Source organism: Etheostoma spectabile, chromosome 9, assembly GCF_008692095.1.
Source record: "Etheostoma spectabile isolate EspeVRDwgs_2016 chromosome 9, UIUC_Espe_1.0, whole genome shotgun sequence".
Classification (NCBI taxonomy): Eukaryota; Metazoa; Chordata; class Actinopteri; order Perciformes; family Percidae; genus Etheostoma; species Etheostoma spectabile.
The window spans coordinates 12,579,028-12,651,116 of NC_045741.1; the positions used below are offsets into that span (position 1 = coordinate 12,579,028).

Consider the following 72,089-nt stretch of genomic DNA (forward strand, 5'->3'; position numbering starts at 1 on the left):
CAATATAAATGGAATCAAACCCAAGTTAAAATGTTTTGCTTTTTTTCCTTGAAGAATTCAGGTTACCACAGAAAGCTTACGCAAAGGTTGCCTCATAGCAAGTAAACACACTGAGCATCAATGACCATGCACCATCATCCCTTCACCTGCCTCTTGTCATCTCACATACTAGTCTAAACTGAAGCGGGGCGTGAGCTAGTGCCTCATCACCATGCTAAGTATTTACAAATTGTTTTGGTCCTCTTCTTGTGGGGGTTGTCGGGAGGTGGCAAGCGTTAAGGAGGGGCTACCCTGCGAAAGCTGTTGATCTCTGCATGACACGCCGCCCTTATGGTGTTGCACACGGTCCTCCTTTAATAGACAAATGAAGGGCTCACCCTGGAGGTCAGGGGAGCTCAGCTGGCCCATTTGCCACGGCGATCTTTTGGCTCACGGGGATCCAAAATGGCCACCCGCCGCGTCTGCCTGTCATACGGCAGCTAACCTTGTCTGTGGTGACGGGCATGAGGGCAGGAGAGGGGGGGGTTGGGTTAGGGTGGGGACACATGAAGGGGGGTATGAGTTGCCCCACTCCCTCCCTCCCCTTTGCTGATTAGTGTGAGTGACAAAGTGGAGCAGAGAGTCCACTCAGGCCTTCATAATAAATCTATCAGAGAGTAATAGAATTCCATCAATCCTCGCTCCTCAGTCTCGCTGCCCTCCCTCCTGCTCCCCACCCCTCGGGGGTCACCATGTCGGGGTGTGTGTCTGTGTGTTGGTGGTGGGAATGTGGGTGGGGGGGGTCCAATCCTCTGGGATTGTACAACTGTTATTATTCAATTACGCTCCCTTTTCTTCTCAGTTAAAAGACCATGATATCATTATCACTTAATGAATATATATAATTGGATCTTGGCTGCCGCTTCCCCCTGGTCTGATGAATACCACTCACTATTCATTCGGCCCCTGCTCATCCTGCTTTACCCGGCATCCATTACAGCAGACTGTGGAGCTGGAGATGATGATGAAGATGAGGATGAAAACGATGAAGAGGCTGTCAATAGAGAGAATTTGTTATCATCTCTGTGTTCATCTAATGTTAAGAAAAGTATATTAAACATGCAACTTGGGAATTTCTGAACAAAATATGCAGTCAGTTTAAATGTAATTTTTGGTTTTTCAACAATTTAAGTCTTGAATTAAATACATAAAGAGCCATAAAGATGCTAAATTACATTACAGGTGAATCAATAACAATGAGACAGGGACTACATTCAGGCTTCTTTGTACTCTGAGCATCGGCAAACTAATTTTATCTTGATGAACATGAATTTTATTGCTGAAACAATACCTGCAATCTACATGCGATTATTGCAGTTTCCATGTTTTGTTTAATAACCCCATGGCAATTTACAGTGCAATCGTTTGCTAAAACTCATTAAGTCCACAGAGAGGATCTGGATTTCATCTCCTTCTCTATGATGGCTGCACATGAAAAAAAAGTTTTTGGGAAAATCCTGCAGCCTAATGCAGAGTAGATGGAAGCTGCACCATCACAGATTGTTCCTATTTAAATGTGTATCTGGGTTAGCGCAAGTGTGGACAAACTCCCAGAGGACATTGAGAGAAAAAGGGAAAAACCTTGATAGGCGCAGTCATGGCCATCAATACCCTCTCAATCTGCCAGGAAACAATGAGAGAGGGGGAAAAAGATGGTGATGAGCAACACTAAAAACATTGATTCAGCATTTGTCCACTTCACTTGAAGTGAGACAAGGGGGCGACAGGGAAGGAAAGGTTGGGGGTCTTTGAAGAGGCAAATTCAGGGAGTGTTTAGCCTCCCATTCAGATGTCGCCCTCTTGTTGGAAACCAAAAGCAACCATCCCTCCCCTCCGCATTGTTGAGGGTAAATGTGGCATGGCGGGGGGTCGATCATGTCTGTGTAAATCAGACACAGAGAGAATGTGTGAGGCGGTGGGAGTGTGTGCATGTGTGTGCGGCCATGCTCGTGCATAAAGGAGGCCTGCACGCTCGTGGACGGGTGTGGGACCTACGTCGTCATTAATCCTACTTAAAAAAGACAGTGTTGGCAAAGTGGCAGCGTCCCAATCCAGCTGCTCCCCCCACAGAGACACTGCAGAGACCCCATCTGACCGCGCCCCCCTCAACCACAGCCCCCCCCTGTCTTCCCACCCCTTACCCCTCCATCCCCATCATCTCAGCCTTCTCCACCTTAGGCCCACTTTCCCATCACTTTACCACCACACACCGCCCGAAAACCCAGAACCCCACTCTCGTTCACTCACCCATCCCTGCCATACATCACTCCAAATTAAATTTACATTAGGCCCTCCTCTATCAAAGAAGCCAAAAGAGAGGCAGAGAGAGAATGAGATCGAGGGGCTGACATCATTACCCGGCAGCAGAGCACATGACCGTCATCTATTAAACCCTTTTATACACATGTCTCAGGATTTTACCAAAGTTCATGCATACCTAAGTGCAAGTTTGTGTTAAAAATTAAAAGCTCTTTTAGGAGGACAAAGGAGTTTCTGAACTGTTGACTTTGAGAGGGGCTTTATTACCCCCAACCATAGATGTCTGGCATTGCTATAGACAGCCCCCATCCCTTCTTCTGTGCCCTCAGTTTTTTCTCTTCCTCCTACCTCCGCCTCTTCTCCCATCATTGGCCAGCGTTGGGTCTACTGTCTGAATATTAGACAGAATATTAAAATGGTACCTGCTATAGTAAAATACCGACGTTGCACTTGAGCCTCACTGTGGCTCAGACATCTCTCAGCTGTTCACAATGGGACATCTTGAATCAGGCCACTGCCTGCACCTTTTTTCTTCAAAAAAATTACATTAAAATATTACAAAAACTCACCCACCTGTGCTCTAATCTTTCAATTTATAGTTTTGTTTTTTTTCAATCAATTTTGTTGTGTACTGCACTTTCATGAACTTTGCTTCCATATACTCATCATGCACGTGTAAAGATGCTCGTCTGATGTCTGAAGAAGTTTTAACTGAGGTTTCAACTGTGAAGGATTTTGTACTTCTGTCATCTTCTGGTGTTATGTAATGTAAGGCTTCATACTATGCCCAGATACAATACCTGAGTTTTTATACCAATACCAAGCAAACGTTTTTGATATCTTCATTTGAAAGAAAAAAACATTTTTTGATTCAAAGGTCTGGTCTACATTTTTCTTATACATTGATTCTGCTAACATGTATTGTCTATGAAGCCAATGCATGGCATAGCTTATCTGTGCCATGGACTTCCATTGACTTCCAAAACTATTAGAAACCCATCAATGAGCCAAACTCATGCACTAACTGGCATGTTCCTTCATTACAAGGCAAAAGGACCCTGTAGTTTATTTTGAGTCAATCCCATGCAGTATTCAGATGCAGTACACTAGTACTAGTCACTATAATACTAAATCCACCACTGAAAACAGTCCAATGCAAATGAATTATTTTCTCTTGTTTGAGTGACATTTGCTAAAAACTAGGGTGCCCAGCTTTTCTAAGAAATGATTTAGCCTTTTGTTTTTATTTTTTTAAAACAAACAGCTTAATTGCTTGGCTAAGAGCTGAGAGCCAAAGACAAGGTAGGGAAGTTGGAAAGATAGAGAGAAAGTTGATCGATCGAATAAGGGTTGTTTTACTACTAAAGGAGGGGTTCCAGAGACAGTTTCTCTTGAAAGACATTCGTTGTGTTGCACTTGGTTGTTCACATAAAAAAAGTGACAGGGGCAAGAATTTAAAAAAGCAAGCTAGACAGATCAAACTTTGGCCACTTTTCACACATCTGGGCAGGTGGCCAATCACAGCGTGACATGAGGGTGGATGTGGTTTTGGAAAGTTACAGAAATGGTTGGAGACAGCTCAGTTTAATCTGACATTGGAAAGGTTTGGGTCAGGAGGTTTCTGAAGCTACACCACCACCTGACAAGCAGCTATGATGCAGTATACTGGCCCTTTAACACATTGTTGGTACTATTGTCTTCATCGCATTTGGGTTTGGCGTTTGAAACTAAAACTAAAGTAAAACCCAACTGGACATTGATGACTGGACACCAATGCCAGCTTCCTGTACTTGACAGTATTTACAACACTCTGTGCTGTGGACACTCAGTTGATACCAAGTATTTATTTTTGATGCCCAGCTCTAGTTGTATGCACAGTATGTCTTGCATTATCTTCATGTGTTAATGTTGTATTGTTAAAATGAAAATTGTTATATATTATTACATATTGTGTTGTGTTATGTTTGAGATAAATGATGTTGTGCCGCACCATGTGTGTTTCGTTGTGTTGTTATTTCTTCTTGTGCTGTAGTGTATTCTGTCATGATTTGTTGTGTTGTGCTATGCCGTGTCCTGTTGTGTCAGATTGTTTTGTACTTTGTCAGGTTGCATTATACTGCAGCATGTCGTGTTGTGCCCTCTCCTATCACTTTATATCAGTGATGTATTAGGACAGAGTGTTACCTCCCCTCACCGTTGGGGATATATTTGCATTGGAGCGTCTGAAAGCAGCTGGAGTGAACCAGCTCAGTAAAGGCACCTGAGTGCTGAGCGCTTACTCTTTAATTGCTTCATTATCGTCTGTGCTAATCCCTCTCCAATTTCGACACTCTCATTTTCCACACTAATTTGTCCCGGTCCCTCTCCGGCTCTCTCCTCTCACAGTCCACAGCGCTATGGCACCTATTTGCTTTCCAAGGCAATGATAACAATTAATGCAGCAGTCGGCGGTGCTTGTTTCATATAAACCTGTTTTAGCCGACTAAACAAGGGGCTGCTGATAAACAGACTCCGGAGCCAAGGCGCAGAGCATCACAGCACCATTTGTCTCTCTAATTATGCTTTAATTACAACTGTGTATGCTAATACACTAAACATTTGCATAGAACATTCGCACAACTTTCTGCTTTTTGTGCAGTGCTGCAGAAGGAGGATAGATCAATAGCTCCAGTGCTTATTGAAAGAGGCCTGCACTGTGTTAAATTACATATGGGAATTGTTTAAAATTAAAAACAATGCCACAGTGCTTTCTGACAAACTGTTTATTTTATGTTGTTAGGTAACAGCAAACAAAGGCAGAGTGGTTATAGAATTAGGTGGCAATTCATTTCTTAACTGCAAAACATTGTCACATTTTACAATAATGAAAGTGATTATAAATGCTCTTGACAATTACATGCGGTGGTGTTTCTCAAATTAACTTGACTGCAAAAGGATGATGTCATACCCCATCCTAAACAACAATATGGATGTTGTTGTCAGACCGTTGAACAGACCCGTTTACAATTTATTCTCTACGACAGCAGGGCTCGCTCCGTGTGTGGCCATTTGCAAAACTCTTAAGCTTTAAGACCTGGTTTGACACTCTTGTTACCTTTACTACACAGATATAATATGTCACAAAATTGTTTGCCAATTTAGCTTTTGCCACTTTTACCTAACAGCTTTAAGTGAATACTTAGGCATATTAATTTTTTACTTTAGGTGAGTGTGTTTTTGCTGTTTTTGCTCTTTGTATTACTCAGGGTCAGCCTCAAGCTACGTCTCAGCCATCCCAAAATATTGCAATTTTTTTAAACTCTCATTTTGGCTTTTCCTTCATTTAATAACTTCATATTTTGTCGAGTTTCAAATTTCACTTTTGACCTTGGAAACAGCAGTTTACAAAACAATTTTCCCCCAAGGTCCATTTACCAGCCTCTCTGGAGCTTTTGATAATATTCATTAGCAGATGGAGTCTGCCTAGTTGTCATGGAAATACAGATGTTCACATTTCCCTTTTTTTGCACTTTAAGGATTAGAATAATCTACAGAATTCATCCGTTGGGGATGATCAAGTGATGTGATCTCAAACTTCAGAACAGCTACTAAATGGACCTTGAGGGGAGATTGTTTTGTGGTTGCTACACATGTGGCCTTGTTTTTTCCTATGTCATCTCTGCGTCTTTTATTCCCCTTTGTTCTACTCAGTTCTACTCTATTTTATTCCACACCTCTTACTGCACTGCCCCACTCTTCGCTCCAGCGAGGCATTGAGCTACACGCCTAACTTAACTACATGTCATTGAGTCATTAACATACAAATGACCTGCAGTTATCCTGTGATCGGGGGCCCTCAAATGCCACCAAATGCTAAGGAACCACCATTTACAGATAAGTAACCCAGCCAGCTCTGGTAAGTAATTCCTCGCCACGCCATTTTGGCTCAAATCAAGGAATTCAATTGGCCATTAGGAGATAGGCCTCTGACAGTTAAGGTTAGTGGTAGAGGTGATGATGATATTGGTGGTAGAGGGGTGTAAAAGTGAGGGCGTACACTGAGAAGAAACACACATATTCACTTGCTGCGGTGGTAAATACAACACATAGCCCACTCCTCTGCAATTGGGATGATGATCCGTCTCTACAAGATGATCTAATGGCTGCTGACTGACTCAGTCCACACTCATCAACACAGTCACACCACCGTTTCTGTACATCGCCATGCAGCTCACAACTTACAGGAAATACATGATGATTTCATTTTATTTAAAATGTATGACAATAAATCATATTTAATGATTGGTACAACAACTTGCAAACATCTTTAAAAATGTGATAAAAAACAAATGTCACAATGAGCTTTCTATAGTTTAACACAACCTTTGTCAGCAGATGGAGTTTTTCCACCTGCCATGGAAGTGCAAGTGTTTGTTTTTCTGAGACTTCTCGACCACGTTGGCTTAAAAGTTGAGGTTGAAATTTCCTTCTTGATCTTGTAAACAACAATTAGACAAAATAATCTCACCACAATCTCAAATTGGATGATGAGTCCTTAAAGTGCTCAGAAAACAGACATTTTGTGACATATGTATAAAACTTCTGCAGTTCTGCAATTTCATGACAACTGGGCAAACAAGCAATCTGCTGAGGAAGATCATGTAATATGATTGAAAGCTACTGAACAGCTGTTCATAGCTTAATGCTTCATGTGGTGAGATTGTTTCACCAACTACTGTTTAGGTCAAGAAGGAACTTTCGTTCTCAGCTCTTTTTGGAAATATTTGATGGTAAAATTGTACAGTGCCTATTTTATAGGAACACTTTTCACATTTGTTAAAAAGTCTGGATTACATTTTTATTATTGCAATACTTTTTTTGATATTATAGTATGCATGTGCTGCTGACGTGTGGCCAAAATCGTTTACATTGAAAACAACTGAGGCAGCAACCGCCTGCTGTCTGACGGCCCCATAACCTAAACCAGGGCGGCTACCTGAATGGTTTAAAAAAAACGCTCCTAAAAACACATTCTGCCTCTTGTCTTTTTATTGTATTTTTGACAACAGTTTCTCACACACAATACTCGGCGGGACATTGAGTTTGACAGTTGGATCAATATATATTTGGTGACCTAACCCCTCTGTCTCTCCAAGCAGGAAATCTAACAGCTATGAAGTATTTCATCTGGACAGAGCCGTAACCTATGACCCTGAGTGCAGCTCCTCTCTCCACCAGGCACAGTGAAAGTTGTTGCGCACTTGTCACAATGTTGGTGGCAATTGACGCGCACCTCTCTTACTCTTCAGGTCTGTTTGTACTGTCAGAAACACATTGCAGACATCACTTGCTGGCATAACACAGAGTCGGGCTCAAACATTCAGCCATTTTCAGCAGATTTAAGCACAAATTCTAAGCAAGTTTTACTCCAACAGACTGGCAGTTTAATCATCATAATTTAAATAGTACCCTTCATCTCTTTGTCCAAATATACAGTTTTAATGTGTCCATTTTTCATTTTTTCTCTATGAGATTTTTAGTAATGTAAACCAGTAACTCCAGTGATGCTTATTTATTTTCTTTGATTCCTTTCATGTATGTTTTGCACAATGAAACATTGCACAGCTTGCTTACATATACAGTAAAGCTGAAAGGTGAATGATATAATCAATGACCCCCTCATCCTGAATTGTTACTTTCAATTATTCATCCAGGAGCTGCAGCAGTGCTGCAACAACATTTAGGCGGGTCTTCTACTTTGGCTTTATCTCTCTCTCTTCTGTCATCAAAATTGAGATGGCAACTCAGAGGAGGACAAGACAGAATCAACAGTGAAAATAGAACAAATAATATTTCCCTCGCACATCATCTATCTGACAGAAGGCAGCAAAAGGAAAGGAGAAAAGGGAGCGAAAACAGGAAAAATCTTGGCCCGCCCGCCAATCTTTCATTCGCCCTGCGCTCATCCATCCTGAGTGCACCTCTTAATTTGGTCCTGCCACAGACTGGGCAACAGAGACCTTCAGCCATTGGAAACAAATGATCTGGCCAGGGAGGGGCAACAACTCAGGGCCAGCAGTGCACACTACTCAGCTGCTGGGATTTACTTTGTATGAAATAAGTGGATTGTAAACATTTGGGCATTCTTGTCTGATGTTCAGAGACAGGTTTTCTGGGTAATTTTGTATTCCTACAAAAGACAATTCCTAGACCATTAAGCTATTAAATCATATTAGTGATACAGTCTAGACCAGCCACGAGTGGATGAGCTTTAAAAAGCTTCTTCTTAGTTACTGTTGCTGTGCTGTGATGCTTGTAATGCTTGTAATGCTCTAGCAAAGCCCACCAATAACGCTGGCAGATTTATCAATCCAAAATCTTCTTAGGCTTCTCAATTTTTATTGCGGACTGTTGTTTTTATCAACTGAAATCATATCTGTCACTAGCAGATACCATTAGATGTAGCTAGCTAGCTAATTAAGCTACTGTTAGCCCTATTTGCTGGTTGAAAACGCAATCTCGGACTGATGTTTGAATGTTTCCAGCTGGCTTTTCTTTAAATAAGAATCTTTTAAAAGGGGCCTTAGATATGTACTTGATCTTGATTTTGTGCTAAAACCTACAAATCCCAGGGAAAAAGTCAGCATCCTAACCAGTTTTATTGCAGTTCTATTACAGCTAGTTTAGTTACCAGCACAACAACTAAGGTTATAAGTCACTTGTATTAAAATTATACTCTAATCAAACCATGTCACTAATTCTTTTTTTCTGAATGTGAATGCTTGAATGTGAATTGCCATAACGACACGCAAAGAAGGTTTACAAGCATGACAGCTCATCTTGTTCATAAGGACCAGGGCTATAGATATGTTGATTGACATTGCATAAGACCAATTGGCTCATGTGCAAGTATCACTTAAACAGAAGGTTCTACTGGGACTGATAGTATTTGGTCCTTCTGCAACCAAATCCTGCTGCCTGTTGACAAAAACTGTTGGGCCTAGCATCAGAAATCTTTGGCCGACACACCGAACTCTCACTATTTAGCTAAATTATTTAAATTTATGAGGAAAAACAAAAGATTGATGAATGAATGTCTCGGCTGATGACACAGGCTGACAAACACAGACAAAGAAGAGAAGAGAAAGGAGTCAGTCAAGTCTTTTGTTCTTTTACAGTGAGTTCTGTGTATTGTCGCGAAGTGCAGGGTGGCCACATGGTGACTCTATCGATGTCGACCTAATTTTACAGTGAAACAAGAAGCCTCATGTCCTCCTCATGTGAGAGTTGAGTAAGAGGCCTAGAATACACTGGGGAGATGATACCCCCCCCCCAACACACACACACACACACACACACACGCACATGCAGATACACGCCCTAAAAAAGGAAAATCATAACATACGTTTGCATGTTGTAAGGACATGTCTGACAGTTTTACACAAGGTGCAGAAGAATAGTAATTAGAAAATGTATACAAAGAACACACACATATTTTACAGATATTTCTCCTGGGATTACAGTGGCATGGATCATGACATACACCAGACGGACACAAGCACAGGGTGAACTTTGTAGCTCTAAGGGATCATGGGACAGATGCCAACTGAATGGACCACGTCAGTTCGACCAGTGTGAGGACATACGAGTCCCCAGTGGACTTCTTCTTTAAGTGAACAGGACATTAGTGTTGGCGCAAAGGTGGAAGATAGATACTGTGGGTGTTCCTCAGCTCTGAATCTATTCTGTAGTAGCAAAAAGTGTGACATTAATCTGTGAAGTTTCTTCTTTTCACCCTAAGAATTTCTATTAGGGATGGTAATGTCGGTTAGTTAGCCACTTTGGTCCCGACTGAAATATCTCAACGACTCTCGGATGGATTACTATGAAATTCTGTACAAATATTCAAGGTCCTCAGAGGAGGAATTGTACAGACTTCGGTGATCCTCTCTGACTTCTCCTTTAGCACTACCATGAGGTTGTGGTTTGGAGAGAAATTTCTCGACAACTATCAGATAGATTGCCATGAAGCTTGGTACATCTGAATATTCATATCCTCCTCAGGATGAATTATAATAATTATGTTATGATTATATTATAGCGCCACCATCAGGTTGTCTTATTTGTCCAATACTTTGGTTTAAGAACAAAACTAATTATTCTAGTCAGCCTCAGTTGTACTTTGTGTTTAGTGCTAGTTAGCAATGGTTAGCATGGTAACATGCTACATTAAGATGGTGATTATGGAAAACAAGTATAGCTGCTCAATTGACCAACAACCTCAGCTGAAGTTCAGCCTCAGCCATCATAATGACATTTACTGCTTGGCCATTGATAAATAAGTTGGGTCTTAAATTTAATGTCGGCTATAGTTGTAAAGCGCCACCATTCTGCTAAGACAACAGACTGCCCATCATGTGAGAAGATTAAGGTCGTCAGCAGTCGTCATTTCTCAGATGTTTTAGATTGTATTAGAGTTGTGTTTGGACAGCGGCAGCAGCACATAGAGGTATTCCTGTCTGATGACTTTGGTTTTATACAAATACAATTTAAGGTAAGTGGAAGCGTCTTTGAAATAAATCAAATGTTTGCAGAGCAATTAATGCGCTAGATTGAAAGGAATCTCAGGACAATAACCGAGGGCAGGTTAGGCTACTTTCATGCACACTGGGTGCACTGTAAACCGCACTGCAAGGGTTTGTGAAGTATAGTCCAGCATTGTTTATGTATAAGTTACAGAAGTAAGGACATTTTCAGTGGGCTAGATAAATGAATAGCATCCAACTCTCACTTTGACCGTTTTGAACTTGCTGGACTGACACGCTGTAAAGTAAGCTGTGTCCTGTGTATTGCTCTTTTATGAAGGTCTGTGCACTGTGAGATTTTATGTACTTGATTATCTGAGCCGCAATTTTACTGCAAACCTATTTCCAAGAAGGTGTGAACTACAGTGGCCCTGAGAACTCAGTGCATCACAAATACAACAAAACACAAACGCAAATAGACAAATCAAAGGAAGAAAACATCTTCACTAATTTGACAACACATAACAAAATGTGGTGCAAATATAGAAATCAAAACCAAATGGAGCAAACACAAGCAAATATGAAGAGGTTGCACACAACAAAACAGAAACTGAGTTTAACAGTTTATACTGGACAATAAAAAATGAGCCAAGCCAAAGACGTTTTATAGCTTTCAGATTGTACAGTGGAACATTGTTGTCATTTTATTTCTATGGTAGCGGCAACATACTAGTGCTCTTAATACATCCATGAATGAGAGTTGTTGCCATGGTTATGGCTCATTGAATTACTTACTCTATTACTTGGTCTGTACAATATACTCACTGTGCTATAATATCGGAATCATGCAATCAGAATGTTAAAACTCAAATAAAGTTATATCGTTAGCATTTTCTAACATTATTACCAGGTAGTCAACTTCAGCGCATTTCTGAAAGTTTTCTTACATTGCAGTATGTTAAACTCATGATATTAGAAGTTTGCCAAAGTGCAAAATGGTCTGTTGGTTGGAAAAATCATAGGCCTACATAATCCATATCATCCATAATCTATTAGTTTTTTTAATGTAAAGAATTATCTCGCAGAAAAAGGACAAGTAGCACAACATAAGTCATTAACATTGATATTAAGTGATAAGCTAAACCATGCTGCGCTGGTGCAGAGATGAAGTTACAGATATGGAATAAACATATTCATAACTAAAATGAGCAAACAAAAGATAAATGCATGCACTATTCCAATAAAGAAGTAATGAATTACCCACAGGACAACCAGTTGGCTTGAATCAGATTTGTTCTCTTTATTATTCATTGTTGATTGTTTGCTGTAGATAGAGACCTCTCTTAGTTTCCCTCTTTTTTCTATTCAGTTGACATTCCTGATGGGGAAAATCCAGAATTCCTAATGATGTGCTAAACATGACATATGCAGGGAGAAATTTTGGATCGCTCGCAGCTACAGTTTCGCAATGTTCCCGCTGCATGAATCTGCACCAACAACTACAGAGCCAAAAGAGCAAGAAACAGAAATGACATATGCTGTAAAGCTTGAAATGTATGTAACTTCCTCAATATTATCCTTGACTGGCTTGCTTTGTTTCAAATGTGTGTCCAAACCATGTACACAGATGAATGATCCAGAAAAGGAATTCCTTCTGCAGCTCAATGAAATGGCTTATGCAGAGCAAATTTAATATGTGGTTTTGCCCAGACAATACCGGGGTTTGAGCAGATCTGCTATGCCCTGGAGCTGGGTGATGAAGAAGAGCAACACAGAGGAGAATGGGGTCTTTGTGAGCCTCTGAAAGTTTGAAGGCCCCTTTGCAGGATGCAGCAAAACCTGACCCAGGAGGACGAGTCCCTAAAGGGGAAATAAGATGGGTAACCATAACATAAGTGCAACAAATACTCAATAACTAAGCAACAGAACCTGTACACATAAGAGGGAGTTTGCATCCCTGATACCGCATTATAATTCAACTCAAAATCAGAAATTTGATGGAAAGCCCTACTGCGGTACGGCCTGAGAGTAGCATGAGGTGGCTCTTTGTGAGTGCCTGATGCCAGTTCTCAACCAGAGAAATGTATGAGGTAAGGTGCAGTAATAGAAGTAGTAATAATGGTTGATATTATAATTTGCAACTGGAGAGAAAAATGAAGGTCAATCATCATTTTTGCTGCTGCAGCAGAATAAAGCCAAAGACGTTGCTTCACATGGATCTGGTATGATCTAATCTACAGTCTTTAGACAAGTCAAACATTTGTGTTTGAGAAGCACAACTATTTTTTTCTGAAACATTTAAAACATTACTGGGTTGCAAATCATGCAGAAAAGTCACAGTGCAACACCAAAACATGGTGAAAAAACACACAACGCTGTTATGGTGACCTGATAGGTGTGTGCATCTATGGTCATTTCAGAATTACCTGTCATCGGGGAGTTTTAGTGGCCTGTAGTTTTAAGGCATCGATCATTGTAATCACAACCTCCCCCTCTCTCCCCTTATTTAAAGTCACAGTTTTGCTGTCGGTTGTCTAACAAAGCCACATTAATAGTTTAAAAAAACATTGGAGCATGTGAATTTGTACAGCCTGTGAAAATTAAGAATAGAATAAACTTTATGTTGTCTGTATCCATTATAGTTGACCTGTTTAGGCAACCCTTGATTCAATGTTTGTGACCCATAATGCAACACCAAGCCACGGGGAACACTGCTGCCACAGAGTAACCAGTAGATTCTCTGATTGCATTTTAGCACATTAAGCTTTTTGTAAACATTTGATAACATTCAAAGAAGGTGTAAGGCGGCTCCAAATGACATTAGCCACACTAACACGAGTCATCTGACAGGAATACCTCTAATTTCTAGAATAGATTGTTTTCATGCAGAATTCTAACATGATAATTGAATTTGCTGTTCTAAGTAGCCCTCTCAAGTCCAGTCACATGTTCCTATTAGCTGTTTGGCTTCCTCTTTGGTTCTTGAGTTGGAACAGGCCGAAAGGAAACAAGCCAAGGATTAACCGCAGCACTTTGATGATTTTTTAACATGTTTAAATGATACAATAAGTATTGCAAGCCACTGGCTGGAAAAAAGTCATAAACCACTTGTATTTGTTCACAATCAGAAGTAAAAAAAAAATTATTATTTTTTTGAAGGAGTATTAACTGATACAATAAGGTATGTTAAAGAGCGCTTCTACTTTTCTTTATGGAACTATTGAACTTTTTTTAACCTGCTGTCTAGCTCTTTTTTTTGTAAGTCTACAAATTGTGACCCACCCCACCACCACAATTTGTGAACATACCCAAGGCCGCCAACTATCACTATCACTGATTTATATCCTTTCCCACTGATATTTGCTGCCAAGAAACAGTGCTTGATCAGTTTATCAGAAAAAGCTTTATCTATATGCAGGTCCAAAACAAAGTCCATCTGTTTTAGAGATGGTCCAGATCACACACACACACACACACACACACACACACATTTGTGTGTAAGGGCAAATCAATATATGGTTCTATCAGTTACGACATGTTAGCACCTTTAAAAGGGAAAACTTCACTAAATGAACTACTGCCTGCAGCGCTGCACGTCTCTGGATGTGTGCGCAGTGTGCCAATGTTGAGTTGACCAAGTGACCAGCAGAATGATATTCGATGTGAGCACGCTGCCAGGTGTCATTACACTTCCCCTTCCAGCAGAGAAAAGCAGTCACACATGCCACCATCTGTTTCCAGGATGCCCCCGCCAGCTCACCGCAGTGTCCTTTTTTCTTTATTTTGTCATCGTACTTGAGGGACTGTCATGTGTGTATAACAACATCTGATCCTCTTTACCGTGCTTTAAACAATATAGTGTGTACTTGTAGCAACATACTAGTGCAGGGCAGCGTGAGTGGGCCAACATATCAGATGTTTATTCCAAAAACACTTGTCCTTGTCATGAGAAGCATGCAAAACAGATGCACATTTCACATTTAGTCTAATACATTCAGAGGTGTAAAAAGGCCTTAGATTACCATTTGAATTTGTCAGTGCACAACAGCTCCCAGTTGTGCATGCCGAGGGCTGATGGTACGTTTTGACACTGATTCATGTGAAAGAACGGATGGGTTTTATTTTAACATCCGATAACACTCCGAGCATTGTGGTCACTGTGAAACATATTCCAAACAACCGCCTCCATCTCTCTTCATGCCAGCTCTGAGTCATCCTGACTTTGACATCCAAGCAACAAGGAGACCCCCCCACCACACACACACACACACACACACACACACACACATCCCTCCTCGGTTTCCTCTGACAACAGTATCTGCTTATGATCTGCCTGGACACAGTCCTCAAACAGTCACAGAGCGTGATTTGCAATGCAGCCTCTGTGTGTGGCGGTGACCCCCCCCCCCCTCCATTGTGAGGCGATGTAGTGTTGGACCGGGCCGGGAAGTCCACTCAGTCAAATCAAAGGCGCTTCCCTTTCGGCACTGTGGCAGAGTCCACTGCCTCTGGAGCCACTCATTATTACATGCGAGGGGGGACTTGTGATCTTTTTAATTATTCTGCACTTCATTTCTATCCCACCATTCAAAACGCAACATGAGAATTGATTGCCTCAAAGATCCATCTTTATAATCTCCCCCAGGCCCATAAATTACCCAACTTTGGGGCAGGGTGCACGAGCCGTGCAGGCACAAGCAGATCCCTTTCAGAGCCAAGCAGAGCCTCATCACTGCAGTGTGCTGGAGGAGCTAAACGGAATGGGTTCTGCTCTTTTGTTCGCTGAAAACGGGAGGGGGAAAAAAAAAGTACACTTTGTTATCTTGTGAACCCTCAAACATGTAAGATAGGAATCTCTTGAATGTCAGCGACAGAAATGGAATTAACAAGAGATCTTTTTATTGTCACAGAAGGTCATTAGGCTGCCAATCGGGGTAATTATGGAAATGATCTCCCCAGCTCTTTGGAATGTTTTCCTGCTTCCATAAGGACTTGAAAGTGTTCAATCAGCCTCTCTCGTGGGAAAGTTCAGCCATAACTGCAAGTGTACCAGCAAAATCAAATTAAGCAAAGAGATTTCATTAGTATTTATAGCCCCGAGGCATTTGTAAAAGTATTAAGCAGCGGAGTAATGTGGGACTGTGGAGGGGAGAATTATTGCTTAATGACAAAGGCCATACCTAGAAGACATACACATGGATAATGAATAGGAGGCATTGATTGCATCTTTAAAAAGGATTCTTGTTGGAATGTAAAATATTGATGCTTGTGTGGCTGACTTTGGACTCCCGGCATGGGTGTGAGGGTGGTAACTTTGTTTGGGTGTTAACACTGTTTGGCTGTTAACTTTATTACTGAAACATGCTTAATATTATACTTAATAGTATTAGCAAACACTGTATTATGTAATATTTGTTATACATTTGCTCATGTACTGTACTTAAGTACAAATTTGAGGTAGCCTACTTCATGCTACTGTATCCTTCTACTCCATTACAATTCAGAGGGAAATTTTGTTACTTTACTAGTGTTGGATGTAAATCCTGCTCCATCTCAGGGTTGTTATGATTTACACATAAATATATGAAGAGGCAATAAAATATGATGTGTTGTCATCGATTACTATCCAACACTATATCAAATTAGAGCCAAAAGGATTAGTGGACTAATTGATTGGTTGACCCACAGAAAACAAAAAAACATTTTAATAACTGACTAATCGTTTCAGTGATTTATGATGCAAAAATGACAAACATTTCATATTTCCATGAAGAGACGATTTGCTGCTTTTTGGTCTCAAATTACAGTAAACTGAATCGGTCACATTGGCTCTTGGTAATCGTTATTTTCTGAAGTTTTACTAACTAAGTAGATAGATAGTAAGCCAAGTAAATAGATAGTAAATAGTCAAATAAAAAATAGCTACAGCTCTATTGTATATTGTACAGTTTGAGCTGCACCTCAACTAAAGCGGTTAAATGCTGCTCACACATGTGTGTATAACAGTGATCAATGATTCTAATTCCTTCATTCTGATCGTTTTTCTCCATTGAGTTACCTTTGAGTACATTTTCCTGAAGAACCTTTTCAATGCAGGTTTTTTTATACTCGCAATGGAGTAGTTTTACAGTTAGTATTAGTACCTTTGAGTAAAGGACCTGGGTTTTTCTACTACTGTTATTCTAACCCTGTTGGACACAGCATGCTCAAGTTTTGCAGCACATGTTTTTGTTAAAATGATGCACATATGACGTGTTTTGTAACAGTCAGTAAAAATAAGTTTAGAAAGAGCTGAAGCAGATCATAACTGCAACTAAGGCTATATCATACTTTACTTTGGGTAGGCTTATTAACTTAACAGTAATGTAAAATATAACAATGGGTCAAAGCAGCGTGTTGTTTTTTGGTGAATTCCTGGGTTAAAATACCCATATTTTAACAGTAATGTTAAAACAATACCACTAACATTGCATTGGGGATATACTGTATTGACCCAAACATTTTGACCCAGTGGTCTTTAGTGTGTAAGAGAATTGAATCTAATCATGAAGGATAGAAGGTCTACTGAAATGTGGTTTAAAACCTTTGTTTATAAAATATTATTGCCTACAAAATGTGCTATTTAGTAAACAATCATGGATTAGTTGAGAGCAAATGTACTTTTATATTTCCCTTTGTGTGATACATCACTTCATTGTCTGCGGGAGAGATTCGGGCCAAATTGAAATGAAGTCAGATAGCTATGTGCAGTAAATTGTAACACCTGATTTGAATCATTGAGTCTATTCACTTAACCTCAGAGTAATTGACAATTTAAAGGTGCGGTCCTTAATTTCAAGAGACAGCACAACGACTTTGATTAGGAAGTGGGATATACACTTCCCCAATGGATTAACAGACAAGGACACATTTTTATAAAGCAAATAATGGGATGCATTAGAGGAAAAATATTATGGTTTTAAGATGAATTAGATCATTTTCCTTAAGGCAATAACATTAGGCCTTCATGAGAATAAAGCATATATTATGGGGTACTATTGTTTGAGCACTTCAGGATATGTTGTAAATTAGGCACTTTTGAACACAAACACACATTTCAGTCAATCATGCAATCAAAACATTCCCCTTCCAGTCTAAAGATGTATTTTTCTCCTTCTACTCCTCATCTTCTACGATTCCTATAAATGGGTTTGAGAAGAGGTAAAGTGTCTTTGTGAATAACTTGACAGATTATGTGAAGGAATATTATCAGGGCAGGGGCAGGCGGGGATGTAGGAGGTAATTTAGTGTGATGTTACATATGCACCAATAGGCAAGAGGATATTGAGTTCAGGGGTCGCACTGAGAGTTCCCTTTTGATGTCAATAGTGTGAAAAGCTGCTTAGAATAGTGCATAGGGAGTCACAACACGGTTTTTAAATTTGGCACCTTTTTTGGGAAGCGTGTAGGATTTTAATTTTGGTTTTACTCTGTTTTTTTGTACGCAAAATGTTTCCTAATGTATTATGAAATTATCCCAAAATCTATTTAGTTTCCGGAGACGAGTGACAACTAGGCTACTGATATACAGTGTAGCCTATTTGATTGCGTAATTGAATTTATATAATATTTTGCTCCTAAGTGTGTTTTTTTTATATGCACAACCACATTTTTGTTAGATTTTTCTCCATTTATTAAACTCCACAGCTATTTGACACCTTTGGCTGAATTAACACGTTTCATGCAGCCGATGATTTGGCGCACAGCCAAGCTGCCTGCGTTTTGACACCATGTTAAATGCCTGCTATTGGGCCAATTTGCACCGTTTACAGCCTGCATCGCTGCACTCACACAACACGGTGATATACTGGGCTAATGTGCAACTTTTCAGCCTCGATCTGAATGACAAAAAGCTTACAAACTGGGTGACATTGCACGTACTTAACAAGTACACATTGGCATGGTAATCCGGCTGCATTTAGCGGGAGGTGTCACTTTCCCACCAGCACCCGTGAGTACATGCACCCTCCCCGGGGGCTTCCCGGGGGCTCCCCAGTCACGGCCGGCCGGGGGAAAGGTGCGATGGACGGGCGGAGGGGCGGAGGGGAGACGGTGCAGTGCGTTTCCAATGGTATGCAGAATTGGACACACACATTATCATTTTTTTTAATTAAAAGGCTAAATAATAAGAACAATTATTGTTATTATAATTATTCAAATTCGTCGTTTTTGACGGTAAAATAACAGCATGATATTCAAAGATGACAATAAAGAATTTTTGAGGTTTTTAGACCCATGTAGGATTGGCTGAAGAGCCAGTAGCAGTACACAGTCATGTATTGTAACAAGGGAAACCCTTATCTACATATAAAGTATTTACCGACTAATTGTATTTTTTTTTTAAAATATATTTTACCTGATAGATTGGGATTTGGCTGTTTGTATATTTAACGTTTCATTTGACACCACAGTATCACCGGATTAGAGTAGACAGCGACCATCTTCATCATTACTGAAACGATGTTAGAAATCGTGTCTTAATAACCAAAATACAATTTGCAAATGGCCACGACTTGAAAGCCTGCAAGAGGAAACCGCTGACAGGCCCAAAGACCTCAGACAGATGTGAAAGAAACGTATTAAAATATAGATGAAAGCCTGTGACCACTGACCAAAGTCTCCAGCTGTCCACTGATTCTGACAACTCAGTTTCCTAACGTATTCATTTTACATATTTTATTAACACAACACCTGCAAGCAATAAATAAGATGATGAGTCATTTGGTCAAATCAACTGAAAGGCGTGCTTTTCTTCCTTTAAACATTATAATATCATAATCATAACTAATGTGAAATACGAATGCAGAAATCATCAGAATATAAGCTATCTCAGCCCAAAAATAAGAACGAAACGAAAAGCTAAAGTGAGAGAAGACAAGTCCTTCTACATCACCTGTAATCTCCCGCATGGTGTCTTTATACAGACACGTCAATCAAACACGCACACGCACACGCACACGCACACACACGCACACGCACGGATCAGTTTCGTGTATTTGGGGCCCTTTGTGCTTTGTTGTGTAGGAAAGATGTGGCTGCGGCTGATCCTGCAGGTTAAAAATGGGCTCCATCATATTGTTTGACAGAAACTCGCAGGTTGATGGAGTGGATTCTTTGAGAAGAGCTGAAACTATGGATATCCAAAAAAAGAAGAGGAGGAGGAGGAAGAAAAAGAAGAAGAAGAAACACAGCCTGCCTTCCAGAATTCTGCAGAATTCACATTGTCGACCACGAAAAAAAAAAATTCAACACTGTTATTATTTGTTATGCAACATAACTGTGTGTCTCGCAATTTTGCGGATATGGTGACACATTTTTTTTTTAAATATTTTTTTGAGAACACCTTGTTTTCATTACATGTGACAAGCTAAAAAGATTTGGCTACTGGTGTACAATAATTAACCTAATGGTCGTAATTACAAGCTCGCTAACAATGCCATTCATTCATCACATCGTTTTACTAGCTGCTGCCTCCTAATTAATTAACAGAGTTGCCTCTCAAAAATCTGCGTTTACAAACAGCTGATTTCGATGCAAGAACGTGAGACAGTTTTCTAGATAGCATATTTGTATCCTCCCTTTCAATGGACGCAACGCAGGAAAAGCGAATATTTCTATGACAGAATTTTGTAATAACTAATTACTAATTAACAAAGATTAAAGCCTTTTTTTTTTTCTTGAAATGAATCGAAAAATCCTTTAAAGGAGCCAAAGAAGACAACCGGTATCAATAATTACTGCACAACGGATTTTTAACAAATCAACAGATCAAAGGGGAGAAAGAGCGAGTGACTATTGATTTAGGTGGTCAAAATCCATCCAATCAGCAACAAAAATATACCTTTCGCATGCACACATAGGTTAAGGACTATAATAAAATGTCTTACAACGTTATCTAATCGTCACAAGGCAGTCTCATATTGGGTTTATTTCATATATGGTCTTATGGCCTACCTAGTTTTTATTAAACTATTAGGCCTGTTATATACAGCCTAGAAAAGTAGTAAAGCAGACATACCCAGTGTCATCAACTAATGTCAAACAAAAGGATCAAAAATTGACAAGTTGTCTTAAAGTGGAAATAGGTGTAATTATCTCGCCACTATTTCTGAATTTCCCCCCCAAATTAAAAGATTGAACACTATTTAGCATCTCTCATCCGTCACCTGCATTCATCTTTACAGTATCGGAAGCACCCACCCTGGTGAAGTGTCCTCGAGCAAACAACTGACACTGCAGGTGACCCTGACCTCTGACCCCTGTGAGACAAGGGGGGGGGGGGGCGAGAAAGCAAGAAAGAAAAAAAGTCTCCCTCTCAGGAATCACCAGAGCATCACATTATTATGATCACAATTATTTGTTCGGTGACCTTGCTGGTAGTTTGCAGGGATCACATGTGCAGACTGATTCCTCTCCATCACCTGTGATGCTGCTGCGGTCTCTTCTGCGCCCCCCCCCCTAATGGTTTCATGCCGGAGCGAGTTGGCTTATTATACTAAAAGGTTTTGTCGCGCTAAGCCGTGCATGTGTGCTTAAAACGTACATTTCATTAACAAACTGCGGAGGTATAAAAGCGGATTATGAGGCTTCAAAAGATCACAGGAAGGACGGGTTGAAACCTCCTCTCGGTGCTGTTCAGTCAGGTTATTCAGCGGATACGCCGCCTTTCACAACAACTCTGGAATTCTTTTTCCTTTTTTTTTTTTAAAGGAGGCAGGCTGCACCTGTCCCCCCCCCCCCCCCCCCACACACACACACACAAACGGGAGAAACGAGAGAGAGAGAGAGAGAGAGAGAGAGAGAGAGAGAGGGGGGGGGGACCCTTTGAATCTTCAAAATTACAAAAAAAACAAACAAATGGCAACCAAGTGTGCAAGCTCTTTTGTTTTGCAGCTATAAGACTTTTATCTCCTTCATTAAAAAAAAAAAAAAAAAAGCACCAAAAATGGGGTTTTGGCTACGTGAGGTCACTCATATCAGTAAGAGTTTAAAAGACTTCTGTTGCTGTAAAGAAATGCACGAAATGTGTCAAATCAGCAATGCACTTTTCGATTTGAGCAAAAAACCTGCCAAACAAACAACCTTGAAAAAAAAAGTTCCTTTTTTTTGATTCGTGGGAAACTAAAAAGAATCCTAACCTGCCTAAATACACACGCGCCCTGTGGACGAGAAGGATAAAAGTTGATGTAGACTCTGGTTTCATCTGCTAAGTAATCCGTATCGACGGAGCTCCAGATTACACAGGTCACCGAGAGATTAACACAAGGCGAGTCTAATCGGAAACCTTGTTTCCCTCCTTTGACCCATGCGCACATTATTAATGATAGCGTTTGATTAATCCGACTTCATCCCGGGAGCAGAGGTGTCGGAGGTGGCGCATGAAGCGGCACCTCGCGCCGCTAAAGGCAATTAAAGGATCCCATTTACTCTCCAAACTAGTTTCAAACACAACACTGACGGGATTTTACAGCAAAAATAAATACAGTCATGATGCGCTTCTTCAAAAGACAGCCCCTTCTGTGTTCTTCATGTGAGTTAAGTAATCAACTGCACTTATGGCATTAATAGGTGACACGTGTGATTTATTTAAATGTAACAATAGTGATAATGTAAACAACAGGCTGCTTCATATATTCAAATGAATTCTGCCTCATAGTGTTTTTACTTAAGACAGAAATTATCGGAGTAATAATCGGTAATTAGGCTACATCTTCATTCGAAATGCATTTATGGTTTAATTTATTCAAATAAAGCTTTGTCACAAATAACTGACTGGTGTTGAATATTGGTACAGATATTTTCATTAACCTGCAAAAAGACTTCGGATACAAATGGACGTTTAAATCGCATGTGGCACATCGGAGTAGATCTACATTTAAATTCCCGATTTTGTTCACTTACAGCACACGTGTTGGGTCTCTTTGAACGTTTGCTGAAATACAAACTCTTCTTTCGGTATTCTTCCCAACTGTTCTCACACAACGGAGGAAACCCTGTAGTGGATCCGACATCCTCTCCCTGAGCCCAGCCACCTTCACCTTCATGCTTGTGAATAAATGCTTTCTTTGCATTCTCCCGCTGCCTGCATTTCCTACTTTATTCATATGTAAAATCATGCAATGATTGGGGTCGTTAGCACCTCTTCCAAACTCTTAAGGGAATTCTTTATTCTCTCCATTCATAGTCGCCAGTGCCGCTGCCGCTGCTGCTCAATATTCTTCCCACCTTCAGCTAATCCTGCGGGAATAAATAAGATTTGAATTCATGCTTTGTATTCGCAGCTGGGATTTACACGGCTGGCAGTAAAGCTGGAAATATCAAGGCATGCACCAAATAAACAAAATTAAAAATGAGTAAATTCTTACGCATAGACAAAGTATCCAAATACGCAAAGTGGCATGCACGACAACTAGTTTTAAACAGAATGCAGAAAAATCCACGCATGCACAATTTCACCATTTCGGAACCAAACGTTAACACATACAAGAAGTTAAAGGAGGATTTGGTGAACTTAGCTGTCGTCGTTTTCATTCTGCAGCGTTCAACGGAGTTTGTATTAGCAAAGTTAAAGGTTTGGAATGTTTTTACGCAGCCACGTTAATGCGCATCAGATCTTTCAATCATGCAGGCCAATTTTCTCTGCCCCTCCTCCTCCTCCCTCTGCCACCGTTAAATGGTCTATGACGGACGAACACAGAAATCAGCGGAAAGCAGCATTGCTGATGTCCCATTGTTGACAAATCCATGAAACAACTCCAGTTTGCATGGTTTAACAGAGAGGAGAGAGGTGGGTGGAGGGAGGGAGGAGAGGAGAAGGAAGGGGGCGTCTGTCGTCACCAAACCACGTGCCATGCCCTGATAGTATATCTTATACTGGGAAAAGTAATCTATCAGACAGTCCTTTTAAAAGCTCAGGCCTTTAAAAGCAGCATGTGTCATCTCGACTTGGTTCTCCAAATATCACTCCTATAGGAAATATACGCACCGAGAAGGGACGTCCGAGCGCAACACATCTCCAAGCAACTTCGATACAAGAATCGTCGCTTCACACACGCCTGCTCACTTACCGAGTGGAGAAATATTTGTAGAAGTTGTTCTTTGGCTTGACTGGCTTGCTGCCGGTTCAACCCCATTTAGATTTTTGGAGACATCCGATCTCTAGACAGGGGCGACCAGAAGTCCAGCAGACCCGCCGTGTGTGCGCACAGCCCGCGCTGGTCTCGCCATACCCATCACACCCGGCTCTTCAGACTTCCAAAACAAATACAAAAAGTGTAAGTAAGCCGTGAGATGACCCTGTCTGGAGGCAGCGAAAGAGCCAGCGAGATGTCCGGCCAAACTGTGCTCACAGCGGAGGACGTGGATATCGACGTGGTGGGCGAGGGAGACGAGGATGGCATGGAGAGGGTGGACAGTGACTGCGAGAGCCCGGTGGGAGGCATCCTGCACGACCTCCGAGGAGAAGCAGGCGACGAGGACGATGAGATCGAGGTGGAGAAGGAGGAGATGAGGTCCGGTGGAGGGAGTCCGTGCTGTGAGAGCTCCGGGGAGGGAGAGACGGGCACCGGAAAGGGAGAGGGTCAAGACCAGAGCGCAACGGGAGGTGGGATCCAGAAGCCCAAAAACAGTCTGGTAAAGCCGCCATACTCCTACATCGCCCTCATCACCATGTCCATCCTCCAGAGCCCGCAGAAAAAGCTCACCCTCAGCGGGATCTGCGAGTTCATCAGCAGCCGTTTCCCGTATTACCGAGAAAAGTTCCCGGCGTGGCAAAACTCCATTCGCCACAACTTGTCCCTCAACGACTGCTTTGTGAAAATCCCCCGGGAACCCGGCAACCCCGGCAAGGGCAACTACTGGACCCTGGATCCCGCTTCGGAGGACATGTTCGACAACGGCAGCTTCCTCAGGAGGAGGAAAAGGTTTAAGAGAGTTCAGCCGGACATGCTCAGGGACCAGACTGCTCTAATGATGCAAAGTTTCGGTGCGTACAGCCTTGGGGGCCCGTACGGGAGGCACTACGGGATCCACCCGGCTTATTCCCATCCGGCGGCTTTGCAGTACCCGTACATCCCCCCTGTAGGTACCATGCTGCCCCCGGGCGTCCCTCTCCTGTCCTCGGCGGAGCTGAACAGAAAAGCGTTTAACTCCCATCTCAGCCCGAGTCTTCAACTTCAGCTCAACAGTCTGAGCACAGCGTCCATGATCAAATCCGAGCCTGCGAACAGACCGTCTTTTAGTATAGAGAACATCATCGGGGTGTCCAGCGCCTCCTCGGTCTCCCCGGGCGCTGCTTTCCTGCGACCCCCGGTGACCGTTCAGTCGGCCCTGCTGAGCGCGCAGTCCCTCTCTCTGAGCCGGTCCTCCGCCGCCATCGCTCCCATCCTCAGTGTGCCCTCAAATCTCCTCTCTGGACATGTTTTACCCTCCGCGGCGGCGGCGGCGGCGGCGGCGGCGGCGGTGTCCAAATGGCCTTCACAATGACTTCAAATAAAGAGAAGATAAACTCTTATTTTTATACAGAGACATTATTACCGAGGGAGTGTGAAAAGCACAAATCAATAGGCAACACTGGACTCTGTAGCCATGTAAAGACTGTTGAAACAGAGAAAAAAGAGAAAAAGGAGATATTTCTGTACAGGTAATATTTGTAAATATTTGTAAAAAAAAAAAAATTAATAATAATAACAATAATGATTTTACCTGTCTTTTTTTTCTTCTTCTTTTGTTCCCGTTTGAGATCTGTGATTATTATTTTACATTTTCTTTTTTGTATCAGAAGCTCAGCTGGACACACTTTTTTGCTTCCTTTTCATACAAGACACAAAAAGCTCTGAAAAATAGTCGGTTTATAAAAATAAAATAAAATATATGTAATTTCATGTGGCTATATTGTGTTGTAATCTGAATATATTTGTAAATAAATTTAAGAAAGAATTCAAAATCAATTTTCTTTTTTACCATTCTGAAATTGTTTGATACTATATTTATTGAGAGACATAATCTGGAAAATCTTATTTTATATAAATTAACCCTCATGTTAGAAATGCATAAAATGAATCGAAGGATATTTTAGATATTACAAATTTGTCTTATCTTGTGAATATTGTGTTAACGTTTACTAAGCCATTTAGGCTTAATACTTTTTTTTTTTAACATCTTCCCATATGTTAAAAGTCTATCTTTTTAAATTAGCCTTTTTAAGTTCCATTTAGAATTTCTAATTGTAACATTAGGCTATAATAGGCTATATTTATCCAGTCACAGAAATAAAATGAATAATATTTTTTACGACGACACCATATTAACCCTTTTTAGTAGACCCATTACATTTTTTTTTTAGCTTGTATTGCAACTATATTAAAGACATATTTTTGGAAAATACTCATAAAGTTAAATAAGAATTTTTGCAGAAGGTTAACAAAAAGAAGTAAGTAATTAAAACATATTTATATGGATTTTAAATTTAAAGCAGAGGTGAAAAGAGGGGGATTATTAAAAAAAAAGGAAGATAGTATATCCTGAGATTTAGTTCAAACACACCAAAAAGTGCAGTTGATACTGGTTATTTGCGAAATGTTGCCAGCTTTTCAGGCTGATAAAAAAAACTCTGACATCATAGTTGAGACGAACCCTTGTAAAATACACGGACATTTAGCGGTGAACAGTAAAACGGTCTAATTGTTTTTTAAACTACATTTATGGTTGTCTCTTGATAATGATCTCTGACCAGAGGTCACAGTTGAGGCGTCTTTTAATTTACCATTACATCACTGCTCGTGTCGTTTTACAGCACATTCTGCGGCTGGGCCACTATAAAGGTAACAGCTTCGCAGTTGTGTCTGGCTAATCACTTTTACACAAACAGCAAATGGTGATCGGGTTGGTGTGTGTGTGTGTGTGTGTGTGTGTGGGGGGGGGGGGGGGGGGTTAGAGGCGCTATATTTATCTGATCCCCATGAGAAAGAGAAAGGAACTTCTCCCTCTGCTTCGATTCGCTCTCAGACACCGAAGAAGGTGCTGATGATGCAAAAGGCTTCTCCAATGTCACCGTGGCATTTCCTTCATTTTTATTATCGGGTTATTATTATTATTAGCGTCCTATAATTATTTATAACAGTAGCCTCGTCGACACTAATAGAATGTAACCTACTAATGTAGGTTACGTTCTTATTGTATTATTTATATATATATACACATATTTCTATATATTACAGCCCTGTTTGTCACATTAACATCATTGGCTTTTTCTCCGTTGATTATTCCTAAAATCGAAACACATAGGCTATTAAATAAATTCAAATGCAGAAATTGTAGTCTCTGTAATGGGTTCTTAATCATTTCTGCCCTTACATTTTTCTCATAATTTATATACTAAGGAGGTGTTAAATATTGACATACTCACTCTAATAGACACTTTAAAGAGGTTGTGAAAGAGACGTCCAGGCACTACCAGAAGTCACTTTCAGGGTGCAGTCACTCAATGTAATTTAGAGTAAAGGTGTATATGAAGAGAAGGCAATATGGGAGTTGGTTAAATGCAGCTCTATGTGTGTCGTTTTGTGTGTTTGACAAACGTATTCACATTGTAAGTCAAACTTGCACTTGGTGAACACGATAGTAGTTGTCATGTCAATGATTTGATTTCCGTCATATCGCTTGTGTGTGATCACAGATGCAGGTTCAGCTCCCACAAAGTAGAGTTCCTAACAAAATCTCTCATGCTCACATGCATAACAGTGCCTGCAGTAAAACTGCACAGTGTGATGTCTCCGTGTGTGTGTGTGTGTGTGTGTGTGTGTGTGTGTGTGTGTGTGTGGTGTTGCACGGGTGAAGCTGCAGACTCACAACACCTCGGAAGAGATTCAAGCCGCTAGGGGGCGTTAACTGACACCTCTGGCTCTTCATTAGGGATATCAAATATCAAAGAAAGAAATTAGAAAGACACAACAACCTAAAAAGATAAAGTATAACCCTTCCCACGCAATTAATTCATATTTTTTTTGCATTTCCAGTAATTTAGGTGAGGCTCTTTATAATCAGAACTGACTTTAAGGAGGGGGATCTGAAATAGCCTATATTAATATCCGGTCCATTCGTTCATTTTCATTGGGAATAGCCTAGTTTTTTTTGAGGAGCGACAATAATATGGTAAATATTTTCATCCACATACCTTAGTAATCGAAATAAATCCACTGCTTCGTAGCAAATGGGGTATGGGGTGAGATACGACTATCATTTAGGCTATATCATTGAGTAGGGACACTGCAGTTGTTGACGTATTTGTCATTTAACCCTCATGTTGTCCTTGGGTCAAATTGACCCGTTTTCAGTTAAAAAACTGTTTCATGAAAATGTCACTAAAGATAAAAAAAAATATTCCAAACCTTTGAAAAAAAAAACACACCAAAAACATTGAAAAATGTGGGAAAAAGCGATAATATTTTTTTTCATGGTTGACGGGAAGACAACACAAGGGTTAAGGTTTCAGTAGAAGATGATGGGAAGACACAACGTTGGAAGGAACCAGATTCCACGTGACCTCAATTTCAACAAAAACCTACTCCTTAAACTGAAAGTGTTGAACCTATTACACAATCCAGGTGATATTGGTATTTTAAAAGACGGAAGATAGCTACATGTAAGTGTTTGATAGACAAAAACATTCATATTAATAATTTCCTCGTCCAGTTTACATCATTGCAGTTGGTTTTGATCCATTAAGGCAGCCTGCTCTTTTATGCTTTTAACCCGTTATTGATTGTAGTAGCCTACAGAAAAAAAAACCGCAGTTTTTGGTGTTGCGCGTCATTTTGACGCCAACAATTTCTGACTCAGTTTTAACGCGCAAAACTGTACATCCAGTTAGGAAAGAAAAATATGTATGGACCGTTACAACTGCTCAAAAGAAAAAAACCATTTCTGTCACAATGGTAGCCACAGTAATTATTTTGTGTTTGTTTTTCATTTATCCATCCAGTGTTTTACCTAACCCAACTGAAAAAAGAGAGTTTGTAGATTAGAATATATGTGGTTATATACAGCCTTAATTTGTCAATGTGATTAATTTACTCAGAAATATAATGATCTCACACAAACACTTTGACCAAATTACAGCAAACCACTGGGGCTCATTACGATTACAACTTCAAAGTCTTTCAGCTGAAGGCCCTAATTGGATTATGTGTTCAACCCATAGACTGTTAAAACTGGTTCAACCTTAAACAATATCAAAGCATTACTGATTTACATGCTTGAGTGTTTATGTGTATCTGTGTAGTGTATAGGATAAGTAGCTGCCTGAACACTGAAATAGACAGTACAAATTGTTAAATCAAACACATGCGCCATCTAGGAAGTATATTTTTGTCCATAAACAATAAATCCTGACACTTGACTGTATGTAATGCTACTGACTTAGCCAACCTGCAGTGTGGCTTGTCAGAGTGACTCCAGTGCAGCTGACTATACTGTCAAGTCTTAATCCTGCAGGTGCATGTAGTTGACCAAAATCAACCTCACAAAGGTACAGTCATTACTCAATTACTCATACTCATCATTATCATGAGTATTTTGTTTGTCTAGTAGAGAATAAATGGTTTGATTTCGCAACACAAACAATCCAAGGGCCACTACATGAAGAGTCCCAGCTTTTATGCTGCTGAGGACTCCCAATTTACTTGTAAACATCTGGGTGATAACGTTTTTTCCAGGGAAGGAGTTCATGTGCTACATTTGACCTTTGATTTAGAGAGGTTAATGTTAAGTGTCACTAAAAAAGACTTTTGACACCAAACGGAACTGAAATAGGCGGTACTTTGGGATTTCAAACCCTCAGACAGAGCTGAAATACCCGTAAATGATATTCCAAACAATTCACTTGTCATACAATTACCATTTAAAATTATGGGTATTAATTTGCATTTATATGTTAACATGGCACAAAAAAAAAGCAGAAAAGCTGAAGTCTGACTTACTTTAGAGGAGTTGACTGTTTGTATGATGACAACAATGGCATTGGCGAGCAAGGCCCAGACCTCCATAATAACTATAGGCCATCTTCCAGCACAAGCCATAGCCTTCTCCTGGGTGGAGATCACAGACAGTAAATGTAGGTACAGCAGTTACTGAATATTTAAAAAGGCATAGAGATGAAGCAATAAATGACAAAGTAAAGCTGGCGTGGCCAGGCATTAATAACTAATGGGTACCAGAGAGTTATTGGCTGCTACTGTTGTAATGAAAGTGTCATTGCAAATCAGCAGTTGTCCAGGGTTATTATTATTTATGCATAATTGATGCCGGAACCATAAGGAACATGTCTCAGCCAACAAATCCCAACACCTTGGGAACAAAGACAATGGTGTCAACAAGTAAAGGTCACAGAGGAGAAAATGCCCCTGGGCTGATATTTACATTGAGAGGGGAGGGCAAGGAAGGCTTGCATTTTACACATCTGTATACAGAAGGTTACAACAAACTATTACACATGAGACAGCTGATACACCACTGCTCCATCCATGTGTAGCGGATGTTGCTAAGTCGTAGTAAACTGCCATAAAGCTTAAAAACAAATGATATGTAGTCAAAACAAAGATTTAAGTGCTCCGGATTTAAATAAACATATATTGAGCATTAGTTAAATGATTGCCGTTTTGAGTAGGCTACATTACATTTAGGCTGCTTTGAGTTATCTATACCATTTGTAGCAGCTTTATTTTCATTCATTCATTTCACTAAATAAGTGATGTGCCAGGCAGTATACACCATAACTGTATTTAGTTGTTCCTACTTTCCCAAAAAAGAAAACTTTTGGATTTTTTGCAAAATCTTCTCCTAATAAGGCAAATTTAACATTCTTATTTTAGACACCCTCTTTGGGATTTAAAAGATATCTCAAATATTTATATCTATAAGTTATATTTTCATTTTAGCAATGTTTCAAAAATGTATATGTGCCTAGATATAAACGATGCCCATTGTAGTTATAGTGATTAGTTATTGTTAGGCCTATATTTAAATTGACACACAAAAATGGGCCAGCCTTATGACCCTGATATGATATTTGAGGAATTGACTAGCAGCAATTAGAAAAAAGGGAAAATTCACTAATCATTTAATAATTTATTAATTTTGTTCCACTGCCTGTATTATTGTATTAGCCTACTTTGTTATTATATTATATCATTCGAAATGATCATTTACTGCTGGATAAAATATATTTTTTTAAGTTTTACCTCTTTGTTAGTTATCGAGATATAATTGTACAAATAGAGCTTTCATAATGCACATTATCCATCAGTTTGTCATAAATCTCGCCTCAACCTATGTTGCATTCATAGTAGCCGGGAATTTCGACGATTTCAAATTAACGTTGTAAGTTTTAACAAAAAACGATTAAAGTCACAGGTGATATCAATAGACCTTTAAAGTTACCAAAGGAAAGTGTATCTATTTGCTATAACTACAATTAAAACTCGTTTGATACAAATATTCTATCCGAGCTATGCTGAGATGGCTCGATAAAAGGAAATGGTCATGTTCTAGGTGGTCCTGAACGCCTCAATTCTCTAGGTCCCTATGTCACCGTGCAGTGCCCAATGAGAACACGCAACGAAGTCTTGACAGTGACGTATACAGGAAATGTAAACATATTCCAAAAGCAGACAGTTTTGTAGCGTTTATTTCACCTCTTTAAGCTAATTTTACCGGTAGAAATCATGCAAACGTGGAGTCTCGTATCAATGTGTGTGTTGCTAGGCATTGTTGTGAGATGGGGCGTTTCGTTAAATTCCTATTCAGGTAGGAAGAGTGTGAAGTTAAACGCATGCTAGTCTTCTTTCTGCATTGCTGCTTGTTTCGGTGTAACGTTAGCTAGTTCATTAGATTTTCTCTTAAACTATTAACAGAAAGTTGTTTCACACATATTAGAGTGTTGCTGTTAGCGGCTAGTATCCAGTCACTGGCTCATTAAGTCTGCTGTGTGTGGTTAAATGCAGTCATTCATTGATGTAGTTTCCCATTCAGAAGACTAACAGCTGAAGGATTTTCCTCCAGGGGCGGGGAAACCTCCAATGTTTGGCGATTATGAAGCTCAAAGGCACTGGCAAGAAGTTACCTACAACCTCCCTCTCCAGGAATGGTCAGTCTGAAGTTTGTTCACTCAGTGAAAAGCCAACTTCAATCAGTCATCTGAAAAGAGTATAAGCTCCTCTGGGCTTTAACAGTGACTGGGAATACCGTAATCATCGACTCAAAACACACTAATCTATATCTTATTGTGAGAGCAGATTATTTGAGTAACAAAACCACACGTATAGGATAAAAAGAGGTCCAGAAGATCACCAAAGAAGTGACAAAATTAAAGCTAAAACTGCATGTTGTTGAACAAGTGTGCTTTATGCACCATATGAGCATTAAAGGGATCAGTCCAGATTGTCTACATTACACCAATGGCTGTAGCTAGTGATGGCCAAATGAAGCTTCGTGAACCAGTGTCTTTATTTTCTGAGCCCACTAGATGGAACTCTCTGTTCCACAATTGGTTGAGAACATAGTGAATTGCAATGCCTTAGGTCTTTCTCTTAAAACCAAGAGCACCATCTAGTGGGCTCAGAAAATAAAGACACTGGTTCATGAAGCTTCGTTTGGCCATCACTAGCTGTAGCCCCCCCTTTAATGATTATTTGTCTGACACTTTCACAGTTTCAGAATAAACCTGTATCTACATTTGCACTCATCTAGGTACTTTAACACCAGTGACAATGACTTGAACTACTGGGGTCTCGACTACCCGCCTCTCACTGCTTACCACAGCCTGGTCTGTGCTTACGTGTAAGTCTTTTTTATTATTTAGAGACAGTATATAGTTCAAGAAATTTCTGCTTTAGTGTATAAATGTTTATTGAAGACAAGAGTTGGATTTCCATGTTATGTCAGTCTTGTTATGGCAAACATTTCTAGTTACTTTTGTGTTCTATACACCCTCGTGCATAGGTATTTCAAAAGCAGGGCCCCTTGCCTGTTTTAAGGATTATAAATACTATAATTTCTATACTGTAACTATAAATATTCCTGCAGAGCCAAAACGATAAACCCTGAATGGGTGGATCTCCACAAATCCAGAGGTTATGAAAGTCCAGCGCACAAGTTATTCATGAGAGCTACAGGTGCAGTAACCACGAGAAAATAAAGTGAAAAGCTTCCTTGATCCATATAGCTACCTCAACCTGAAAATAATCATTTACTTACTTACACATTAGATATGCTATAATATGGTTCTTTGTTCGGTTTCAGTCCTGGTGGCAGATTTGTTGATATACATCCCTGCTGTGGTTTTATACTGTTTATACCTGACTGATGGATCCTCTAAAAAAAAGGTAAGACACTTGTGTAAAATGTCATGACATCTAAAAGTTGTTTTTTTCAACTAAAGACCCCAAAACACCTACCCTTTTTAAATCGGATTGCAGCACTGCTCATCCAAATTGGGGAATTATGAAGTCATTATTGTAATATAGTATTATACCATTACAATTTCCAGGATGTTATTATTTCAGGGGGTATAAATACATATACAATACAATCAAGTAAGAGGGATCTGAAATGATCAGTTATTACAAGATCAGTAGCTACAACAGACACATACCAGCTTCGTCTGGCTAGCCTATCATGCATTGCCTATCCACATCTTTTCATACATGACGTAACCCATTACCTTTGATGCATCATTGTAAACTAATCAACAGTGGACTAATGTTAGATTTTAGTTTTGTTTCTCTTCTAAAAACTAATATGTTTTATTTTTTCTCCAGGTTTGCACTGTGTTCTGCTTCCTTCTATACCCAGGCCTAATTCTCATTGACTACGGTCATTTCCAGTATCCTTCATGAACAGGTGCATTTATACAATCTATTCAGTGTGATAGCAATATTGTTATTTGCTTTGAGGATTTCCTGTGGAAGACAGTTGCAGCCATTGACTTTAAAACCCCAATCCTTATAGTAGTTGAGTAGTATATTAAGTATTAAATTAAGAATATGTTCTCATAACCTTTGTAGCTTTTTGAGTTGCATTGATTCAAATATGGTTTTGTGAGGATTTAAAATATTTTTGACTGGGCACCTGGGTAGCTCACCTGGTAGGGCAGGGGTCCATGTATAGAGGTTTACTCCTCGACGCAACGTCCACAAGTTCGTCTCCCCCACTGCTCTTTGCTGCATGTCATTCCCCCTCTCTCCGCTTTTAATATCTTCAGCTGTCCTATATATAATAGGCCTAAAATGCCCCCCTCTCCCCCCCAAAAAATGATATATATTTTTTGACAACTTAAAAACTGGAATTTACAGATTTGCATAACTCAATTAGCGTCTTCTGAATGGCAATATAAAGCTAATATTTGGAGATTTCGCCTGACAGCAGCTTTATATACAATTGTGTATATATATGTGCCACTTTTGCACGTCACCTTTGTTCCTTTTATGTATATTACTTAACGTAACCCATTTTCCCCCTGGGGATCAATTAAGTATTTTGGATTCATTATATATTAAATGGAAGGAAACAGTAGCTGAAATGGGATACAGTTATCTTATTTCATGTATGCAGTGTCCTTTCATATAATGATACAATGATAACAGAATGGAAAAAAGGAGTGGCATAGATGTGTAAACTGAATATTTGAACTGAACTGACCCAGGATCAGCTGCTGTTTTCTAAGGTACTTGTCCCATACAGGCCCACTGAGCTGCTTATCTTCACCTTATACATGGAGAAACTTTCAGCACAATATTGACCTTAACCAAATCAGGTACAATGGAGTGAGTCTGGGCTTTGCCCTGTGGGGGGTTCTGGGTCTGGGTCTGGGCTGGGATGCGTTGGGCTCACTGGCCTTTTGCCTGGCTCTCAACTACAAACAGATGGAGCTGTACCATGCTCTGCCTTTCTTCTGCTACCTGCTGGGGAAGAGTGTCAAACTGGGCTTGATGGGGCGAGGGTGAGTCGGATTGTTTGTCTCTTGTGTTTTCTTTCTTCAGCACTTAACAGTTTTATTTTTAAGGACTTTTCATACATACCCACACAGGACAATTAGATGGGCGCAAGTGCATTTAAATCATACCCCTTTGATAGATGGCTTTATGTAGTTATTATAATAGTATTCCACCATGGACCAATAAGCTGTGGTAGATCTGTGTCATATATGAATCCATACAAGACATAGGGATCCTGGAATGAAAGGAGACAGTCAAACATCCAAATATACTTTCTTGCAATTAGTTTGCACAACTTGTGTCTCAGCAAAGCAACCACTTGTATAGAGGATTATTAAAAGCGATTATTTTTGTGTATGTGTAGTCATAATTATTCAACTGTGTTTTTTCTGGTAATATTGTTTTGTCAGTCTCATAGAAGTGTCAGCTGAGTGCTCAAAGCAGATACGTAATGTCAGTCTGTAAGCGAGCAGTGTCCTCAGGAGAGCCACAGAATGACTGAGGTAATCTGATTGGATGCAGTTACTAGTGTGTCCAGTGTCTGTTTATCTAGTAACAATGTACCAAGGGCATTTAGTAGCAAATGGAGAGCTGGATTAGAAGGGCCGGGGGGGAGATATGTCCAGATGACACTCTCGCCATGCCCAAACTCCTCAGCTATGCTGTGTGTGCAACTTAACCAGCAGCTTTGCAGTTACAGCTGACAAGATATGACCTACACTGAAGACTTTCAGCTGATGCATGGCTTTCACTGCATTCCTCAACACAAGCCGTCACATGCCAAATTTAGGACTTGCAGACAGTGTGTTCTAAGTCTTTGAGGAATGCCAGTAGACAAAGACAAATTTGACCTACTCACTAATGTCAACATGTATTTATTTTTTTGTTTTTACTTTTTAGAAATTACGTTTAGAAAAAAAATCCAAATTCTGTTAGGAAGTGGCTATTCATTTCATTATTAATGGTATATCTGTACCTCCTGCACTCAGACTTGATGCATGTCTCTCTGTGTGACCCTCTCCATGTAGGCTTTTCCTGTTGGCAAGAATTGCTTCAACAGTGTTGGTGACTTTTGCCCTCTGCTGGCTGCCCTTCCTGTCTGACCCCGGTGACGCCATGCAGGTGGTCAGGAGGATCTTTCCCGTGGCTCGCGGCCTGTTTGAGGTACAGTCGAGTTTTTCTCGAAGGAAGTCAGCCTGAAAAAACCCACATCTGAAAAGTTCAAACTTGCCTTTGAGACTTATAGTCTTATATAAAAACAAAAAACTTGTACTCTTTTCATGCAGGGATCTAACAAAAGCTACTCACAATCCCAATATGTAATTTAAAGAAACAAGTAGAATAAGATAATATCTTGTGATAGATCAAAACAGCGCGATATATAGGGAAACAAATGATAGAGCACTATAGCCTGGGAATAAGATGATGCTACAGGTCACATGCACATCTCCAGTGACCGTTTCCTTTGAAGTCTGATTTGCCCCTGAGGTGGTGCAGATGTTTTACCTCCTTCCCTCAAGACCCTGGTCTGGTGGTATTCATAAGAATGTGTATCCCAAGGAACTTTCAGAAATGTTATGAATAAATGTGAGTGCAATGATAGTAATTAACTGTCTGGAAATTCCAAATACCATCAATAGCATAAAATAATTTAATACGGTTAAGGGATTTTTCTATGGCTTCCAATATAGAATGTATGTAATGCCATCTTTTGTTATGTTATGAGCCAACAGAGAAGCTGTTACTATATGTGTCTGTTTACCCTAAAGCCTGGAGCTGTGTTGGGTATCAACTATATAAATGGGCTTGACATTGGTTTGTGGCTACTCTTAAGGCATAGAAGACATGTGTTAACTAAATGTAATGCTCAGAAGTCATTATTTTTACTCATCCATCAAATTTAGGGTCAACAAAAAGGGGGAGGGTTATGTGTTTTCTACTTGCTGACTTTTCCTGGAGACCAGATGGGTCTTGTTTTTTCTTACTACCAGGTTCACTTATTCTATGGTTGCCAAAATGGTATTTTCTAGCTTTTTTGTTAATAAATGGGTGTTTTTCTTCACCATTTTGGTATATTTTTCATAAATATTATTTTGAGATATAGGATTTAGATCTTGCAATTTTGAAATCTTAATTTTTCTCAATTAGTTGTAATTTCTGTTGAAACAGGATGTTGTTTTGAGAGGATAATTCTAAATTGTTATCCAGTTAAAGAGAGAGAGGCTGTTTGACGTTACAAGATTTTGTGGTGATGGCTGAGAAGTTCTGTTCGTACTGTTTCTTAGGAAGTGACATTTCTCTCAGAAGTTAAAGTGCTTACTTCATTCAAACATCTTTACAGCACAAGGCTGTGACCAGTGCTTTACAACTCAAATACAACCTGTGTGGCACTCCTCATGTCCTACACACTGGTCCATTCTCTCAGTATGGTGAACACGCCTCCACCCTGCACTGCTTAGCTGGCGGGAAATGGATACCCCGCAGGATCAAAGAAAACAGTGGAATAAAATGGTGAAAGGTCAGGAGATCAGTTTCACCATCTCTGGGAGGTGTTGGGGTTTGAGATGTACAGTTGGAGGATATAGATAAATCTAACTAATTTATGGCCTGGGTGTTTTCAGCACTTCATAGCAGAGCCATGTTCTAGCTACATGGACTGATGAGAGGGGCAAACTCTACATTTAAAGGCGTATCAGAGCACATACGACAACTGTTGCCTGCTACTGACTTATCTTCGGAAAGCATACAAGTATGATAGACTGTTTAATATCACTCACACACATATTTGTAAGTTGTGGCGAGTCATTTGTTGCCTCTGAGAAAAGGAGGCACAAGAATATGATATTAATTAAAAAAGAAAGTGATAGCAAACAGTGAGAAGAAATCCAGTTGGCAGTGTTGAGAGCTGTAATGGAAGGAGCAGAGGTAAATTAACTGTGTGTGTCTGTGTCTGCATGTGTGAGTGACAGCTCAGAAGCCAAGGTTTGCAGCTCTCATTTCTGAAACCCACGCATCCCTCTTGTCCCCGTCCCCGAGGTGGCACCCCGAACAAAGTGTCACGGATGTGAGAAGTAATTAAAAATTCTACCAGGGGAGCAGATGGCAGCATTCGCTGTGGCAGTATTTGTTCAACAAAATGATGCAAACATAATACACAGGGTGTGAGAGACACTATACTCCCCTGTGACGACAGCATGAGAGGCTGACCGGTCGAGTCGTCCTGAACTAATTGTGATATCGTGCACGTAAGCAGGAGCTTTGGACAAGGGGACAAGGGTGAGGAGGGTGCTGACTTGTGGCCGCGGCAGCTTCTGGGCCGGAGCAGTTGTAAGTTTACCCACCGAGCTGCATTCTGGCGTCTCACATTGCTGCCTGCTCACAAAAATGGCACCAAATGCTTCTCCCTGTGAAATTCCATGCTAGCTTATAGGTGAAGGAGCCGCACTGCTCTCGCCCCCGCTTACATTTGCCGATGGGACCCCCCTTTCTTGTTCATGTGTTGCCTTCAGGAACATTCCCGTAGCTGTTATTTGGAGCGGGGAGGCAAAAAGGAAATAGAGAAGGAAAGGGCAGAGACAACACAACTCTGGATGGCCCAGTGCTGCTGACTAGGCTGCTATTAAGATCCACACACAGCTGTGCTGTGAGCAGCTGTAGCACAGAGCAGAGAGTGGAGGCCAGAAATAGGTTTTCTAGACAGGGCCATACACTGAAACCATTCACAGTGGAATCAAAAAGCTGATCTAGGCACGTTGTCTCTGTGACGTCTGATATCATAGTGCATAGTGGCGGCTTGGGCTTCAATATTATCTGATCCTTGCACAACTGCTTAGGCACTTAAATCAACTGTATATCACAGCAACACACCCCTCATCTCTTAGCAACCAGACTGCTATTAAGGCTGTAACATATCTTCCAAATTATTCAGATCAGATTTGAAAAGTTATTTGCAAAAACAATATAAAAATGATACAGTCCAACATGAGGGGGGGGATTACATGTCCCTGAATTACCTTACCTAATTGAGAGAAACAGTTGTGGTGTATTCTTTAGATCTAAGATGACTGATGTAATCAGAAAATTATTCTGCAGCTTTTTTGAAAATTGATTAATGGTTTAAGTCACTTTAGTCCAAGGCGAAATAGCAAATATTCTCTGTATTCAGCTTCCTAAATGTGAACATGTTGTGCTTTTTGTCATTTTACATAATTGTTTATGTAGGTTTTGGATTGATGGTCAGACAAAACAAGCAATTTAAAGACGTCACTGTGGGCTCTGGGAAATTGTGATTTTTCACTATTTTCTAAAAATTTAAAATAAAATAATTAAGAAAATAATTAGCAGATTATTTGATTAAAACTATTATTTGATAGTGCTTAAAATCTAATAAATAAATTTATATAGAGAATTGTTAAACATATTAACTTTCTGTAATGTTCAGCAGCGCACTGTGGTTGGTCTGTCTTTGCTGATAATGCAGAAACTACTCTGGTTTGACACCTGACCTTGGGTCCCCAACTTTGCAAATAAGTCCCATGCTTTTTCTGACAAGGGAGCTAATTTATGACCGAGGTTTACGTGCAAATGTCCCTCTAGAATGCTCCAGGGAATTTTTACTTTCAGCAATGGCACCTAATTGCCTTCTCTTCAAAATTAAATTCTGAATTTATTTTTTACACAGGCATCAAGGCATGTGTTAAATTTAAAAGTGTGTGTGTGTGTGTGTGTGTGTGTGTGTGTGTGTGTGTGTGTGTGTGTGTGTGTGTGTGTTTGTGTGTGTGTGTGTGTGTGTGTGTGTTGTGTGTGTGTAGGATAAGGTGGCTAACACATGGTGCAGCTTGACACCTGATAAAGATCAGATCCATTCTGTCCAGTGACTCCCAGATCTACATCAGGTAATCCCTTATCCATCTAACAAGGTTTCATTTTTTTACATGACATGCGGCAAAGAGGCACTTTTTTTCTTCTTTTTTTTTTTTTTAACCTGATTTTTAGAAAAAATATGGATTATGTGCTTTATTTTGTTGATAACGTGGATGAGAGACAATTTAATAACATGATCAGGGCAGACAATGTTGGAGCACTCAGGATATCTAACTTGAGTTTCTTTGTCGACTACCACACTGAGCATCCCAGGAAGTATTTGGATAAGTTATTTTGACTAAAAGCTGAAAACCTGTCTGATCTCAATGAGAAAACAGTTGTGTCATGGTGGAGCCTGCTTAAATAACCCAGCATGCTAAATTTAGGAGTTGTATGTTTGCAGCATGGACACGTTTCTGCGAGACTGCTAAGTCCGGGGATCAAGTTGGACTTCTTTGACTGTAGTGACTTTCAAACAAATGAAAAACAATCTTTTCTTTTTGGCACAGGGAGCGGATTGCTAAATGCTGTGGTGTGGGTATACTGTGTACATAGAATTAATCAGCTGTGAAAAGTGATACATGTCCTTCCGGGCTGCAAAACCCTGCACTACACATAACACACACATAACACACTTGCGGTCATACACACTAAATACCCACTTACTGGTCCTTTACTGCTATCCATCTACCACTGCCAGTATCTCTAGCGATCTACAACTACGATTATCTCTATCTACCATTATGATTATTTCTATATATCTATCTGTGTCATAGTACAAACACATTGTTGCCCTCATTCCTTGAACTAACTCGCTGCCCGACCTCTCAGCACATTCACACTGACACATAGTCACTCTCTTCCGGTGCCTCCCCCCCCGGCAGGTGACAATTGAAGGGTTAAACTAATGCCTGCTAACTCAAAGAGGGGCCAGTATTTGGTCATTTATCACATAGCAGAGGTCTTGGTTTAAAAAAAATATAAACAGCAAGATGACTCCACAGTTAGATTTGGACTTGATGTAATGATTGTTTGCCTTTGACATCAAAATCAGATCATCTAGTGCCCCGGGCTGAAAACAAATCTTTTTTTTCTTTTATTCTGAAATCAAAAATAGTGTACTGCTTTTCAGTTCTGTGGTCATTATCAGTTTTCACATGAAGCCCCATCAACACAACAATAAGATGTACAGTGTGTGTAAGCCTGGAATTATGAGCAAATGCAATTATTCATATTGACTCCGAATTGATATTATACTCTACATGTCTACTACTGAATAATTTTTTTTTTCCCTTCTGCAGTAACTTCATCTCGCAATGAGGATTTGTGTGCAGTTAAGTGTGCCGATGTGAGAAAATCGGAATGCTCATTTGTATTGTTTTTCAGTTTTGCCTGCACTCTCCTGGCAGTCCTACCTTCCTGCATCCGACTTCTGATGAAGCCCACCTTCTGGCAGTTTAAACTAGCCTTGGTGAGAGGCATCCAACTAATGTCAAAACAATAGCAAGTCAAATTTACAGACCCTCCCCTTACAGTGAAACAAGGCTTGTTCTTTTAACCAATCACAGAGGGGCTCAAGTATCAGTGATGTAATCCTTTTAATTTGTTTGAAAATATTCTGCATTTCATTGTCTCGTCCAAACATTGTATGAGAATAATTACAATGTAAACATTATTGATGCCTCTGTTCATACATTAGTTTTCACCTTCACTGCCTTTACCAAAAAGTATGCTATACTGCATTATTGTTCGATAACGGTAGTTGTTTTACTTATAATCTCAATGTCAATTTTACTTTTAGGTCAATTCATCTCTGGCATTTTTCCTCTTCTCCTATCAAGTCCATGAGAAGTCTATCCTCTTGGCTGCCTTGTAAGTACAGTGAACTATTTCACTACACATGACAGCAGCTGTGATGGTAACAAACATTAACAGTACTTTTTTCTATCTTGTAGTAATACCTCAAATATTCATAAGTATAGATTTAATTTCTGCTCACAAAGGAGCCATTTGCCCGTTCCCCCACTTCATACCTCAGTTTATGTCCTGCAGATTGTTAATGACTTGAAGACGTGCACACTCTGTAAAAGTGACATCATCCTCCTGCTGTGCTTCTACAGTTGCAGAGGAAAAATCTATTTAAGTGCAGACTTGCTAAGTGGGGGCTTATTCACCTCTGTGCCACACAGACACAAAAGCAGCCCTCCCAGCTTCCATTGTCATGATATGAGAAAATGCAGTACTTGCACAAGTGAGCATAAAACATGCATGTGTGTGATTCCTTACCTTTTACGTCCATATATGTAAATCTGTGCAGGTAGGCATAGATTTGACAAGAGTAAGGGATTTGGTGTCTGGCCCTGGGCTCATTTATTAATCTAGATTAGCCTAGATTGTTGCTTTATTAACTATTGAGTTATATCTCCCACCTGTCTCCCTGAATCAATCAGTAATGCATGTCCAGGGATTAGGAAAAAAACGGCAGGCGGCAGCTCTGGGCATTGTTTGCGCAGGATCAATTATTGGGCTGTAACAGGATCGCCAAAGAGCACTGGCTGTAATTATGGTGTCAGGGACCGGTGGAAAGGGTCCCCCCCTTGGAGCACAGTGTACAGCTAGCACTGGCTAGCAATGACGCAGGTAACCAGGCTCAACTAACAGGCACGCAGAAACACACCTATGTGCCATGAAGTCATACATTTGACTTCTTGGCAAAACATTGTCACGTACAGTAAAAGAGCATATATGGATGTAAGGTAAAGTGGTACAACAAACACTTGACTGCCTTGTGACGGACTGTCAATAATGGATTCATGTGGCCGTCCTGTGGTGTCAGTTGCTTTAATATTGTACATGCATATCAGTTCCCATCTAGCTGCGTCCTGACATGGCCTCACTTCCTTCCCTTACTGTAAAATTATATTTAATGGTGCTTACTGTAGAATATGTTTAACAGTGAGTGTGTCCAACTTTGATATTTTCTAGGCCTGTCTGCCTTCTGCTGAATGATCTCCCCTTTATGGTTATCTGGTTCCTGCAGGCCTCTACTTTCAGGTGAGACTGTGTGAAAGAAAGTCCACTGTCACAGCACAACACACTGTCTACAACACAGGTAGTAGATGTAAGAGAGCTGGGACTTGATTGTTTATATCAGAGGTTATTTACTGTAGTTTTTCTGTATGCAACCTACATTTTATTTGTTTGGGATCCATGCTTATGAAAACATGATGTGCTGTTTCCATGTAGGAAAAGAATTGACATTTACAAGCTCATTCTCTTTCTCTTTTTGTTTTTTAAATGTTTGGGCGTTTTTTATTTAATTAGATGAGATAGACAATTTAGGTAGGAGAGAGAGGGGATGACACGCAGCAAAGTCGCAGGTCGGATTTGAACCTGGTACTCAGCCTACATTAGGCGCGCACTCCACCAGGTGAGCCAGAGGTCGCCCCTTCATTCTAAGTCTTAGGCCATTACTGGTGATGTTTTATATATTTTTTTTAAATTAAATAATAATAATCAATCATGAAGCCACCTCTGGCAGCTGGTGCACAGACACTCTGCCACCTTTTCCACATTCTGACCATTATTTCAGTTACCATTCGCTATTATTGAAGATGATATAGTGCAGAAAGATTATTTTTAATAATTTTCAGAAAAGATAAACCAAGGCAGAATTTGTCTTCAACTTTGTAGTTGAAGCACAATACTAATGTAAATGTGGAAAGAAGAAGTTACACAATTTTCCTCGTTCGAATAAAAAGTTCAACAGTTCTCAGAGGTTTCACAGGTACTTATAGTAGCTAATGTTAGCACAGTTAAGCTACATATTGCTTTATAACTGACAATACTGAGTCTGATTTAAATAATCTTTTCTACTTGTATGGAATAAGGGTAAATTATTTAATGTAATGTAACAGTAGCTCATGTGGCCCCAGTGATCAAACGTTACACAGTCACACTTTATGAAAACATATTGACCTATGGGATGTACTGGTAGCTAAGTTGGCACATACTGCAATGTTCAGGGTTTGAATTTGTTCATTTGTCCCCAATGTCAACCATTAAATGAAAAACGCCACAGAAATAATCCTAAGAGGCTAAATGGATCTATGATGTGGGATGAGCTGAGGACCATGAATGGAAAAGACAAGTAGTGCTGCATGTGCTCTGTCTAACTTTCACCAGCTGTTGTTAAATTCTTCCGGCAGCACTAATTGTTGTGCGTGTGGTTTAGTATAAGGATATCTGGGGATTGCACGGCATAGTTTGCATGCCTGCTGTCTAAGTGTGCGTTGTGTGAGGACAGGAGGTCATTCTGTAGCTGCCTCTCAGTACAGTCTGACTTGGACTTTCACGTTATCTCCATCCACTGCAGCCTCCATTTCAAGAAATACATCTTTTGTTAACATAATTGGCTGAATGGATGCTTCACCGTAGCAATTTTAAAGAGGACAGAATGCAGCCAGTCTGCTTAAATTGACAAAGTATGTATTTCTAAATTGTTAATCGTTTATCTGCTGAATGGAGTTTTCTTGTCAGAGTAAAAATCAGAATGAGTGATTTGTGTGAGTGGATGGGTTTTTACAAGCTGGGGTGATGTGCAATTTACTATGAGTCAACTGTTGTTCTTGTCCATGCCCCTCTGCTAAACTAAGATAAGCTTGGCATGAATGTCAGAGCCATCTCTCCCAGGGGACAGACTGTTTATACAGGCCTGCGTAATAAAAGCCATTTGGTTTACTGTTGCTTTTTTTTTCTCAGCAAACATGATACTGAACTTATTAATGATGTACTGCTCGACGTATATAAAAATCAATTAAAAAAAAAACCATCATGCTATGTATATTTACACATTTCCTTGTGGAAGTGTGTATCAAAGCTCCAGCTGTACCTGCTTACTCTGTTTATACTGTTTGGGGTTAGTGTACATCACTCCAAACATTGACATCAGAAAAAATGACTAATTTCTAATCCGTAAATAATTGTTCTTGTCCCTCTGAACAGCATGCTGCCTCTGTTTCTGAAGGACGGTCTGCTGGTGCCCTATGCTGTGACCTCGCTGGCCTTCCTCTTCTTCAGCATCTATCTCCTGTCTGCACTGGAGCGCTGTTCAGAGGAGGAGCTGAGACTGGGAGCCTACCACAAGCTGTTGTTCTGCCTACCCAAACTGGACCTGGCCTGGATTGTAAGATGGAAGGTCGGTGTGGTCCAAGCCCTGAATGAGTAACACTGCATGAACTCCGATTTTGTGATTTGCAGGTCCAAAGACGTCTAGGCGTCCATGTTACAACCAGGCTACCCATTTGGTTATTGGGTAAATCAAGAGGTTAGGTCACATTTAACCATTTAGGAGCATTCTAATTGCTTCATTTAGACATGTAGTTAGGATTTCCTATTTATAAATATAGTACTTGTAATGGTATTGAAGCAATGTAACCTAGATACCTACAAAACCTTCACTACCATATTTTTCAAATTGACCCTGGTTTTGATCTATAGGCACCTTTTAACCTGCAAATACTGTATATGTAGTGAAAATAAAGTTATTCTTCAAAAAGAGACATACAGTATGTTGCACAATTGGTACCAGTGACTGACTGATAGAGAAGAAACAATTTTCACAAAAGACAGACTGTGTCCACAGTCATGCTGAAGTCAAAACATTATTGTCCTTTCGGAAGAAGAAAGAATACAGTAACTAAGTGCAAATGTGATTTTATGGTTTATATCAGGTAAATGTTGTAGGTCAAGCTGCAGAGGTTGCGTTCGGCAATCCCTTAGATCTGAACAGGAGGCGGTAACCTCTATCATTGTAGTTGTGGCTCTAATTGGCTGCCAATAAAATAAAGGTCACACAGATTGCTTAATACCTATTAACACAGGTAGCGAAGGCAGTGTTGTATGTCTTCATCTTTTGCAGGTTTCGCACAAAGGACTAATTTAAATCAACTATGTGTAGTCTATATCTATTTTATTATAGCATCTTTAAAATTATTCTATTACCATGAGTTATGTTTGTAGAGAAATTAGACAATCCAAGTATAAATTAGTGTTATCTAGGAGTTTCTCTCTATACCAGTGTGTTTTTTGCACTACCACTAAGAGTCGCCAAAATCGCAACTTTTCTAAGCCGCCAAACAGGCTTTAAGTTTAACACACAAATTTTTTAGCTTCTGACAAGTAGAGGTATTGCTCCTTGATTGAGTTAATAGTTCATGTCTGCTCTTGTATATTGGTGAAAGAAGATGCGCAGCTGATGCATTTGTAACAGCTAAGGGTGCTGATTTCAGAATCCCAGGTGGCCTGTACTTTGAAAGAGGCACTAGACCTAAATTGCAACCGTGTGAGAAGATATACCCTACTGTATAAATAAAGATCATGTCCCACTGTAAGTTGTGTAAGCTGTCCGGGGATGAAAGCCACTGCCAGCCAAAGAATTATTTATCCCTCATTTAAGTTTCCACAGCGTCTGAAGTGGCTGCATCGCCCGCCCCTTAGCAACATGGGCTCCGGTAGGGTGTCAGAGATTATGAGAAGGTGTCTTTTTATAGCGTGTGTCATTAACACAGGTTTGCCTAGATATATTTATTTACACAAGCAGCATAAATAGCGATCCCCGATGATGGCGATAAGGTTTCATAGGTTTGGGGCGGGTGTGGGCATGAGGTGTTTCCTCCCTCTTACTCCCTGACCTATCTCTGGCTCATAAAGCCCAAATAGACACACAAATGATCTCACTCTGTTTTGTTTGCAACTGTGTAACCAAGCCAAAAGTAGTTTTTTGTAGGCCTTAATTCATATCAGCTATCGCAGCGTGATACTGCAAGCCTCCATCTTTTCTTTATAGCCCTTCTCAAATTACCAATTTGATGTAAGACATCCAGCGATAAATATGCAATGTGATCTGAGTGTCAGTGTGGTTTCAAATTAAATCATTCATTGGTTTGAAATTATAGTTACACTTAAAATTAAGAGAAAACGTCATTGTTTTTATGAGGAACGGTTTCTGGTTTGGAATATTAATTCAGTCATCACAAAAAAAGCAGTTTGGCAAAGAGTTGTCTACATTGAAGGGGTGTTTCATGAAGTTTGCTCAGTTGTCATAGAGAAGGCATGCTTAATAGACAGGGGTTTTATGGGTCACATAATGACAACCGATCCATCTCCACGACAACCAAGCTAACTCAATCTATGATGAAGAAAAAGAGATGCGGTTGAAGTTCTTTTTGTCAAGCTAATATGTATTTTAGTCATTATGAACTCATCATACAATCTAATTAATATATGTCCCTTTTCTTATTTTAATCATTTGAGAACCACTCTGTCCATCTGTGTTACAGTTCTACATCAGCGTATCAGCCATGGCTGGTTTGAGTGTCATGACTGTAGCTCTGGTTCCTCCAGCACATCTACCCGACCTGTTTCCTGTGTTGGTCTCTTCTACTGCTTTCCTGCACTTCTTAGGAACATTTATATACTTCAACATTGTCCAGTTCAGCGAGCCACCCAGCAGAAAGAGCCAGAAGAAGAACGACTGAAGGGTGCCAAAGACCGTGATATGCACAACACATTATTTTTTTACCTAATTTTTCTTTGGGGAAGCCATTGTCAAACCATGGGGCATGTTAATGTGCGTGAAGGCTTTCACTCGTGCCATCATGTCCCCGGTGCAGATAGCACAACTGTAGAACTGAAACGAAAAGTCGATCGAAAGAAAATTAATTGGCAACTATTTTGATAATTCATCATTTGAGTCAATTTTCAAGCAAGAAGGCCAACATTTGATGGTTCCAGCTTCTCAAATATGTTCATTTTCTGTTTCCTCTTCCTGCATTATAGTAAATTTTTAGAAATCAACTTGGGCTTTCGGAAATTGTGACAGGCATTTTCAGTTCACTGAACTTTTATAGACCAAATGATTAATCGAGAAAATCTGCAGATTAATCGTTAAGTCAAATCATTGTTTGTTGCAGCCCAACATATGCTTATTAAAGAGATACTGTGGGCTGAGAAACCATTATACTACAAAATAGCAACTGAAGAAATGGCAAAGGAGATGATATTTCTCCAGTTTGGACCAAATATATTTCAGAAAGCAGTCCTCTGTTACTTAAACAGAATCTGATGTACCAAAATCTCTTTGGCCTCTCTTCAAACTACACCATTGTTTGCTAATCTCACCAGTACATATAGACAAGCATTGTGCAGCCTACACGTTTGACCTTAGATAACTTTGTGCCTGTATGCTCAAGCTACAGAGGGTGGCCACAATAACAGGAAGACCTGTTGTAAAGTGTAGTTATTGTTAAGACCACTGCGAGAGGTGTTGGTTTAATTTTGTGGTCACTTTTAAAGGCATAGTTGTCGGTGTTGCTAGACTTATTGATATTGTAAGACGTTCCTGTTATTTTGTCCACCCTCAATACCTCCTCTGGGAAATGTGATGAAAGCACATATGTAACTGTTAATCATTTTTCATGTGAACTTTTTTTTTTTAATGGTTTTCTACTTTACATTTTATTCATCATTCAAGTTCTTTTGTACAAACTTAGTTTTTGAGAAAATAAATAAAATGCCTCAATGACCTAAAGTGAACATCAGTTTTGTTGCCACATTGTTAAAATGATTTAATTTTGAGCAGCTTCATATAAACTGTCTACATTTACCAAGTAGTCCGCTAAATCACCCCTAACAGTCTGGCAGAGACGGAGCCAATAATTGGACAGGAATTATATCTTTCAAAGCTTTTACTCAACATAATTAAATATTCATTACAAGTCCTAGATACTACAAGGGTCCTGCATGAAAGAACTGTTCATTTCAAACAAAACCAGTGACAGGACAGGCCTTAAAAAGAAATGATGGAAGGTGACATATCTGAACATAATGCTATAAAGTTGAAATACCACAGAAAAAAAAGGTACAAGCAATTTCTTTCTCCAATCTCTGAGCGAGTTAATGACCGGCATAAAAAAATCCATTACAACTATAAATGTTATCAGGTCAGTGAGGGTGGCCTGTGCATCTGAGGCTCCAGGCCGGTAGCCAATAATGAGCCATAGGGACAAATAGGAGCCCGAGATCTGAGTTAACTGTTACTACAATAATGGGACATGAACACAAGGGGCCAATTAGAGGTGGAGTGAAAGGCTGTGGTTTGCCCTTTTATTACACATGTTTGTATAAAGTCATGCCAATACATTTAGAAAAGATGTGACAAAAAGAATGTAACTCCCACTTCTGAAATGGGAAAAATGGGAAATTTTATCAATTTTCAAGGCAACTGGCAACTCGATTTGCTGAGGAGGATCATAGGATATGATCAAAAGGTGCAGAAATCAACCAGTCTGATAATCGTTTAGGTAAATTTTTGAGCAAAAGTAATTTGGTAAATTCTCAAATCTGAGGATTTCCTGCTTCATTGACATTTTCTATCATTGTAATGGCAATGTCGTTGGTTGGAAACATGGAAATTTGAAGACATAATTTTGGAATCTGTATTGGACATCTTTCACTATGATATTTTATAGACTCAAAAGAATCCAAAGATGAATTGCTAATTGAAATAAGCAGAAGTTTTATTAGTATTACATTCTGTATATTATACATCAATTTCTATATAACTATTTATCTACATAAACCAGATAAACCAAAAGTAATACACTTGTATGTGACAACACACTCCCACTCACAGCAGTAATAATTAAGCTACAAAATACAACACTTATGGAAGCAAGCTGCCTTGCCTGGCTTCATCTGCACCGCTCTACTGTAACCGTTTGAATCAGATATAGGTTTGCAATTGGAAACTCAAATACATCTCACAATATTCAATTTCAACCTGACAAAGTATACATTTCATGGGCTTCGGGTGTTTAAATAAAGTTAAGTAGTTGCACACCAGAGAGCGAGCCGTTTTTTCCCCCCATTTTTAAACTACAGTAAAAATAAGGCAACCTCGTCTTTGACTAGTTATCCCCAGTTCTGTGGCTCTAACTCTTAGAGTAGACACCGGAAGTACATACTGTACCCTCATAGATCAAACTTTGTGCTTATGGCAGATGAATAAAATCTCCCTAAGGGTCCCTTAGATTACTAATACACATTATTACTAGAAGTAAGAGGAAGAGCTAACAGTTATAGAGCCCAACCTCTAGTGAGTTAGTATCGGTAAACATTCTTTGTAATGTATCAGTGGTGGGAAGGGGGCCACTAAAAGCACCACCAATCCTTCTATCAATGTCCAAAGGGGCCAGTATCAAAACATTAGTTTTGTTTATGAGCGTGCTGGCTTTGTCCTTCACGTGGCCTCTAAGGGTGATAAAGTGAGAGTTACACGATCCACCTTAGGCAGAAATAGGAAATGTTGCTGTGAACACCAGCTGTTGCTTAGGTCGACTCGGGCAGTGAGAGGCCTCGGCCTTCCCAGGCACTGCCAAATAAAGAGACTACTGTATTGTGCAAGACAGTTTACCCCCCCCCCCACACACCTACATTTACTTTTCAAAAGGTGTTAAACTACACAGGTGGGGAGGATTGCATGGTTTTAGCCATAAAGGGGATGAGGGTTGCCATCTGAAAAAACATTATTTGCACAGCGTTGCAGCATTGTGGTTAATGTAGAATCAACATTTGTCAGCTGCCAGGGAGAGGCTCTGGCGGGTAGACAGGGTCTAGCATGTCAGTGGATTCGCTCGCACCGTTTCAGACACTTCTCCCGCAAATGAATGACGGCTTCCAAGACATCTCAGCCTCACAACTGACAGCGCGGATTCCACATTCATTTCCTGCCTTATCTCCACTGGATCATACACACAAGAGGTGAAGAGCAATTCCATTAGCTGTCAACAGCCAAGATGCCTCGCTAACAAAAACCTGGGGAATATGGGAGAGGAAACATGATTGTAACCCCATTGGCACCTAGTTATATTACACACACCACAGTCAAGACTGAATGTTCTTAAAGAAGGGAGTTAACAGGAAGCACGTTCTGCATAGCCCAAGATGTATGGAAATGTCTTTAAACTAAAATGTGTTATCTTTTTCAAAGTTCAAAAATTAGTTGAAGGGGGTAATGAGTTCATAATGGACTTCAGAAACTCATAGGAGCTATCCATCTTCGCAATTCCTAAAAAAGAGAAATTATGTAAAGGTTCATTTAAAAAAAGGAAAATCCCTATTTGATCATTTGGGCAGTATTCAAGGCAATAAAAGTGGCAAGAAAATGTAGAAAAGCAAATGCAGAGACAGATTGTCTAAATATGGACAAAAAGTCACTAAATGTAAAGTCAACTACATTATTAAAATCGTATCTTTTATTAATGCTAATGTTTTTTCACTCAACACTCAACTATATTTGGTTATAGAAAAAAATATGTATTTGCCCGCTGTGTTAATATTTCAAAGAAAAATGGAAGTATATTTTATGCACCATAAGATTAAATGTAATGACGTTCACTAAGTCAGAAATCACGCCTGGAGAGATTGCATACTCTGCAAGCCACAGTGTCGATCGAAGGCCACCGGCTTCACTTGGACCAAAACTAATATACAACTCCCCCCTTTAATTGCAACCGTGTGTTCAATCAGAAAGCATAAAACTCCCGGTGGGTAGGTGGCATCTGTCCGTGAGGCCTGCTAGGATTGATGTGCCAGAGTCCGGGAGCCGCCTGGGCCAGCGGCCCACGACCTGCGACACAGCCCCATCACTTTTATGACATCTTAAGGAATCTTCTTTTTAATACAGCCCATTACTGCTGACATACAAATCTTCCCCAATGTGGCCCCATCTATGGCCTGATCAATTTTTACACTGCTGAGCCGTCCCCTTTCTCCTCATTTTGTCATCTCAAAATTCATATTATATAGGATTTTCTTACGGGGAAAACTGCAATAAAAATATGTTACCATCCCAAAGATGTGCAGTCAGCCGAGTCAGTACTTGGCTGTTACTAAAAAGCTTCGTGGGAAAATAAAAAATTTGTTTCTGCAGTAAGCAGAACTGTTTAAATGTTATTTATTTTTATGTTCCTAAGAAAATATATTGTGAAGTGCAGCATTGATTTAGAACATAACCATGTCTCGATATGGGTTGGTGGGGCTGAATTTATGAATCCTTTGCACAACTTCTTTAATTGAATTTTCTAAATCTCTCACCACACACAAATAATCAATACATACTGCTGAGGGAAACTTGCCTCAGAATTATTAGGGCCTTTCTTTTTCAATTTTGTAGTCATCAGCACATACAGGCGCTGCGGGTATTTGTAATGCTGTGACTATACCCAGAGGATTTATGCTCGCCCCAAGCCTGATTGCTCACAAAGAGCGACTTCTTTAGAATGCTTACTGAAACTTTTGTTAACCTTAAAGGACGGCCGTAAGCGCTTCTTAACACTGCACTCTCACTCTGAGGGAAGAAGTAGTTTTAACTATCACAGCGCAAGGCGGGAAAGGGGATGACAAGGCAGGAAAAACGAGTGGAGGGAGAAGAAGATATAGGAGGAGAAGCGGGACTGGAGGATTGACCTTCAAGGTTTAAATATCCTCAAGGATTTACTCAGCTGCCTCGGCAGGGTGGAGGTGCTGGGGTGCCAGGCTTGGCACCTAAGAGAGGGGAGAGTCTGGGGTACAGAGCTGGAATATGCAGAAATGTCTGTTCCTGGTGTGTAATGGCTGCCATGGAAGATTTGTTCTCACCATACTTCTTAAAGACGATTCACAAGGATCCAAAATGTGATGTGTTTAAAGCAAGACTATGTAATACCAGATTAAAAAACATTTTTCCCAATGTATAAGTATTAAAACACAACCTCATTACCACTGCGACAGCCTCCCGAGCTCTGGTATGACAATTAGCCTATGTTAGCAAACTTTAGAAAAATATTGTAATGTATTGAGTCCATTTGCTGACTTTATGACTCTTGTCTACTTGTGCTACTGTTACACTAAGTTTTACCAATATACTAATATGAATAGTCTGTATATTTGCCACAGTCATGTGCTACTATTGTCTGCCCCATTGCCTCCTCAATTCAGATGTCCCAGAGAAAAAAGGGACAAATAGCAACATATTTTAACAACAAACAGGTGCTTTTAACCAGTGCAGTCTCTACACCTTTTTAAATACTGTGGCCTAAAACCAATGCCATGGCTCAGGTGATGGGTCACTTGAAATCTTGTTGCAGCCCTTTAAACATCCTAAAATATCTCATTGTAGCTGTGTAAAGACTTCAGGATGACAGATAGAATTGCGTTCACAAACAAAATGCTGCTTCACCAATATGGATGTCCTCCATCACAGAATCTTTTCTGTAAAATGAAGCAAGGGAGATACAAGCCATGCCAATTTAAAAACTTTGACTATTTCAATCTATTAATATTGAGTATATGAGTGGGAAACAGTTCATTACAAGGCTCTATAAAGCAATCACTACTTAACACCTCAAGAAAACGTCACATCAATTGTATTGCTGCAAAAATGTGATTGTCGAGCATACAAACTGACCAACACATACATGATAATAGAACAATACTTGGCATCCGTGTAATGATACAGTATTGCCACGGAAAATACTGCGATACTATGCTGTATCGATTTTTTCTCCCACCAATAATACCAGTGATTCAAAGTATTATATCAATATGAGAACAAAAAACAAAAGTTATACCTTACCAATTAATACAAAAAATGGAAAAATCCAATTTTGTTCCTATAACTTCCATACACAATAATTTACAGTATGCATGTACAGGATTCCCATTGATGTCAAGGTAAGAGAACAACCAGGACATAATGTCTTTTCCTACATCTTCATAAAGCACTTAGCCTTTTCCCAAAGATATTCTTACACCCCCCTCTCTTGTCTTGGACCCAACCCCTAAAGGCCATAGCAGTGAATCTAAACAAACATTTTGCTCTAGAGTAGGATCATGCTTCAAGATACCATCAACATCATCTGTCTGGATTTCATGCTCCCAGCAGATATAGGCCAGAACACTTCAGCAGTTTTGAAAAACAGTTTGTTTACTTAAAATGTGGGTCTCTATGCACATAGAGGGCCGGTTCTCTCCCACATCTATCTGCCCTGACATGAAGTGTGTTGTTGTAAGGAATCTTATTCAAAACTGATAAATTTCATGGATCCACCATGTGACAAAAATGTGACTTTCCTGGGGTGTGGATCCACAATGCATCATGTATGTCCAGTTCCATTACTGGAACTAATTAAAATAATTCCTAACAACCATATCGGAAAACAAGCTTGCCTCCTGACAATACCCTCTATTCATTTTCCACAAGTCGCTGCTGTACCATTGGATCACAAGTATTTCTTCGCTGCAGGCATAATATGTGCCTAAAATAATCAAATTAATTCTATCCCTAGGAAATCTACTCATTGACTTGTTTGTGTAACCATAACAAAATGTTTTTTTCTGCAAAGGTCGTCGAGCACACGATTGTCTGAACAACTCAAACAACCATCCATTGATGCAAAAACGATGCAGGGGGGAAGCAAATCAAATGGTGAAATAGTAGCAAATGGGGAATGAAACAGACTTGTGACTACATTTGTTTCCCTGATCATCTTGAAATCAATCAAACAACTGCCACAAAAATGTTTTCTTACAGCCCTTTACAGAAATAGAGATAAGGTCTCAAACGCAACTGTCTACATGGAGCCATTTTAAGGATGTCATTGAGAATTCATGTGAACAAAAAACAGTCTTCATATAAGCCAAAGGTAGCCCTATGTTATGCACATAACTTCAGGTGGATATCTACTGTAAAATTCTCAAACTTTTAAAACATTCAAGTTGTCCAACAGACCAAAATTAATGTGGCCTTTGATAAAAAATAGGGGGTGAATTTCTTTTTTAAAGATTATTTTAAATTTAATTTTTATTAGTGACAGTGGATAGACAGGAAAGTGGGAGAGAGATGGGCAATGACACGCAGCAAAGGGCCACAGGTCGGATACAAACCCGGGCCGCTGCAGGACTCAGCCTATATTGGGCGAACGCTCTTACACAAATCTTTAAACGTGTGTTTCTCTTCTTAAGATACAGATCAAACCTCAGCTCTACTTGCCATTAAACCTCTCAGTGATCAATGGGATAAAATCCCAGTAATGTAAAGTAGGTGTGTTTATATTGATGACATAAAAGCTAAATAGCAAATGAATGTTAAACAATAAAAGATGTTGTAGGTTTATTACCAGATGCATTACCTCAACTGTGGTGTGCAAGGTCTTTATATTCTTTGAAAGATGACTCGACTCTGGATGCTGAAAAGACACAAATGCCATGGCAACTATTTTGAAAGCAAGAACAAATAGAGAGCTTAACCCAAAATGTGTCCTTTCTTTTTGATGATTTAAATAACTGCAAATGGAACATAAATCATGACTTTTTTCATTTATTTTACTTCCAGTAGGGTCAGCCAAAAAATATACAACATTGTACTCACCCAGCTCTCTGTGTCTCTGTAGCTCAGTCTTCTGGTCAGTAATAGATCCGGTGAAGAAATGTCATTGTTCACTGCTGCCCTCTGCTGACTAATTAAAAATACAGGATCAGTGGCATAAAAGAGAAACAACATAAGCATTTAGCAATACACCAGAAATGGTGGAAAAAAAGATAGCTGGAAATGAATGAACAAAGTAAAAAAAAAAAACACAAAAGAAAACGTCTGTATTCTGAAAGGAAAAGCCATGTCAGAGAGAATATTCAGTATGTAATAAAAACCCATCATCTCTCAATCTGTAGATATGATGGAGTCAGAGACATTTCCGCCTATTGTTAAGATTTAAGACCAAAGAAAAAGTCTTTCTCACGAGTATTTCCTCTAGCTCTTTCCTGGCCTTGATGAATGCATCCACTGATTTTTCCAGTTTAGATCTCAAGGAGTCAAAGCAAAAGAGAGTGGGGTGGCATGTTCAGAAGTCTTCATATTATTATTCTGTTATCTATCAAATAACTGATTGGCTGTAACATTAAAACATTGAAACTTAAATTATGTCTGAAAGGCTACTACTATTGAATAAAAAATAGCTTGGATGTTATGTATTACTCAGTAGCTAGTGGGTTAAAACTGGTGAAGTCTGAACCAGGTTAGCTCAGTTGATAGAGCAGATGCACATATGTATAGAGGTTTACTCCTCGATGCAGCGACCACGGGTTCGACACCAACATGCGGCCATTTGCTGCATGTCATCCCCCGTCACTCTCCCATTTCATGTCTTCATCTGTCCTATAAAAATAAAGTTAATAAGGTGGACCCTGAACGAGCCTCAAGAAGAGATTAAAAACCACAAGGAGTACATACAATTATGAAACTACTTCATGTCCAACCTGAATTTGTGCTACTTTTATTTCAAAATGGTTTATGATCTGAACAATTGTCTATAACTAAAACATTGATTATCTAAAATACCCTTTTGTAAACCAATTATTTTTTTAATCTCTTATTGATTAATTTAATTGTAGCTTTGTAGTTCATTGGTTTGGAGGCGTATTGGTTTTTAATTCTGGCTGTTTGGGGTTCCACCTTCCTCTCCAAATACAATTAAACATATTATAAAATGTACAATACATTAAAACAAGACTGTGTTTCAAATGACCCTAATATGACATAACCAAGTGAGTGTTATGAATGTACTGTAAATCGAGCTCATGTAACGTTTTAGTGACAGCACTATAAAATTATAAACTAATGCTTGTCTTGATGGATGGGCCAGACACCAAATGTCTGCCTTGACTAAGGAAATGGTTCTTGTGTTAAGTGACTCTTATACAACTATTTTTAGTGCTATGTAAATCACTGATAATTTGGCCAGTGATGGATCTCAGTCATTCCGTGTCTCCTGTCATTAAATTCTGATACGTCACTATAACCATCAGGAAAGTGTGGCATTTGAAATATTGCAACTCGTAAAAGGGAGTTCTCTGTAACCCTTTAACTCTGTGCTCTACTCTGTGTATTGATAGTTAGCAGTGAAAAATTGTCTAAAGTATGGGAACTGCAACAGCTGTAACTTACCGCAAGTACTTACTTTTCCAACTCTGTCTCTGGGATCTCTTCTTCGTTTGTTGCGACTTTGGTCTTGCCTGTTGATGAAGCACCATGTCCTTAATAACACAATCTAGAGTACACTGGCACATAGAAAGTTACTGTTGCATTGTGGACTGAGAATGAGACAGTATTATCTATCACACAAGGATTACAATACACATAGTAAAACTTAAATTAAAAGTCGTAGTCCAAATAGTCATAAAGAATGTGCTTTTCAGGAAAAACATCCCCAGCACTATGATCTAAGATGAGGTGGCAGGATATTCAGACGAGTTATTTCCAAGGGTGGACTGAGGATGGAGCTTTTGGATTGAGCTTATTTGTCTGGCAGCTTACAGTACAGTCATTATAGTTACTATAGTACAGTCATTAACCGTAGTTATAAACTATAGAATGATCAAATCTTATTTATTAATGCGAGTCAGTAGTTTTTTTTATTCTCATTTACGCAGAAAAAGGTAACAGAGAACAAACACTTTTTTACAGTAACTCCCTGCGTCCCATTTGTTTTCTATTTGTGGGTCTGCAAGAGTTCAGTCATTCACTACCCAGATTAAAGCTACAAATAGTAATCAATTAGTTGTCAACTATTAAATTAATCGCAAACTATTTTGATAATCGAGTAATTGGTTTGAGTCATTTCTTTTTTTATGAAGTAAAAAATTCTGATTCCAGCTTTTTAAATGTGAATATTTTCTTGTTTCTTCACTCCTCAACCACAGTGAACTGAATGTCTATTGTGGACAAAACAAGACGTCTTGGTCTTTGGAAAACACTGATTGACTTTCACTACTTCTCACCATTTTCTGACATGTTATAGACCAAACAACTATCAACTAATTAAGTGCCAATGAATTGAGTTATTTAATAAGTTATCTAAGACATCATTCTTGGTTACTTGAATCATCACTGTACTGTAATATTAACAAAGTATTTCAGTGACAACATTATTAGTCCATAAAACAACTTATGATCATAAAATTACAGGAGTTGCATGTAAACCTTCAGCAGTAACAACCAACATTACTCGGCTTAGTGCCGCTTATATTATCATGAAAATACACTCTCTCACAACATCAATTACAGCAAAAGACTGCAATGTTATGGTAATTTTGCTAACCTGTGGTCAACATTAACAGTGGTTACTATATACAGACAGTGCTGTAAGTCTTTGATAGGGAAGCTGGTGTCATTCAGAAAGTCTTATTAGTTACCATAAAAAGTTTATGCAGACAAAAGAACACTTGCGGCATTTTAGAGTTGTCCTAGTAGAAGCTTCTTCGTCACAAATGTATGAATCTGGCGCCTTTGCTACACTCAAATAGTTCGTGTAAAACCTCACCTGTCTATATATATAGTTCCGGATGTCGCCTTCTTGTAGAAACATTTGGAACAACGCAACAAACTGTCAGAATTGCAAAAAAAATCCTCATTTGTCTTCCAAACACTAGGATTATTACCGTATCACCTCATATCGTTGAATACGTATTAAATTAGTTTTAGCTGGAACGGGAAAGTTAACGTCTGTTTCTTCCGTGTCAATTTTGGTGAACCACGATTATGTTTTTTGCAGAGACGGTTACCTAGCAACTGTCGAGATAGCAACGGTGTTTGGCAAAATGTCACTGCTAACGCGGATTTGATTCAGTAAAATGCATCTCGCATGCTTTCAGATGAATTTTACGGTATGATGAAAATGTAAAAAATTGTAGTTTTTAGCCCAAATTAGCTGCCATATGTGGCTGTCGTCTGGATTCTAAGCTGGAGAGCGAGAGTGCAAAATTAGCTTTGCTAACAGTAACGTTAACGTTAACCACCACAGGTTGATCTGTGTATTCAAAGATGTCTTTTCAAGAGTTACTTCGTCCTGCTGATGAAGAGGAGGCTTTCTACGTGCATTGCAGAGCCGCATACCTTGCTGTGTTCAGATCTAGTTTGACATATATCACTTCGAAACAGCAGCTATGTCGTGGTAAGATAACGTTAACTTAAAACGATTAACTAGCTAGCTAGCATATAGCTAACGTTACGTTTGCCAATTTAAAAGAGGTTTCATAGTCGTATTATTTAGCTAACATATGATGTTAGCTCTGGTTAGTTGCTAGCTAGATATCAATAATGTCATCTGGAAACTATTCTCCTCGAAGAGTGTGTGATGACTTCTTGGATGAGTCAAGAGGATGCTACTATGTCAGAAAAACAAACAATCCACAGTTACTATTGCTGCCTGTAGTTTCAATGCTCTTTCCCATTTATCCTATTCAGCTCTCCAGCAGGCTGGTAGAAATCCAACCAATGCAACTCTCAATAAATACTGGACCCAGAGAACATCCAAACTGAACTTTGATGACTTTTGTGAGATTCTTAAAAATGAGAAGAGAACTGAGGAAACAGAGCTGATGAGAGCCTTCAAAAAGATGGATGTCAACGGTGATGGCTACATTTCACACAGTGAACTGGAGAAGGCCCTCACCACTGTGAGTAGCCCTTTCGATTCAATTGTTAATTTTGAGGGAATTAAGTGATGCTGTACAATTAGCCAACTGCTTCCTCAGCATCAGTAGACCTGTTACACTTGTATTACAGATGTAGACGGATTAACAGATTAATAGATTAAAATCACTGAACGGCTCATAGATAAAATATGTTTTGTCCAAGTGTTTTTACTGCTAAAGAAAATGTGTTTAATCTTCCAGAAAGGAGAGAAAATGACCACTGAAGAGGTGAATGCTATTTTCTCATTGGCTGACATCAACAAAGATGGAAAACTGGACTATGCAGAAGTAAGTTTAGATAAGTATGAATTCACTTCTGCTGTATATACCACAATTGTCAGGTTATCTTATCTTTCCAAGTCTGTTTAAAAAAGTGTATTTTAAATACATTCTTCCCATCTTTGTGTGTCAGGTATTTAAATGTCATCTGATTGATCCTCTTGAGATAATCAATACACCAGTGTAGATTTAGAACAAAGGCTGCAACATGCCGTAGATGGGCTACAATCCCAAGCAGTCAGGAGAAAAACTTTTGCACCACAGTAAGTGATAAAAATAACTTTTCTATAAGTAATATTCTTGAACATTTTCATTAAAATACATGTCTGTTAAGTCACTGTCTATCACTAATTGTTATGGCGCCTATGGCCCACTGAGGAAAAGCTTAATTTACAGTATTCTAAACTGGATTCCCGGGAAAAAGTTCATCACCCTGCAGTGATTGGGCTGAAAGAAAAGATAGGCGGAGCTAACACACCCGCTCTTCAACTTCTTGTGTGTGAAGCGGTGTACTGTTTTTTCCAGGTTCTGCTAGTGTTGTGAGTAAACGGTTACTATGGCCAAACAGACAAAGAATTAGCGATGACTTCAGATGATGAGACTTCAAAAAAAATGAAAGTGAGATCCAAAAACACCTAACCTGCAATTACTGCAAATAGCCATGGGTGACGCCAAAGACAATAAAATGGAGATGTTCGAGATAGAAACATATTTGTTCAAAACAGTTTTTTTTAAGTTGAATTGAATCCACATAAAATATAGAAGTATAAGTGATGCAAAGTGGCACAGCAAATTTAAAAAACAGTTTATCCCTTGTATGATTTGCTCCAATATTAGCTTTATTTGTTGTCAAGTTTACCTCCATCCAAGATATCTCTGACCTTCTCACTTGCCTCAGAACATCCTCATTTAACATGCTCTCACTGCTGGTTTCCTCTTGCTGTCAGTTTTGCAGATTGCTTGTGTCTACAGCAGAGCAGTGTCAGATGGCTGCTTTGGAGAGGCTCGAGGCTAATGCCAAGCTGAAGAGACAGAACTTTGGCAGTCAGTCATACAGCCCTCCAACGAGCTCAGTGTCATCGGCATCATCAGCAGCAGCAGCACAAGCGGCAGCCACTCTCCCTCAGCCTCCAGAAACACCCCAGGCAGAATCAGACACCACACTCAAGAAAGGTACAACATGTGACTTCCCAGAATAATCTAACATAAAAGTAATTGCCACTGAATTTTAGCAGTCAAGTAATTTTCTGTTTGCAATTTTTATTGAAAGTTATATACATGAAGAGCAAGTTCACAAGAAAAAAATGAGTTCAGTTTGCCTTTTCACTGCTATAGTCAGTGTCTCTATATACACTGTGTATTGAGAAAATATATAGAGCAGACCTTATTTTTTCTCATTGGTGTATGACTCAGAACATATGGCAATGTGTGCGGCACAATGTACAGGTCCAAAGAGGCAGCCAATGTCCACTGCACATCATGTATACTTCAGATTCCAATTTATAGTTGCACAACGCAAACTCACTGCTTGCCCCAATACGCCTCACCGATTAGTTTTGATGAATAAATAATAGCTGTGTTATTGATCAATTTTTCACTCCCCCTGTGACAAATCACCTCATTAAGACAGTCCATACATCATAATAGCCACACAATTAGGGCAGCTTGTTTGGAGGGAGAGGACTCTGAAGCGTTCTGATTTGGATAATCACTTCTGCCATTAAGAGATTGATAAAAGCTCCATCTACGCTGATGAAAAATGCTGCATTTCAACAATGGCTTTAGAGTTGGCGCTCCTGCCAAAAATATGCTTTCATAGCTTAAACAAACAACAACTGAGATAGATAGATAGATAGATAGATAGATAGATTTCCATTGATCCAAAAAAAAGGGAAATTCCAGTGTTGTAGCAACATATCAGACACACAACACACATGCAGAATATACATGAAATAACAGGATACGATATACATGAAATAATAATAGGATAGAATATAAGAACAAATAATTTAAAAAAGATACAACTGTTTAACTATTATTGATAAAGCTGTAGATAAACCTATTGTGCAAGGTGCACTTAGTGCAGTTGTGTTGTCTATGAGTCTTATCTAACACTCAGTGATGAAGTGGTAAAAAGTTTTATTGCCTGTGGCAGGAATGATTTCTTGTAGTGGTCCGTGCGACATTGAAGCTGTCGGAGCTCCTTAGAGAAGGTGCTCCTCTGTTGGACCAGTGGGGGGTGGAGAGGGTGGTCGGGGTTATCCATGATAGATAACAGTTTGTTCAGTGACCACGTCTCCACCACAGCTTCAAACTTGTCCTGTTTGCAGCCAATAACGGAGCCATCCTTCCTGATCAGTTTGTTCAGTCTGTTTTCGTTGGCTCCGATGCTGCTGCCCCAGCAGATGGCGGAGGAGAACAGGGCGTTGGCCACAACAGACTGGTAGAACATTCTGCTGCCAACGTTGAAGGATCTCAGCTTCCTCAGTAACTAGTCTGCTCATCCCCTTCTTGTAAACAGCAGTAGTTTTGATTTTCCAGTTGTTGATGTTGACAAGTCCAGCTTCTCCCTTCTGCAACCACAGATAATGAACAAACAGATTTTTTTTTCTTCTGTATAAGACAGCACCTTCAGCCAGTTGAAAGTGGATGGAAAAAGTCTACTTTTGCACTTTAAAACCAGAATTGAGGTAAGAGAAGAACAGAGATTCTGGATGAGCGAGCCAAGGAGAGGCCCACGGTGGGAAGACAGATGTGGTTGATTTAAGTGGTCATTCCATGTTCATGTTATTGATTCGGAGGATTCTACCACTTCTCACTTGGGAGATGATGAGGGATTAGATTGTGGTCGAGAGGAGGGCCCAGTCAACCACCACTGCAAAAACAAATGAGCTCCCACATAGTTGTCGGGATTATCACATTATTGTGCCTCTCCCACGTATTGATTTATACCCACTACATTTTAACAAGGCTCTTACACGAAATGCGACGTGATCGCACATATTGAATGGGTTATTCTTGGAGCTCAAAAACACTTTTGACTGCTCATTTGCTCCTCCATCTGGCAGTATAAACCAGTAATACACTGATAAATGTGTTACAACTGTATGGAAGAGGGGTCATTTTGGCTAATTGTTTAACAAATAATTGAAGAGATACCAATTAATTATCAGGTATGACCATATCAGGTGTTACGTGTCTAACATGTTTTTGCAAACAGTCAGACTAATTGAGGAACTGTTGTGGTGTTTCTCAATTGGTCTGTTTAGTTAAATTCATGTAGATTTCTAGCAGCAGGAAACCATTAGCGCTGCAACATTACCGGCTATAAACTCACATTCAGTATAAACTTACATTGAAGCTTTTGTTAAGTGAGATTTCAGTGCATCAATGTCCACATTTACAGAACAGCTGCAAGTCCTCTAGATTAACATACTGCCATCAATACAAAAAGATCCATCACAAATACCATGACAGTGGGTCTATTTATTTCTCTGCTTTGGTAATTTGCTTGTAAACCCATCACATTATTTCGCATCTCGATTTCCCAAGCTTGGAAACATTCAGACCCCTCATTAGTGAATGTATATCTTCTGACTTCAATTAGAGTTCAAGGGAAAGCATTGTGCAAGATAATGGATTTGAAAGGGTGCTGTTATACCATGTGTGATTTAAAAGCCCTCCATAATTAATTAAAATGGAGTTGATCTTGAGATCACACAGAACCCAAAGGCAAAGTAGCCATCGTCACTTGAATTTGGACGTCTGAGAAGACAGATTACAGTGCCAACAATTTTATGCATCTCATTTCTCTTTTAACAGTGTGTTTACTGTTTGGAGACAGGAGGGCTGTTCTTAATCAATTGAGTGTTCTGTTGCGGCAACTTGATTTATTTCTAATAACTTTGGATGTATATTTAGCAAAAGCGTTGTTGTGTTTATCCATGTGAGTTTTAATGTCTGATGTGTGTTTCTCAGAGAGCCGATCATCCTCCCGTCCTTCCACTCGCAGTAGACGGTCTTCCCTGTCGAACTCAATCACAATGACATCCAGCAGCACTAAGGGCAGCAAAATACCAGAGCCTTCAGGCTTGCAGGTAACCCCCTCTATAATCATAATGACTTAAGAGCTGCAACTAATGAATAACTTAATTATCGATTAATAAGACAATTATTTTTCCCATTAATCAATTAATCACTTAGTCAAAGAAATGGCAAAAATATAGGAAAAAATGTTCTGAAAGCCCGTTTTTCAATCAGCACTCCCCCCTGTTTTTTATATCTGAGCTCACGCATGAAAGGCTCATACTAAACAAAGTGATAGCATAAATATAATCACTTTTTAGTCCCAGTTTAGTTCAGGTTTACTAATGTTAATACACATGCTTGATGATAGTAAATTGAATTTAATACAGTAATTTATAATAAAAACTCATCCATTACATATTTCTAATATATGCTTATTAACTTCCAAGCAACATGCTAGAATCTGAAAAAGGAACTGTTTGACCTGACAAAACCTGGAAGTCTTAGTATGTTGACTTCTGTAAGAGACTCCATGATAGCGAGGACCTTGGAGCCCCACTTCTCTCCCAGTGTCACTGTTACCCAGTGTTTTTGATGGGCGAATTTAGCCCAGGGTGGATAGATATACACTGTATTGATCCCACACTCTTTGTTTTCACTCTTTCTGGCTTAACCTCGGCTGGTTTGCTTTACAGCAAGAAAAATAAATAAATAAATAAATAAATAGAAATAACAGCCCCCTGCTTCATCTCTAAGGCCCAAGCACTAGGTTGAGATTGAAAAAGGCCAGACATCATCGAAGTAAAAGAATGTGTGTCCTGAGATTACCTCCGAAGGAAGTCCTGCTCGCTATATTGGCTGTTATATTGCCACAGGCTAATAATTGGGTGGATGGAAGGCAGGCTGTGTTTTTGTAGCGGTATGTGTGTGTGTGTGTGTGTGTGTGTGTGTGTGTGTGCCTTGTGTGATAAAAACATTACTAGTAAAGGATATTATTTATTCTCAGGATTTGATTTTATGTATGGGTTACAATTATAACATAAGGTAAATGTCATGGTTTAAATGTGTGTTTGTGCGTGTGCGTTTGCGTGTGTGCGTGTGCGTGTGATTGTGTTTGTGGCTGGTTTGGTGTCCTGCGACCCTCTGTGTTGCAGTAAATCAAACCCATGGCCGGAGCTGGCGACAGCGCCTGTATTAGTCTGCAGGCTGACCCTCTCTCCATGGGGGCATTAATTCTGATGTCTTTAAGCAGTTGATGGGTGCCTATGGCAATTTCCCTCATTTAATATTGTCTGGACAAACCACCGAAGTGTTATGGTTTGATCTTTTATACCTTTCACCTCCCAAGAAAATGGCTTTTCTGTAAAAGAGTGACATGCTCCGTCTTTATGGTACTTTCTTTGTTTAACTTGGTGATTTATTTGTCCACTAAAAGGATATATAGCCAATTCCGGTGTCGCTCGGCCCTCAGTGTCCTCTTACTGTGTGTCCACACCAACTGTGTTTTCATTTAATGTGTCTCCAATGAGTGGAAGGAAAACTTCCTTGTTTTGATGTTCCTGTTCAATTTCAAATTATTACCTCATTTTGGTTGTGCTGCCAGACGAAGGAACAACAGGATTTCAAAATGAGAGAAATATTAGGATTCATAAATATTGCCAAAGTAGCCTCTTGGTAGCTTTGAATGACCGTTGGCCCAAGATTGAAAAGGCTGTATTTATCAAAGTTAAATGGACTCCAATTTGCCATATCAGGTCCTAGAGGGAGATTTACCTCAGCCTTAAACAGAAACACAGTGTAACACTTCTGCCCTCCTCTGGATCAGCAGGTGTATAACCCATGTTTACATGCTGCTGAGCTGACATGAACTGGTTAATAATGAACATGCCCTCTGAAGGTTGGAGTGATAATTATCACAACGGCACTTTCTGTTAATCAAGTGAGCAATCTCACTGTTATGATTGACTGTTTAATTCACTTTTTCTTATGCCAAAATGTACTTCTGCTGTCACAAGATCAATCCTCCTTTTAATAGAAACTGCAAATTAGTTTGGGTTTCTGTTGAATGAATAAATGCATTTTCTTGTCAAGCAGAAAAACAGTTTGCTGGGACTGCGTCAGGATCTAATCAGAGACCACACATAACAAAATAAATTAGGCTACACACGCTTACATGATATACCGTACAGTCGGTACGATACTTCAAAAGGCTTAAAATAGCAAACAACTGGGTCTTGGTCTGATAAAGATCAGAAAGCATTATTTCTCTTCTTTAGTTGCCCCACTATATCCCTTTGTATGAATGTGGTGGGACTGTCGTTAAGCAGAAATGTTATCCATTTTTCTAGGAGTGGCATCACAGTTATATAAAGGGCTGTTTCTTCTTGGAGGACGATGGGAGTATCGGCTCTCTACAGTACCAGCTTCACGTCCCCCAGACAACTAACGTCTACCTAACCATTCAACCACTCAGCATCAGCCACGGACCCGGTACTGACACTGTTTTATATTACACGTAAACAAAAAACATAAAAATGGTTAAAGGGTACCCCATTAGTCGTTGGGTTATTAATTTTTGCTTGTTCCCTGTCTGAAATTAGTCTCAGGAACAGGACAGCACCTCAGGAGCTGGTAGGAATTCTGGATTTGATCCCTCAGGGTTCATTACTTGGAAGTCTCATTTTTCCTACATTTAATTTTTTTCCTGGACTGCTTCCTGCACAGCTGCTTCACCAATGTTTTTTGGTCGCGTTTTAATGATGCTTTTTGTGACATTGTAACATGAATAAAGTATCGGCCCAGTAATTTTCAGATTATGAATTATAAACAAAAAGACCACACATTTTGTGGCAGCAGGTGAGATTTTGTAGGAAACGTGCTTGATAGTGTGCCAGCTCAGTGCGCTATAATTGAGCACAAACAACCAGAAGAGGGTGCTATTCAGTTCACAGAATTAGAGCATGCAATAGCAGAAAGTGTATTGATGTAGGTGGTGGAGATGTGTACAGCCAATCAGAAGCCTGCATATGTTAAATTTATATTCCAGAATTTTATATGGTAATTTTGCATTGAATATGTGGTTTTGTTTTTTGTTTGTTTTATAATATTGTATTCTATACCTATATTGTATTCTATTCCTAAGCCTGGCATATTGTGTTATCGTGTGTTATTTTTCAGACAAGCCTTCTTCATGGATGACAGTGGACACAGCTCTTTTTGTCATGTCAGCTGGTGAAATTAGAGAGGAATCAACTTTAGTGTGTTTCACTGAGTCAAAAGACAAAGAAGTAGGTTTGTGTGTGTTGAGAGATGTACTTGTACTAGAATATTCACTAATATTCACATTTCAATTTTAATCCTTTCCAGATATGTTGATATAATTTGTTTTTACATTAAATATTACCCCTGATTTAAATATTTGTAGGTCTGCTGGCATTCTGCCAGGCCAAAGGTAGCCATTTCTAACACTATGGAGTTGAAACTTGATTGTGCTACATTCCAGGATACACAACTTTGCTACTCCTTTGTTCCCACAGAAGTATGTTTGGAAAGGAGAATTGCATGCTGGGACATACTACTTGCTTCCCTTTACCAGTGGCTGCAAACTAAAGAAAAGGAGCAAAAAGAGCCTTTCTAATAAACCGTTAGAGCTCATCTACAGGACTGACACTGGAGAACTAGACCTCACCAGGGAGCTCAGGTGTGTGTGAGTGAGTGTGTGCTAATGCGTGTTTGTGTACTATAGATAGAAAAGAAACCACATAGCGAAATGTTATCAAATGTCACCCGCTTTGGCTAATGTCCAACAATTGAGAATGTTTATTTATGTATAAAGTCTTTATGTCTTCAGGTTTTCAGCATGGTAAAAGACAGTTTAGTCTGTGATTTAAAGAACCCCAAGTGGACTGCTTTGCTAGCACCGTTGTCACCACAGCAGTTGAGTGGATGGCTACATGAGATCATGAACATAGGCCGGTGAAGGAATATAAGCAGTCCGGGTTTATGTTCTTTTATAACATGTCTCTGTGTTGCTTCTTTTGCGCCACAGGGAGGTACTGTCTGACATCTTTGAGCTAATAGACCTGGATGGGAATGGTTTGCTCAGTCTAGAGGAGTACAATTTATTTGAGCTAAGGACAAGTGGAGAGAAATGTGACAAGGATGCCTGGGCTGTCTGCAAAGGTAATAATTTTCATTATGATGAACTGGGTGTCCATTAAAAAAAATGTTGTATGGGGGAGGGGTCCATTATGGCTCTCATTATTGATGTTGGGTTTGCAGAAAACTTTGATATGAGAAAGAATCAGCTGACACTGCAGGGTTTTATGGAGCTGAACTTGATGGAGGCCACAGAGAAAGATGGCGACCCTGCGGACCTGTGGATCACCCTGGAAGCCATGGGCTACAACCGAATGCTGGAGCTGGTAGAGGTAAGTTTACACATCTGCTCTCGCTTAAAACAATCACATCAATCAACAATCAAGTTTTGATACGTTTCGTAGTCCTGACATGCCGTAATTTAGGGCTTAGATTTAACACTTACTGTATATAAGAAAATACATTTTAACCTTCAATAAGCCGGTAACATAACACAGCTACCTACTGAATTGACTGAATTCCTGCTTCTCTCTCTATTTGATTTCCATGATCAAAGCCAGTACAAATACTTAAAATCCAGGAAAAATCACTGACACATACAGAGAGGAACACTCCAGGCTTTCAAAATCTCACTGGCATTATACTAACTAAATGAGTTCCCTCCTGTACCTCCCACTCTGTCAGGCTTGTCCATTCCAGATAGATGTATACTGTGAAGGCACTCAGCCATCCATCCAGCCACTCAGTATGGACTTAGGGCCCAAGCTTCTCATCCAGGCCCTCCAGAAGTCCATCACAGCCAGGACAGGGGCCAAAGCACTGAGGGGACAAGACAACGTCTTCATCTACACCTACCGAGGAGAACACAGGATCTCCTCCCTCATAGCCAACAAGGTAGACAACAAACTGTTTGTATATCTGAGTGTGCAGGTAGAGTTTACTTCTGAAGTTTAGATATCCAAAATGTGACACAAGGACATTCAGTGTTCGAGATGTGAAGCTGCCTGCACAGTTTTAGCAGAATTGCAAAGAGACAAGTGAATGTTTGTGTGATTGTCTAATTACCATACATTGTAATGGCCACCAGGGTGATTATAGTCCTTTGAATTAGTGTGAATAAGTTATTTTATAAATCCATAAGGTACTATTCATCAAAAAAGTGGAAAAAAGGTTTTTTGTTTGTCACTCTGTCCAGAGTATGGTTGCAGAGACCATTCACTTTGTTTGTAATTGATATGCAGCCATCGTGTTGATTCTCATAGCAACAGGACCCCCTTCAGAAAGAATGACCTGGTGATACAGGGGAACTACTGAACAGTGGGAATGGTTACATTTATATGCAGTTTATCTATTACCGATTTGTCATTTGTTTTTCTTTTTACATTTATTCATTGCCTTACACTTCAACTACATTGCTGCTAGCAACTTTGAGGATACATGAGGGTACATGTAAACACATTCAGTATCCTGTATGTTACTAGGTCCAGACATAGCAACAGTACATGGTACATGGAGATGTATTCTTTCTTAAATAAGGATCAGGTTATCTGTTCATTTTTAGTTTTCTATTGATAAAGCACATATATACAGTAAATTACGTTTTTTTTATTCAGTAAAAATAAAAACATGGTGTTCTTTTAGACTATTTAGTTATGATTATGTATCTACAGTTTTGTTTAGCTACCAACATTTTCAAATTCTGTGCTGTGAATAAAAGCTGATCAGGGGAGTGACAAATACCCTTTGTGTTGCAGGCCAACCAGAAAGTAACCGTCCATGTAAACAATGAGCAGAGCAGGAACTGCTGCAGCAGCAGAGGCATGAGTGTGTTTGCTGTTGAGGTGCCAGCCAGGACTAAGATGGTACAAAGTCTTAATCATTATAACAAGAAAAAAAAATCATGATTTTGAAAATGTTCCATTATACAACATACAAATGTGCAATTAAATTGTTCATTCTGAATATGAAAATACTTTTATTATAACAGATATGATGGGACAATGTAAAGAAATAACAATATGGTGTACCTGAAACTAATACAAACATCCTGTCTTCTAGGTGTGCCAACACATCCTGCCCATCAATGAGAAACAAGATTGGACCTACAACTGTGTGGAGACCATACTACCCTGCTAGTTAAGTTAAGCTGTACTCCCATCACTCACCTAGGTTAATGATACAGATAAGCAATGGCTGGAAATGATTCATAAACCAGTGGTTTTTAATAGGATACAAAACTTACTATTCTGTATCAACTGGCAATGTGAAAACTGTGTGACTGGTCAGACCAAATGTGTTATTTTACTGTAACAAAGAATGTCCAAAAGGAACACTGCATAATCATTTTAACTTTTAGAAGCCCCATGTTCAAGGCTTACTTGCCTCATATGTCACACATCAGGAACTGAGACCTTCTGACTTGATGAATCAGAGGTGTTACCTATTAATGGCAGCGAGAGATGGTTGCTGTAGTGATAAAGTACTGCTGATAATGGTTGTTACTGCTTTGTATGTGTGACATGTTTCCTAAAAATTCACAACTCCTTTTACAATAATTAACATTTTAAATGTATAAAGTGTATAGATCAAGGATTATATTGCCAACATGTCACTTCTATTTATAATTCATCCTTTAAATGATGGCTAGTGTCATGGTGAATTGACAGAAGATTTAATAATTTTCAAAAAACGAAAGAATCTCTAAAGAAGTCTACTCATGTGTCTGTTACTTTATATAATGTCAATATATATTTTCTTGTAGCAATTTCATTTATATACTATATTCATATTCATTAAATACACCTTTGATTGTCCAGCTAATCATGTCCTGGTACACAGTCATTTAAATGTAGAGGCCAAAACAAACTTTTTTATTTTCTTGGGTTTTTATATATTTTACTCTGAAAAACCTTGAATCCCTTTCCTCGTGTAAATAAATAAAAAATATTCCTATTACGGCTTTCCTTAACTGATATCTCTTTGGTTTACACTTTTAAATTCAGCCCTTCATTATGCACCACATCAACATCTTGTTTCAACAGGAAATGCATAAAAATAGGAAGATGCAGTACAAATGCTGTTTCAGTGGGACTTCAAAGGTCCTGTATTGTAATGAGTGAGATTGTTTATTTAGAATGGCTTTCCCTGGAATGTCACCACAGTAGATTTGTTCAATAGATCACTTAGTTTAAGGGACACCTGGATTTCTTTCAGCTCTCCTCAAAACAGCAACATCGTATCTAGTTGGTATAATTTTCTACAATGATGGCTGAGAATCAATCTTTCCTCAGACATTTGTGTGACCTATAACAGTTGTTACAATAGTATTTTATGCAGGTGATTTGAGGAAGAGCCAGTAGCTGGATCTAACATGTAGTTACTGCACATTGAAATATGTAAATGCAGTAAAAATAATGGTTATGTAACCTGGATGTAATCACCAAATCAATTCTTACTGAATATTCTTTCAGTCTGTTTCAGCCTGAATGTTACCGTGCAGCTATTGGTCACCACTCTCCATACTCTTAATACAGTAAGGGGCTCTGGGGATTTTGGTTTGGCAATGAAATGCATTCCTTTGCATTGCGCTCAGGTCTAAACTTTATTTGCCCTTGGCCTTTCCAGTTGAGCGCAGTCCTAACCTTCTATTTATATTTCCCAAGCCATTATTTGCCCTTTGACTTTCTCTGCTGAAACAGTAGAGCAAGCTAACTAAATGTCACATGGCATGTGAGATGTATTTAATCCTGAGTCCGTCTGCTCGTCCTTTCCCAACACAGAGTAACACTTGGCTGCTCAGGGCAGTCAAGGTTCAGGGGTTGTGAGCCAATTTGTCATTCTGTATTAAAACTCATTAAGTAGTGTGTTTTAAGAAAATAAAACTTTCTTTCAAATTTCTTCAAAGATTAAAATAATTAAATAAAATGGATTTGCCAACAAATCGACAGGGCCAAAAAATGGCAACAGGGATAGATATTGATAGATTTGAGCTTGTGTTTACTCTGCTTCTGGTATGTGCTTTGCATGTGCAGGTCTGATGTTTAACTTTGTTCTGCTTATGATGATCAAACACACTGTGATGCAACTGGCAAACAACAGTGACCTAAAGGGGCGGCCTCCAGCTCACCTAGTAAGAGCGTTTTCCCCATCTTGGCTGAGTCCTGCAGCGGCCAAGGTTCGGGTCCAACTTGTGGCCCTTTGCTGCGTGTCATCCCCCTTTCATGTCTATCCACTGTCACCTCAAAAAAAGGGAAAAGCCACAATTTTTTTTTTTTTAAACAGTGACCTGAAGTGTACTACAGTATTTCACAATATTCTCCCTGTGAAATTCAGCCTTTCACCTAAATAGAACATGGTTTTGCAATATCTTTCTGGGTATTTCTAAGGGTAGCTTTGTGATATTTAAATGGTATATGTACTTATT

General features: G+C 39.5%; 3 protein-coding genes across 3 annotated transcripts; all 3 read left to right on the forward strand.

Annotated features, from left to right (window-relative positions):
- The first annotated feature begins 23,713 nt into the window (after window positions 1–23,713).
- On the forward strand, window positions 23,714–25,456 carry foxd3 (forkhead box D3). Its single transcript, XM_032526120.1, has one exon. The coding sequence runs from the start codon at window positions 24,132–24,134 to the stop codon at window positions 25,323–25,325; it is 1,194 nt and encodes a 397-aa protein (XP_032382011.1). The 5' UTR covers window positions 23,714–24,131; the 3' UTR covers window positions 25,326–25,456.
- A 5,999-nt stretch (window positions 25,457–31,455) lies between these two features.
- Window positions 31,456–48,289, forward strand: alg6 (ALG6 alpha-1,3-glucosyltransferase). Its single transcript, XM_032526121.1, is given in 15 exon segments — window positions 31,456–31,643; window positions 31,899–31,983; window positions 32,586–32,675; window positions 32,922–33,010; window positions 33,138–33,220; window positions 33,656–33,720; window positions 34,651–34,836; window positions 35,860–35,995; window positions 39,643–39,674; window positions 39,676–39,726; window positions 41,081–41,165; window positions 41,496–41,566; window positions 42,680–42,748; window positions 44,699–44,891; window positions 47,035–48,289. Coding segments are annotated over 15 exon segments (1,515 nt in total). The 5' UTR covers window positions 31,456–31,561; the 3' UTR covers window positions 47,233–48,289.
- Window positions 48,290–58,267: 9,978 nt separating this feature from the next.
- Window positions 58,268–70,242, forward strand: efcab7 (EF-hand calcium binding domain 7). Its single transcript, XM_032526416.1, has 13 exons — window positions 58,268–58,740; window positions 59,034–59,245; window positions 59,465–59,551; window positions 60,490–60,715; window positions 63,521–63,639; window positions 65,917–66,058; window positions 66,746–66,855; window positions 67,105–67,268; window positions 67,617–67,750; window positions 67,850–67,998; window positions 68,351–68,560; window positions 69,421–69,528; window positions 69,725–70,242. The coding sequence occupies exons 1-13, from the start codon at window positions 58,611–58,613 to the stop codon at window positions 69,800–69,802; spliced, it is 1,869 nt and encodes a 622-aa protein (XP_032382307.1). The 5' UTR covers window positions 58,268–58,610; the 3' UTR covers window positions 69,803–70,242.
- Window positions 70,243–72,089: the final 1,847 nt, after the last annotated feature.

Coding starts and splice junctions, on each gene's coding strand:
- efcab7 (XM_032526416.1), top strand. CDS start 58,611: ATGTCTTTTCAAGAGTTACTTCGTCCTGCTGATGAAGAGGAGGCTTTC. Junction 67,269..67,616: donor GACCTCACCAGGGAGCTCAG/GTGTGTGTGAGT, acceptor TTTGCGCCACAG/GGAGGTACTGTCTGACATCT. Junction 69,529..69,724: donor TGCCAGCCAGGACTAAGATG/GTACAAAGTCTT, acceptor CCTGTCTTCTAG/GTGTGCCAACACATCCTGCC.
- foxd3 (XM_032526120.1), top strand. CDS start 24,132: ATGACCCTGTCTGGAGGCAGCGAAAGAGCCAGCGAGATGTCCGGCCAA.